At 47.8% G+C, this 68,307-nt stretch overlaps 3 protein-coding genes and 1 long non-coding RNA gene across 4 annotated transcripts; all 4 read left to right on the top strand.

The window, feature by feature from the left end:
• The first annotated feature begins 3,054 nt into the window (after positions 1–3,054).
• On the top strand, positions 3,055–5,364 carry LOC108640899. The gene is made up of 3 exons (XR_001921573.2): positions 3,055–3,076; positions 4,755–4,837; positions 5,346–5,364. It is a non-coding gene; the product is annotated as an uncharacterized LOC108640899 (long non-coding RNA).
• Positions 5,365–11,474: 6,110 nt separating this feature from the next.
• LOC108640896 (complement decay-accelerating factor) lies at positions 11,475–18,757 on the top strand. The gene is made up of 13 exons (XM_018079709.2): positions 11,475–11,659; positions 12,424–12,615; positions 12,798–12,894; positions 13,060–13,145; positions 13,640–13,834; positions 14,393–14,452; positions 14,549–14,575; positions 15,196–15,259; positions 15,429–15,527; positions 15,997–16,182; positions 16,439–16,534; positions 16,774–16,872; positions 18,095–18,757. The coding sequence occupies exons 1-13, from the start codon at positions 11,518–11,520 to the stop codon at positions 18,132–18,134; spliced, it is 1,383 nt and encodes a 460-aa protein (XP_017935198.2). The 5' UTR covers positions 11,475–11,517; the 3' UTR covers positions 18,135–18,757.
• A 2,535-nt stretch (positions 18,758–21,292) lies between these two features.
• On the top strand, positions 21,293–26,835 carry CD46 (CD46 molecule). The gene is made up of 9 exons (XM_025895876.1): positions 21,293–21,344; positions 21,464–21,649; positions 22,294–22,390; positions 23,076–23,158; positions 23,946–24,134; positions 24,644–24,826; positions 26,043–26,174; positions 26,525–26,545; positions 26,792–26,835. The coding sequence occupies exons 1-9, from the start codon at positions 21,293–21,295 to the stop codon at positions 26,833–26,835; spliced, it is 987 nt and encodes a 328-aa protein (XP_025751661.1).
• Positions 26,836–29,553: 2,718 nt separating this feature from the next.
• CR1 (complement C3b/C4b receptor 1 (Knops blood group)) lies at positions 29,554–64,937 on the top strand. The gene is made up of 40 exons (XM_029962491.1): positions 29,554–29,599; positions 29,935–30,036; positions 31,817–31,999; positions 32,539–32,721; positions 32,885–33,064; positions 33,262–33,344; positions 33,625–33,688; positions 33,953–34,135; positions 34,311–34,490; positions 34,688–34,770; positions 35,669–35,690; positions 37,547–37,741; positions 38,385–38,576; positions 38,728–38,827; positions 38,997–39,082; positions 39,624–39,818; positions 40,029–40,211; positions 40,552–40,731; positions 41,386–41,568; positions 41,730–41,912; positions 42,641–42,823; positions 44,679–44,861; positions 47,787–47,981; positions 48,274–48,456; positions 49,558–49,737; positions 50,141–50,170; positions 50,315–50,390; positions 50,638–50,711; positions 52,581–52,778; positions 54,252–54,443; positions 54,653–54,749; positions 55,483–55,568; positions 55,926–56,132; positions 56,900–57,082; positions 58,043–58,222; positions 58,317–58,580; positions 58,908–58,934; positions 59,614–59,680; positions 61,199–61,304; positions 63,128–64,937. The coding sequence occupies exons 1-39, from the start codon at positions 29,554–29,556 to the stop codon at positions 61,287–61,289; spliced, it is 5,502 nt and encodes a 1,833-aa protein (XP_029818351.1). The 3' UTR covers positions 61,290–61,304; positions 63,128–64,937.
• The last annotated feature ends 3,370 nt before the right edge of the window (positions 64,938–68,307 follow it).

Here is a 68,307-nt window from a genome sequence, read left to right as displayed (position 1 = left end):
GGTTACCCCTTCCCTGTGGGATTGCAACAAAGGTGGGGGTGTATCCATGGAGGGGAGAGGTGTCTTGTAATCTGTCGTGTTGGCTGTAAATTGGGCAGTTTTCCAGCGTGGTCCAATGGTCCTGGGTCAGTCCTGGGGTGCTTGGGGAGCTACAGTGGGCTCAGCACAGCCCTGAGTCCTGGCAGCTGGATCAGCCCAGGCTCGGTGGGAGAAGGAGGAGCATTTACCTCCTGCACAGGTGATTTGCAGCAGTGCATCACTGCCAGATGTACACCTTTAGAATTTACTAAAATGAAAGCAAAACACACAAAGGGAGAGATGGTGTCTCCCATCTTTGCACACAGAGATGCTTTGGGGATGCATCACCACACCCAGGTGAGGAGATCTGCAGTGAGAGGAGCTCCCAGACCTGCTCCAGCTCTCCCTGACCAGGAGATGAGCAGGGCTGCACCCTCCCTGTGTGACACCTCCCCACTGAGCTCACGTGGGACTGTGGTGTCTTCCTGTGCAGGGCTTGACACCCATAAATGTGAATAAAAACTGGGTGGCACATCCTGCGTGTGTCTGTTTGGGCAGTCCTGGCTGATGTCAGATGGGATCTGTCAGAGGGTTAATCAGGACACAGATGCAGTTGCTCACACCCGTTCCTCATTGCAAATGAGTCAGGCAACGGAGAAAAAAAATAGCAAACAAAAAGGAAAATGTTTTTATTTGCTTCACTAACTCTGCTCATGGGAGATTTGTACTGCATTACCTGCCAGCAAATGAATGAGTAGGTATTTTCCTACCCTGGACACAGCTTTGGGCTGGGAGGTGTCTCTTCTGCTCTAAGAGCATGTGGTTTGGTAAAACTGTGCTAGTCAGTGCTCACTGCCAGTCTCAGGCCAAATAAAGGGGTTGAGTTATTCCCCCATCCCTCATGGTGGAGCAGGAAGACCAGGAGGCTCAAGCCTGCTGGATGACAGCTGTCCCCCACCCTGGCTGCTCCCCGTGTCCCTGACAGACAGTTTCCCTCTGTGGGTGTTCTGGAAAGGTTTCCACTGCTCCTGAGGCTTGGTGGAGTCTGCTGCAGTGCATCTCCTCCTCCCAGCTTTGGAAACAGCCCCTGGAGCCAACGGTGCTCGACGGAGGAGCTCAGGAATTGCTGCAATGAAGTCTGGAGGAGCAGGGCTGGGCAGGCACCCAGGCACCCTGAGCTGTGGGACACCCACCAGGGCACAGGGGTTGCTCCTGGCCTGGCTGGGGCTCCTCAGCTTGCCTGTGGCTCGTGGTGAGTATGGGGCCATGGGATGCATGGGGAGGACCAGAGAAACCTGCCTGGATCCCATCTTGCTGCTCAGGGGCTGGGGTGGGTGATGCCACCACCCCCAAGCTGAGGACCCAGTGTTTGATGCTCTCACAGCCCTGCCTGGTGCCTTTGCCCACAGGGGGACCCTGGGCCATCCCAACCACTCCCCTGGGATGCTCACTGGGGCCAGGGAAGGGGCCAGGGAATGGGATTCTCACCCCAGGAGGTCTTCTCCCGCCACAGGTGACTGTGGTCCCCCACCTGTCATGACCTACTCCAGACCATCCAGCGACGAGCACTTCAGCAGCTTCCCCGTGGGATCCAGAGTGACCTACACGTGCATCGAAGGTGCCCTCAAAATCCCTGGAATGCCAGACATGGTGGAGTGCCTGCCTGGCAACCTCTGGTCCAAGCTGCCCGAGCCCTGTGGCCGTAAATATCTCCTTCTTCTGAAACACAGCTCCTGTCTCTCGCTTGGCTTGAAATTCCTGCCCCTTCCAGGGGCTGCTCTTGTGCTGTCCCTGGCAAGGGACAAACCTTCTTCCCTTCCCTGCTGCTCCTGGGGGTGCTGGTGGCTGCAGGGGCTGTGCCTCTGGGAGAGGGATCAGTTGGAGGGGGGCTGGGTGCTCGTGTGCTGCCCCACAGCACATTCCTGAGGCTCCTGATGTCCCACTAACACTGTCCCCTGAGCACTTAATGCCTCTCCACCCACGCTTTGGTGCATTCAACAGCTCAGCAGGCCTGGCAAGGAAACAGGATTAACCTGCAGTGAGCTCAAGGAGCTTTCCAGCAGCGCTGCAGCGAGGGCACCCCTGTGATCCCAAGGTTTATTTGGCCAGTGAGGGCACCCCTGTGATCCCAAGGTTTATTTGGCCAGCGAGGGCACCCCTGTGATCCCAAGGTTTATTTGGCCAGTGAGGGCACCCCTGTGATCCCAAGGTTTATTTTGCACACTCCTGGTGGGCAGCTCTTTCAGGCTGGCTCTCCTTGGCTGCCAGGGAGCTGCACTACCCCGACCAGGCTGAGGTTTGCTGCCCTGTCCAAGGAGGATGAGGTGATGAACTTCTTCCCTGTGGGCACCAATGTGACCTACGTTTGCCGTCCTGGCTACGAGAACACCTCGCAAAGCTCCCCCACCAGCACCTGCCTGGAGAACCTGACGTGGTCAGAAGCTGCTGAGCTGTGCAGGAGTGAGTATCCCAAAAAGCAGCCTTGGAGTTCAGAGCAGGTTGAGTGTCCGCTCCCAACCTGCATCCCAAAATGCAGCCAGGTCATCCTCATCCCAACAACTCCATTAATACAATATGAGGTGGATATTCCTTGACATTTCTATTTAAAACTGAACAGCAGAAGCAGCAGAAGTATCAGTAATGTTCCTTTTCTTTTCCTGCTGGCATAAACAGATATGGTTTGATTTTCACGTTAGGAAATGTTTGGTTGGACTTGATGATCTCAGAGGTCTTTTCCAACCTTAATGAATTTATGATCCCAAAGATGTTTGAGTTGGGCACGTGCACAGGACAAAGCCTAACTCACTATTCTGGTAAACTTCAAAATGAAAACAAGGTGTGTTTCTTGGTGAAATCCAGGGAATATTAGGACTGATGAGGTGACAGCAATATTTTTCCTGTCCCTGATCCAGCCTTTTTTGTTTCCCCATCCCCCTGTGCCCTGGTCTGTCCCCTCAGGAAGGTCCTGTGGTGCCCTGGCAGCACTGCCTGGGGGGAGGATGGTGCCCCTCACAGACCTGCAGTTTGGTGCCAGAGTGGACGTGTTCTGTGAGGATGGGTGAGTGATGGGGCACTGCCCACACCGGTGCTGATGCTGGGATACAGCTCTGGAATGAGACACAGCTGGAGGGAAGGGACCAGGGTCTGATTTGTGGCTGCCTTTTCCTTCAAGTGCCCAGCCAGAGGAAGTTTAACTGCCCCAGGGCAGGGTGTCCATCCCAGCAGGGCCATTTGTAATGTCAGTTTATAAATACAGACTCCAAAACAAGCTACTTAAAGCATTTCAGCTTAAGTTATTTGTGATGTATTGAAAAAAAAAAAGGGGTCGTGGTGGAACTTTTAAAATCCAGTTATGCTCAGCTGGGAGGCTGCAGTGAAGCACAATTTCCATCACTCAGGGAGCTGACTCATGGCTGCTGCCTGCTTTCAATCAGGGTCCACAAGCACTGGACTGACCTGAAAAATCCAGCTCTTGCCACTCCAGCCAGTATTCCTCCCTCCCAACAGGAACTAGCTGGCATCATCTGGCTTGTCATGCCCATCTTCAAATATAGCAGAGGGGTTTTTTCCTCTCCCTCGGGACCTGGAGAAAATGACAGCATGTCCCACCCTTCTGGGGTTCAGCTCATCTGTGGAAATCCACACCAGGGTGGAGGGATAATACTGTTCATCTAAGCAAGATCAGATACCACCCAGCATGTCCACATGATGAGGTTTTCTGAACAGGAGGATGTAATTCAGAGATGGGGGAAGGTGTCAGCTGTCAGCACAAGATGTATGAGCTTCCAGCAAGCCAATGCAAAAGCCACCTTAATTAAATGTAGATTAATCCCTGTTGCCCCTCACTGGTCCCTGCTGTGCACAGTGGATGCATTTGAATCACAGAATCACAGGCTGGGTTGGGTTGGAAGGACCTTAAAGATCATCATGCCATGGGCAGGACACCTTCCACTAGCCCAGGTTGCTCCAAGCCCTGTCCAGCCTGGCCTTGGACACTTCCAGGGATGGGCAGTCCACAACTCTGGACAGAGATCAGCTGAGAAGGTGCACCAGCCACCCACTGCTGGTTGATTTTTTGCAAAACTTCAGCAAAACAGCCCCAACACCTGACACCCCAACGAGGTGCCGGGCAGGAGGTGGCCCTGGGGGACACCGGGCACCCTGCCCTGCCCCTCCAGCACCGAGGGCTTCAGCAGGGCCAGTGAAGTGACCCCATGAGCAGCAGCTGGGCTGAGCCCCAGCCTTTGGAGCTGCTGAGAGTGCTCAGCAGGGAGCTGCTCCCTCCTCAGCCCATCCCGCTGGGAGACAGCAGCGTGGGAAAGGCTCTGGCTGCCGGCAGCCTGGATCCCAGCGCTGTTCTCCGGCGGGAAGCAGGCAGGGAGAGAGAGTCCCTGATTCAGCAAACCCGAGCCCGAGGCATCCGTGTGGGAACCCACATTTAACCTCGGGGCTGTCTGGCATTCCCTGCGTGCTCTGCCAGCCGCCAGCCCCGGCTTTTCCCAGCCCTGCTGTGGAAGATGCACTCAGTGAGTCAGAAAACCACCTAAAAATAGATGAACACACATTCTGGCAGAGCAAGGCGAGGAGTTCTCCTGTTAACCAGCGTGGGTCTGCACCTCTGCTTGCTTTAAAACTGCCTTTTCTACGTTCCTGATCATGCACATATGGGGAAGGGGGGGAGTATTCTCAGTTTCTGGATACTTACACCATTTTTTCCTGTGTGTATCTTCACTTAGGTACAAATTAGTTGGAAATAATTTCATCTGGTGCCAGCTTAAAGGAAACGACGTTGAGTGGAGTCAACTTCCAACCTGTGAATGTAAGATTCATCCTTAACTGCAAGATTAGATCTTACTTTTGACTTCTCCACTAGATCCTGCATCCCAATGTCTAGTCCAAAGATTTCTTTGTGCAGTGTTTTTGTTGATATTCTGTGGCCCACCCGTCCCCAAAACTGCAGCTGGCACTATTTCAGCAGTTTTGCTCCCACAAGACCAACATATTTTCTCATGACTTAAAAGCTGCAGTGAAGGTGGTGGGGTGAGATTTCCAGGAATCCTGAGCTAGGGCACGTCCTGCTTATTTTTTTGTGACCCTTGTATTGAGAGGGAGAAAGATGTGACAAGAGAAACACTAAAAAAAGAGAGAAAATTGGGACAGGCAGCAGTGCTAGTTGCCCATCTAGTTACAGCAGTGCTGGTTACCCACCTTCAGTTGTCCAGAATGTTTATTGCCTTCAAGAATCTTAGGTGGACTCAAGAAACATTTTGTATTTTCATTATTACCGAAGCTTTTAGCAAACACTCATGTCATCCTCTTTCCTGCAGTAATTAGCTGTTCTTCACCTCCTCCAATCAGCAATGGGAAGCATGATGGTGAAGGTGTGGAAAACTTTGCTTATAACTCAACGGTGACATACAGCTGTGCCCCTGGATTCCAGCTCCTTGGGAATGTGAGCATCCGCTGCACGAGCACGGACAAAACCACCGGAGTCTGGAGTGGAGCTGTGCCCAAGTGCAAAGGTGGTTTCATCCCAATTTTCTCTTTATTACTATTTAGCATTTATTATGAGTTCGGTATTTAGCTTGAATCGGCTCAAAATCTTGTGATTGTGTGGTACAGGGCGTGTCAAACATCAGTAATAAGGCAATTTTAAAGAGGAAAAAATGCAGTGCTGGAGTAAGAACAGAACTGTGCCAGCAAGACCTAGTGCTCCCTGCAATGCTCACTCTTTGTCCCCTAGAGAAAAGCTCAGCTGTCAAACTTGGAGCAAAAGACGTGGAAAGGAGTGTCCCTCCCCAGAGTGAGTTGAAATGATTCAACACTGAACCCAGTCCCGTTTAATTTGCTCCTTTATCACATTTCTGTCAAAAGGCCATTCAAGGAACTTCACACCGTGGATTTTATTCTTTCAGGTCCCCAGGGAAATGGCATCCAACCCCCTAAGAAGGCTTTATCATGGGAGAGGAAGCTCAGCCTCTATAAGAAGTCACTCCAAAATACCATCTCCTCCCCCCATTCTGTTTCTGTCTCCAAGACACCAGGTCAGTCCTGGAAGCTCATCTGGAGATCGGGGAAATTCCTCAGTGGGACTCCCTGGTTACTCCCAGCCCCAAAACCTGGAGTTTCCATTTTTCCCCATGTCTCCCTTCAGTGTCCAGGAGCTGTGCTACCTCAGCACTCAGGTTTGTTCTACCTTTGTACAAATCCCAAAAACACTCTTCTCCTGGGACCAGTAAAGGATCCGTGTGTCCTCCGAAGTACATGGGGATCTCTGGCATTCTCCCCAAATCCAGCTGCTTTCAGAACTTAAAACTCTCTAAAGTTGCATCATTTTGTGCAAGTGAGTGATTTTTTTTTTTTGGTCATATTCTTTTGCTCTATAAGTTTCCCCTGTATAATTTATATCTTTTTGCTGGCTGGGCATCTGGTTCACAGCTCAAGTTTGGCTGTGCTGACCTCCTATTCTTAAAAAAGCTTTGCTTAGTGTGAAATATATTTTAATTTATCATTGTTTCCTTGCCCTCATCTTATCCCAGATATTTTTTTAATTCTTTTTTTTTTTTTTGGCCATTTTGAAAAGCAAGAGATGACTTTGCACCACCTTAGGAGTGCCAGGGCTCCTGCCCTTGCTCCCAAGGGCTGATGCCAACCTTGTTCCACACAGAGAGGTCGTGGGCGGCCAGGAGAAGCTGGACATGGCAGAAGTGCTGCTACACCACATTCCCCATCCGCTGCAAAGGATTATTTTACCCATGAAAAGGGTGAACTTTGGCTCTGTGGGACAAGGGGGGAGCTGTAAGTGTGTTATTGTAAGTAATGAAGACAAAACCCCCCCCGGAGGGTCTTGCTACCCAGCTAGAGGTTGGGTGAAGAGTGTCTCTCTGGTGTCAGGGTCAAGCTGAGTTTGCCCACCCCAGATTCACGTTTCTTGGGTCAAAATCAGAAAATCTGTTACCCCTCCTGTGGTGGACAAACCAGCACTGGAAGGATAAAGCAGGAAAACCCTTTACCTGATCTGCTCCAAAATTGCCCCATGCAGTGGTTGCACTTGTTAGGGCTCTTACACTTTGCTTTAAGACAAAGAATGAGCTGGATCAGGTCTGTCCCATATGTAAAATGTAATTTTTTACCGGTGATGTGTTTTTAAACGTTCCCAGAAATTGACTGAAAATCACTTCTGCAAGCATTGGTCGATCCCCACATTTTCCTCTCCCACCTGAATTTTTCTTTCAGCGATTTTCTTCTACCCCCTGAATCCCGTTGTGATTCCCTGCTGATCTGACCAGCCTTTTTTTTCAGGCTGCAGTTTCCCAGAAACACCCCCCAGATGTTCTGCAGGACTTCTGCAGAGCTCAGCTACGTCACAACCCCCCTGAGTGAGTGTTTCCACAGGTTTTTTTGCTCACTAGCAACCGCCCTAAACACAGACCCAACCTCTCTGAGGAGCTGAGCTGCTCCCTCAGCTTCCCAGGAATTTCTGGCTGTAGCACAGCCTGGGTGTGGACACGCCCATGGCAGCTGCCCTGAGCAGGGCTGTACTGAAAGCAAAACTTGCAGAATTATGAGCTCATTTCTTTTAGGAAGTCATAGAGTTTTAGACATTACACTGACTATTGATCTTTATATCTTTGGTAGTTTAAGCCCTTCTTTAGCAAAAGCTGCCTTTTTTTTTTTTGTATCAGACCTAAATTCTTTGAAGTTTATATTTCTACTACAGGAAGATAAAGCCACAAGTGGGCTGGGCATCTCCTAATCTCATAACATAAAGGAGCTACTTCTGCTTTCCAAAGGGGGGAAGGCAGCTCAGTAATGCTGTGAGCACCCTGACTACTCACAGACACAGAAATACAACTGCTAAATATCCTGCCCAGTGTTGTCACACTGCAACAGAGAGACTGGAAATGTCACATTCACGTTGTTGGCTGCTCACCCCATCTTTGTCCTGTAACAAACACCAAAGCCTTTCTGGGATTTTATCTACATTTAGTAATAAATGGTAATTGTTTATAAAGGGTGGTCTGTGAGTTCAACTGCCTGCTGTTCCCTTGTCATGTTTTAGTCTCTTTTCAGGAAGGAATCAGCTTTTAGGAATATCCTCACAATGTTCAGATTTGCTGTTCAGTCAGTCCTTTATCAGCACTCTGAACATTTATTTTCTAAGTTAGATGTGGTTTTTAAAAAATTAGTAAAGAAAGCAAGCAAATCCATGCAGTAAAGCTTGGGAATGTGAGTGTTTCTGGTAAGTGCTCTGGAAAAGGAAGCTGGAGTGATGGATACCTGCCTTAATCCTATTTAGCCATCCTGGGACAGAGCCCTGCAGCCCCTCTGCTGTGGCTCAGCCCAGGGATCAGTTCCAGAAGGTTTTGGGAGCTGAGGGCGATATCTCAGGCTGCTGCCAGTGGGAGCAAGCAGGAGGGAGCCGAGGGTGAGTTTCCATGGAAAGCCTGGAGCAACTCCAGCAGCTCAACCTCTGTTTTTGCTGGCAGGTTTTGCCGGACACCTCCTGCTGCCGCAGCCGGTTTTGCCGGACACCTCCCGCTGCCGCAGCCCCGCACCAAACACGGGTCAGGCTGCCCTCTGGACGTGCTCTTCTTCTGCCACCACCATCTGCTTGGCCCGATTTCTGCAGGGAGGGGATGTGGGAGCCAGATAAAGCCTGGTGGCCCTCGGTGGCTGCAGCAGGGCAGGCACAGACCTGCTATCACCAGGCTCAGCTGCCGCGCGGGAGGTGCCGGCGCTCGGCCGGTTACTGGGGCAAAACGGGGCAGCAAACGTGGGTGCAGAGGGGCAGGCTGGTCTGAGCCTGACGGTGGGGCAGGTACAGATGTCTCCTGCAAGGCCTCAGGTAGGAAAACAGCCTGGCTCAAGGGTTCAGCCTGTCAGCAAGGGGGATTTCACTGAGCTGGAGCTGCAGCGCTCGGTTCTCCCGGTGTAAGTGGATCCGAACCACTCCCTGAGGAGACTCAGCACTACCTGGAGTCTTTGCCAAATACTTTTCAACATCTCCATGTTCCATGCTGAAGTCACTGCCCAGAATTCAGAGTGTTGGGGTTTTTTTTTCTGGCTAACAGCTTCCTTTTGCTTTGTGCAGCCACCAGTGACCTGTAAAAATATGTGGCCAAGGTATGTCCATATAATTCTTCATCCCCCTCCCAAGCACGTATTTCAAAGGAGGACCTTACCCAGGCTGCCTGACTCCTCCCTGGGTCTCATTGCAAATGATTTTGTTACATCTGCTTGGAGCTTAAATTGTATTGGAAAGGAAAGTGGAGAGAAAAAACTAAAGTAAAACAGGTAAGTTTGAGCTTCTCAGTGGAAACATCAGTGTTTCCTGCACAGCAAAGGCAAACAGGAAGGTGCAGGTTTGCTGCTGGCTGCCCTTTGCTTGGTGTGGGAGCACTGCTCAGCAGAATGGGATGAGGCAGCAAACACAGCCACAACCTTTCCTCTGGCTTTTCCCTCGAGCCCCATGGGTGGGGATCCCAGAACGGCTCCACTTTCCCCATATGGAGCCAAGGCAAAATGCTCCTGTGCCTGACGAGGCCTGAGGACACAACTGAGCCTCTTTGGGCAGCACAGCATCTCCTTCAAAGAGTTTTTAGTCTAACTGGGAGAGTTACAGTGGGAACACTGGTATCCCCACTACCCGTGCATAGGGGTTAATAGAAGCAGCCCAATTAGCAACTTCAAGGTAGGGCTGATTTAAACCTCTCTGTTCTCTTCTGGGCACCTCTCGAGCTGGAGGAGAGCCCTTGTCTCTCTGTTCTTACAGAAAAGCCTCTTTCCATGGAGGTTTGTTCTTTGGGACAGGCAGGTGATGTTTGAAGGTGGTTTGGGGGTCTGGCAGGGTCTGGTGCCCCTGAGCTGTGCTGGGCTGAGCCAGGTGCTGCTGGAGAGGGCAGGTGGCACCAAGGAAGAGTCAGCTCTTGTCCCCACATGCAGTAGAGCCAGTGCTGGGGGACGAATGCACTCTTCACTCCCCAAACACACTCTGGGGTGTGCCCAGAACCAGCAAGATCCCCCAGGCTGCCCCTTTTGGTTTGGGTCTTTTCCTTTGGGAGTTGACAGCTCTGGAGGGAGGGTTGTCTTTGCTGGAAGGTGCAGAGACGATGGGAGGGAGAGGCTGAGGCAGCGGGTGCCCGCAGAGCCCCCCTGCATTCCTCGGGATGCCAGGCGTGCCCCGCGGAGCCGGCACGGGGGGGGGAACCGCGTCTTCCACACCCACTGCCCACCGCAGGCTCGGGTTTCGTCAGAGGATTTCCCGGAGCTGAGGTGGCCGGGCGGGGTGCGGGGGTGCTGCGGGAGTGGCCCCGCTGCCCATCGCTCCCCGCCCCGCGGGGGCCGCCCGGGCAGTGCCGGGGAGACCCGCGATGGGCTCCGGCCGCTGCCGCTCGCTCCTGCCCGCGCTGCTGCTTGCTGCTGTGGTGCTGCCCTCGGCGTGGGGTGAGCCCTCGGGGAGGGACTGGGGGTGCGGTGAGCCCTGACACCTTGTGTGTGTGCTCCGTGGGTGCGTGTGATGTGTCTGAGCGTGTGTGTTCCACGCGGGTGTGTGCCCTCTGTGTGTGTGCGTGTGCTCCGTGTACATGTGTTTTGTGTGCTCCGTGTGCTCCCCGTGGGTGGGTGTGTCCCCTGTGGGTGTGTTATCCCTGTGAGTGTATGTTATCCGTGTGTACGTGCTCCTGAGGCTGTGTGTGCCCTGGATGTGTGTGTGTGTGCTCTCTCTCCATGTGTTCCAGGTGCTTTCCTTGTGGGAAGGTGTGTGCTCAGTGTGCTCTGTGTGTGTGCTCTGTGTCAGTGATGTGCTCTGTCTGTATGCGCACTCTGTGTGTGTGTGCTCCATGTGTGTGCATGTGTGCACCCCCTCCATGGGCATGTGTGCTCCATATCCATGTCCATATGTGTGCTCCTTGTGCATGTATGTGCTCTATGTGCATGTCTGTGCTCCCTGTGCATGTATGTGCTCCATGTACATGTCCGTGCTCCCTGTGCATGTATGTGCTCCATGTGCACGTATGTGCTCCTTGTGCATGTTTGTGCTCCATGTCCATGTGTGTGCTCCCTGTGCATGTATGTGCTTCACATGCATGTATGTGCTCTATGTGCATGTCTGTGCTCCATGTACATGTTTGTGCTCCATGTCCATGTGTGTGCTCCACATGCATGTCTATGCTCCCTGTGCATGTATGTGCTCCACGTGCATGTTTGTGCTCCCTGTGTATGTATGTGCTTCATGTGCACATATGTTCTATGTGGGTGCCTGTGCTCTCTTTGCATGTGCTCCATGTGTGTGTATCATGTGCTTCACATGTTCCAGGCGTGCTCTGCTCCGTGGGCTGCCCCACTGTGTGTGTGCCACACTCCCCCCCCCACTCCGAGTGTGCCCTGCCCGGGGAACAGACAGAGAGGCAGCAGAAGCCCCACTAAATCCCGGTGTGTTTTGCCACAGGTGACTGTGGGCCCTTGCCCAATATCAGCCACGCAGAGCCCACAGAGGACATGAAAGACAAGCAGAGCTTCAGTGAGGGCTCCACGGTGAGGTACACCTGTGTCACAGGTTACACCAAACGCCCCTTCCTCTCCGACACCGTCCAGTGCCTCACAAACTCCCAGTGGTCCCACCTCCCGGAGTTCTGTGGCCGTAAGTATTTCCCTTTCTCTGCTTGGAGACGCTTGTGAAAACATTCAGTGCTTTGGCAATCGCTGCTTCAGGGGTTTCCTCATCAGGAGTGGCCATCAGGATGAAGTGGCTTAGGCAAGGATCTCTTGCTGCCCCTTTTTTTTCCTCACCTCCACTTTGGGGTTGGAGCCATGTGCTGGCATTTGTGTGCTAATAAAAATAGATCAATAGCTTGGGAATGATTCAAAGAGAGCAAATTTTAACATCTAAAACTTTTTGCATTAAGTAGTCATCTGGGAATGTCTTCTGATAGAATCCTACAATGGTCTGGGTTGGAAGGGACCTTAAAGCTCATCTCAGTCCACCTGGTGGAAGGAACACCTTCCACTAGCCCAGGTTGCTCCAAGCCCTGTCCAACCTGGCCTTGGACACTTCCAGGGCGGGAGCAGCCACAGCTTTTCTGGACAACGTATGCCAGGGCCTGCCCACCCCTATATAAAGAACTTCCTCCATATATCCAATCTAACCCTGCCCTCTCTCAGTGTGAAGCCTTGTTCCCCTTGCCCTATCACTCCATATAAATAATCTCTCTCCATCTGTTTGTAGATTACTTTCTGGTTTAATTACATGAATTACCCATCACCTTCTTAAAACTATTTGTGTTATCCATGTTCTTTAGTGAGGTTTGTTTGTTATCACCCGGCTTTATGTTTATACGCAGTTGAGAATGCAAAATATTGTTATTTTTGCTTTGTAACTGACATTCTGGTTGTCTCTGTTGCCAGGTAGCTGTCCCAGCCCTCCATATGTGCCATTTGCTAAAATATCACAGGAAGATCAAACACAGAATTTTTATTCTGTTAATACCACGGTGAAGTACATCTGTCGCCCAGGCTTTGAGAACACCACGGACCAGCTCCCCACCAGCACCTGTCTGGACAACTTAAAGTGGTCAGAAGTCCCTGAGCTGTGTAGGAGTGAGTGTCTCCATGTAATTTTATTTTCTCCAACGCTGTGTTCCCAGTGCCACGTCTGTATTTCAGAATTGCTCTTTTTTAATGACATTTAACATGAAATGCCACCAGTCTCCTGGTTTGCCGTTGCCACACTGTCACCCCCAACCTCATGGTGTCCTAAGGATAATCTCACTCTTTTCCAGGGAAATCTTGTGGTATTCCAGCAAGTCCAGAACATGGCAAAGTTATTACAGATGATCATCTGCTTGGTGCAAAAGCCACTGTGGCCTGTGACCGTGGGTGAGTGTGAAGCAGCTGCCCACTGCATCCCAGTCGCCTGGCCAGAGACACTGGTGGGTGAACTGGGACATGGGGCTCTGCCCATGTGGAGTCCCTGGCAACTCTGTGGTGACACATTCTTGGTTGGTGACAACAAATTTTGGGATGTGCCTTTTCTCCCTGCAGGTACATCCTAGAGGGAGGGCCAGCTTTCATCTTTTGTACTCTACAGGGAAATGAAGTTGTCTGGAGCCAACTTCCAGCTTGTCAGGGTAAGTGAATTGTCCAGTGCTTGACTGGAAATACCAGATATTCCAACTCAAGAATACTGAATTGTTTGTTGATTTTACTAAGTCAAGTTCTGCCATGGGCAGGGACACCTTCAACTATCCCAGGTTGTTCCAAGCTCTGTCTAACCTGGCCTTGGACACTTCCAGGGATGGGGCAGCCACAGCTTCTCTGGGCAACCTGTGCCAGGGCCTCCCCATCCTCACAGGGAAGAGTTTCTTCTGTGTATCTAATCTAAACCTTCCCTCCTTCACCCTGAGGCCATTTCCCTTTTTCCAGTCACTGCATGCCTTTGTCCAAAGTCCCTCTCCAGCATCTTGAAGCCCCTTTAGGCACTGGAAGGGGCTCTAAGATCTTCCCAGAGCCTTCTCTTCTCCAGGCTGAACAGCCCCACCTCTCTCAGCCTGGAGAGTTCTCCCATCAGGGAGAAGAGCATCCCAGGGGCCACCTCCTGAACTCTTTTCTCTTCCTCCCACAGCTATTTCTTGTCCTCCTCCTCCAGCCATCCCCCACGGGCAGCACGATGGCAACAGCACAGAGAAGTTCCTGTATGACTCAGTCACCACCTACACGTGTGACCCCGGGCTGGAGCTCGTGGGGAACAAATCCCTCCGTTGTACAACAGAGAACGGGGTCCTTGGAGTCTGGGATGGGGCTGCTCCCGAGTGCAGGGGTGAGCACTGCTGGGTGATCACCCCCTTCTCCAGTGCTTTGTTCTTGCTGTGCAGATAATTCCTCCTAATTCCCTTCTCTCACAAAGGGAAGGGCCCCATCCTGGACAGACATTCCATAGGGTTTGTCTCCAGGGGAGCAGGGTCTGTGTGCAGCAGGGATGTGCTCTGCAAGGTGCCAGGCTCTGCCCAGGGGCGCTGTGAGCACAGCTGGACCCGCTTTTACATTTTTCCCTTCAAGAGGAACGGGCAGAATTTTGACTGAAAACGTGTGAAGTGCATCAGTAACTGCAAAGCTGGGGGAGTGAAGGGATTTGTGTCTCATGTCCAGCAACACCTGGGCAATAAAGCCAAGTGGGACAGCAGACTGTCCCCAAGGATTGGAGTGTCACCAAGAGCTCCCTGTGTGACTCTTGCACAGCTCTTGCTGTTGTAGCCTCAGATGCACAAGTCACCTGCCCATGCCATGTTTAGTCTCACTGAACTCTTATATATATTATATATAAATGGAGGAGCATATAAAATAACACTTTGAGTGCTTTTCCTTTGTCTCTCCCCAGTTAGCACTGCATCAGAGACAAACCAAACTGAATCCTCCAAAGGGAATCCTTACTGGCTGGGTAAGAGCTCAGTTACTAAAAACTGTTAATTGCTGTAACTGCACCACATTTGGGGCTTTGTTTTTTTAACATCCATTTCATAATTTTCTTCCCTAGCAAGTATCCTCATCCCTAGTTGCATTGGTAAGTAGCTTAAAATTGAAAATATATTCTCCTAACCCAAAGCTGTCATTTGCTGTTAAATACCTGGAGTCAGTGGTTGACTGGGTTCACTCTCCCCAGTCCTGAGTGTCTCTGGAAAGGATTTAGGGGTTTCTCTGCTGTTGGGTGATGGATCAGCTGTCTTAGTATAAAACATTAAATAAATTGAGGGTGAAATGAAAGATGCCAAAGAAACCAACCAAAACCTGCACATCCTGTCACTCTTTAATTGACAAAGTTGCCTTAAAAGGCCTTGGCAGACTTTGAAACATGAGAGATTTGTGAAGCATGGAAAAGAGGCCAAGTACTGAAAGTGTTATGTTTAAAATACAAAAGAAACAGAAAGCTGGCTATAAAAACCCTAAATAAATGAGGATCACACCCTGGCCAAGCTCAGCAGGACACCAGGCTCAGCAGTGGCTCCTGTGCTCCATGCTCAGAGGCAGGAGAAGGATTTTGCAATTATCTGGCTGACAGGGAGCCCTGAGGTTGACAGACAGCGCCAGCACAGAGAGTTTTGCTGCCCAAACTGCAGTATTTCACTTAAATTACAGATTAAATTTTGGGTTGGCAGTTGTTTTTTTGTTTCCCTTCTTTGTTAGTTCCCCCAGTAGCCCTTGGAATTCTAGCTGGGATCATCATGAGGCGGAAAGACAATGAAAAACAGTAAGTGACACAAAGCTGCCCCTTGAAAATCTTAACTTTCCCCTAGGGGTAAGTGGATGTTTCCTTTCAAGCTCTGTACCTTCAGTATATATTTTCATGGTTAGTGCTATCTTCTCGTGTTGCTAATTTGCTTTTTATTCTACACATTTTCTCCCTTCTGTCTCTTCAGCTCTTATAACATGAATTTACAAAAGCACAGGGTGAAGAAGGGAAGGGATGCACCGATGTGCCCAAAGAAGCAGCCCATGCCATGGAATTCCTATTTTTGGTAGGTTTGCTTGTTCATCTGCCCCAAAAGCTTGTGCCAGCCTTCTGCCTGTACCCATGGGTCTCACTGGTGACCTGTAAAAACACGTTCTCAGGAAGTTTTGGGCTCTCAAATGCCAACACGCCGTTTGCTGAGAGGCACCGGCGGCTTCACGGGAGGGTTTGGTGCTCACTGGCTGCTCTCTGGGCTCAGCCTGAGGGATTATGGTCTTAAGCTGTGCCAGGGGAGGTTTAGGTTGGATATTAGGAAGAATTTTTTTCCAGAGGGGGTGCTCAGCCATTGGAATGGGCTGCCCAGGGAAGGGGTGGATTCTCCATCCCTGGAGGTTTTTAAGAAGAGACTGGATGTGGCATCAGTGCCATGGGCTGGGAACCACAGCGGGGTTGGATCAAGGGTTGGACTTGATGATCTCAGAGGTCCCTTCCAACCCAGCTGATTCTGTGATTCTCCCCCTCTCTCTCCTCCACAGCCACACAACGAGTTGCCACGTGTGTCCCACCTGCAGGAAGCAGCTGCACGATGCCCTGGCCCCTCTGACGGTGCCCACGCCCCAGGGCTGCGCCGCCTGCGAGCACTGGCTGAGCACCAGCAAACCACGCACCTACTCGGTCCCCAGCATTGGTGACAGGGAGAGCCAAAGCCCAGCAGGCACCAGGTACCACCAGGCTCTTGCTCCTGCTCCCCTCGCGTGGGTCCACGGAGGGCAAAACTTTCCCCAAGGAGGAAAAAGCATCTCTACGTGGATGGAGCAGGTTTTGCGGTTGGAATTCATTTGGTTCCTCCAAGTCCAGTTTCGGCAGGAGGAAGTATTTGATATTTAGAAAAAGGTGGCTCTGTAGGGCAGCAGGTGTTCTGGGAAAGCCACACATTCAGGTGATTCAGGTGTCTTCTCTCTCTTTGTCTGTGTTCAGCTCTCCTGCCAAAGCTGTGGATGTGCAGAGGGGCCACGGTGCAGGAGAAGCTGGTCCAGAGAGGAGTGAGGCAGAGCAGCCCATGGACCACAAAAGGTCTGTCTTCCACTTAAAAACACACAGATGTCATGGTGGGATTGGATAAAAATCACTTCAGAGTAGAGCAAATCTGGTTTTATCACAGAATCCCAGAGTGGTTTGGGTTGGAAGGGACCTTGAAGATCATCCAGTTCCCATGGGCAGAGCACACCTTCTACTAGACCAGGTTGTTCCAAGCTGGCCTGGAATGCACATCCATGCAGTCAGTGCACAGCATTAATGGTGCTTCTCCACAGCAGCCACCACATCTGCCCCGTCTGTGAGAACTGGCTCCGTGCCCACGTTGGACAGTTGGACAGCAGTGCTGTGGCACCCAGGGAATGGCAGGATGAGGGGTGAGTGTGGTGAGGCCGGTGCAGGCAGCTCCTCTGAGCAGTGGGCAGCGGGGTGTGTGCCCAGTGTCCTCGAAATGAGAGTTCAACTCTTCAGATAGAAACCCTCTGACAGTGCGTGAATGCTGGCTCCACTTGCCTCCAGCTCTGTGTCAGCACAGTGGTGTGGTGCCTGCTTGCAAGCAAAGGGATGTGAAACTGGGGTGAGGTTTGCTCAGACAGTGCTTGAGTGGTTTCCTTGGGTGTCTCTGAATCAGCCTGTGCTCTTTGTGCTCACCTGGCTGGGCCTTGTGTTCTTTGGAGCTCTGGTTTTGGTTAGGCAGCAAAGAGCCTGGTGCTGTGAGAGATCCTGCAGCTTCTGTTCTCCTGCTGCCCAGTGCTTTTCCCACCTCTAGGCATGGTTAGTTTGCTTGGGGCAGGATAAGGAGTTTGGGCAGAGCAGCAATCAGGTGAGCAAGATAATCCTGTTTGCTCTGTTCACTTATCTTTTGACACTTGCCCATGAGAATCTGATGCTCTCTCAGGCTCCCAAAACTTCCTTAACAGAGTCATCACTGACAAATTCAAATAAATATTTAGTTAAATAAACATGGTCTGACGTGTGCATCTGCTTGCTTTATCTTCAGTAAGTGGGAACTTCTTTTTACTCCACTTGTTTTGGGTTTTTTTCCATTTATATCCCACTGTTGTGTGAGTGCTTTTAGCCCTTAACACTGGAGGAGCCATTTCAGTTCTTCATTCATGAATCGCTGCTTATTTGAGTTTAAAAAGTTAATATCTTTGAAATTACCAGGGAAACCAGCTTTTGTGGGTGCTGGAGGCTGTGCTTTAGTGAGGAGCAGTTTGTCACCACCCCACTGGGACTCACCCACCCTTGTCTCTCTCCCCACAGCCCGCGGGGCCCCGTCTGCTCTCCCTGCACGGACCAGCTGCACCTCTCCCTTGTCCACAGCGCCACGTGGAGCAGTCCTGTGGTGTGTCCCCTGGCTGCAGAGGGGACCCCAGCCCACCTCGTGCCTCAGCACACCCCCAGCTGCCACGTGTGCCCCGTCTGTGCGGTGCCAACCCACACACACTTGTGCCAGCCCCAGCACCAGGCACCCGATGGTAGGGGCCCAAAACACCCCTCAGGTCACCGGGGTGGGGGCCACAGCACCACAAACCTGGTTTTCCTCCCAAAGCCTGAGGGCTCACCCTGATTAAGCTTCTTGTTTCCCTGTTGCAGGATAAATCCAGGGGGCTGCGGCGTCCTCGGGGAATTCTGACACTAATCCCTGACACTGTGTGGAGTGATTGATAAAGAGTCTGGAAATCAAAAGCCACCTGGCTCTGATGGGTGCTGAGAAGGTCAGGGTACACTGAGGATGTTCCCTGTGCATGGATAAACACATGGATACACCAAAGAATGGAATGATGTGGAGACACCACATCCCCTCTTCCAGACATCCTGCAAGAAGGGAACGTGGTAACCTTTTGACCTCTGTCATCCATCCATCAGAAAAGGAATAGATGCTAACTTTATCTCAACCTAACCCTTATGACCAGAGTCATGCAAATTCCAAGAAAAAAGGTATGAAAAGGAGGTTAAGATGGGGAAAAGATCCAAGGAAGATTTCCATTGAAACTGCTGGATCAGCCATCGGGCTGAACCTGTCTTCTCATCCCCCCTTAAGGATGCTTATGGGGTGAGAAATTTAAACTTTTAAGGAACTAGAGTTTGCTTTCTCTTCATAATGTGGTAGTAGGTTGCTTAAATCTGTATTTGTGCTTTTTTTGTGGTATTATTACTTTCTTTTGAGCATGTTTTGTAGACAGACTCTATCACCGACTACTATAAACCTTTATTAGCTGGTCACAATTTGTGTTAATAAACTGTGTTATTTTGTAACTGTTAGAGTAAGTCCTTTTAATAAGGTGCTAGTAGTTCTTCTGGCAACAGAATAAACACAAAGGAGTACCTGCTGAGAGGTCCCCATGCGGTTTTGATCTCCCAGGGACACTAACAAGCAAATATAATTTTTAAGAGTGGGGTAAATTTCCCCTTCCCCTCCCTTTCCCTGACCCACTGTCAGGGATGAAATTCTTAGTGCAATAAGGCAACCTGAAGTCAAAGGTCTGACTTCACCACCAATGACTTCTCGGTAAAGGAGCAGGAAAATCAAACATACTTCAAAACCCAGCTCCGTGTTGGTTTAATACCTACTTTGTTTATTTTTGTATGAAAAAACTATTTTTGCAGCTCTTAAAGCAAGGCTTTAAAAATTCAGTAAATCTTTCGTAATAGGCACCCTCTTTTTGCACAGCCTTACAAGATTTATTCGTATTTTTTAAACTTTTTTTTTACTGAGGTTCCTTTCCTAGCGATCAGGAGCAAGTGTAAAAATTAGAGTATTTACAGTACAACTGTTTTGTAAATAAAAGGAATCTAAAATAAGGAGTACTGGTATGTTGGCTTGGGGGTTTATTTCGTGTTTACTAATCCAGCCTTCTCCTAGAGTGCTTTAAGTGATTTTGCAGCCTCATTCTTTGCCGGATGTAATCGAGCTCACTGATTGCTTCTGCTCAGATAATCGCTGCTGTTGCCCTGGCACCCACAGCCGTGCCCAGCCTTTCCTGGGAACTGTGATGACGGAGCTGAGGTGCCACTGCTGGCATGTTCTCTACCCAAAAACCCAGGCTGCAGCTCCAGCGGGATGTTCCCAGGATTCAGCTCCATGCACAGCTCGTACTCAGTTTGATACAGGGCACAAAATATTGATAAAGCAGAGGCTGTAACATTTGCCTTTCTGCTTTATCAGTGTTTGCCAAGAGATTGCATTGATGGGGGCTCTGGAAAACACCCAGATGGGGGTGGCAAACGGGCAGTGCCACGGGGAGGACAAAAGCACCACACAGTCCCCCAGATCCTTCTGTTGTATCTCTTATCAAACTGGGGCACAGCACATTTCCATGGGCTTGTGCTGGCAGGTGTAAATCTGCTTGGAGGAGAGGGAGAGGCAATGGCCACCTGAGCACATGAGCTGTCCCACGCCCTGCCTGCTGTCCCTCCCTGTCCCTGCTTGCTCATCCCTTGGAATGCAGGGCTGGAGGCAGCAGGGGCTGTTCAGGGGTGCCAGGTGGTCCCCCCAGCGTGCCCTAAACCTCACCTGGCTGGCACAGAAGGTCAATCTCACCTCTTGGTGAAGCAATGACACATGCTGGAAGCAGAAAACAGTGAAGAAAGTGCAAAATTCAATATGCAATGGTGCAAACATGGACACCTGACGGAGGCCTTGCGGTTTGTGTTGCTGTGGCATCGGGGAAGAACAATGGAATGAGGTGGAAGCTTCACAGTCATCTTCCACCTGATATTCCAAAAGGGTTTGTACAAACCAAGTACACCTCCCACCAGGAAATATTCTGTACAACACAACCACAAAAACCAGAAGCTTTGACCACAGCACTCTGCTCAGTAGGGGTTAATAAGGTATAAAACGTACCCTGTGTTTGTGTACAACTCAGGGAGAAGAATTCGACATGAAATTGCAGGGACAAATCAACACATTTGTCCTCCTCCCCCTCTGCAGAAGAGACACCTTTTGGCAAGTCTTGTGCCCTCTGCTGTGCCAAGTGTTGACACGGGAAATTAGGCTTGGGATTGCAATGGTATTGTTAGTGCTCTCTGCAGCTATTCTGCACTTAATCCATTTACCACCAGCAATCCAAAAGAACTGCATATGTTGCATCCAATAAATCGTGCTGTTCATGACACCAACTGGCTCTTTTGAATGCAACCAGCCCCGCAGTTCACAGACTGGTCACACAACTAGTGTGACACTTTTGCAACACCTAGGAATGGTGCAACACGGTGTGGCAGGAGGACAAGTGCTCTTCGGGAAAAAAACACATCTGTGGTGACGTCAGGCTGTCCTTGAGTTGAGGACCAAGTGTGTGGTGACCAGGAATAAGGAGCCTTCACAAGGCAGACACTCCACGTGTTTACAGCTGTTTGGGGTAAGTCATGCATGCTACGTGTTGGGTTATGCATCCCAAAGGTAAACTCCTTCCCTGGAATCGGGTGGGGCAGGAGAGGCCGAGGGGAGGAGGAAGGAACCCTGGCTGTTCCTCGTTTGTTAAGCGGCATCATTTCCTACTCATTAAACTATAAAACGGCAGCGCCCTGGGAGCCGCCGAAACAGGTGTGGGAATTGCCTCGGGAATTAGCCGAGGAGCCGCTGCCCACAGCCCCGGGGGCACAGAGGAGCCGAGGCACTCGTTTCCCTCAGCAGCCCGAGGAAAAGGGTCCCTTCGTGCAACAGCCGCGACAGGGATCCGCGTCGGCCCCGGGGACAGCCGCGCTCCGCATCCCTGCGCATCCCGCGGAGCCGGCACCGGGAGGGACCGGGCACCGGGAGCAGCTCCGGGAGCGGCCCCAGCTCCGGCCATGGCTCTGCGCTGGCTCTTGGCGCTGCTGCTGGCACTGCCCGGCGCTTGGGGTGAGCGGGGACCCGGCGGGACAGGGGCTGCGTGGGGCTGGGCTGGACCCGCGTGGAAATGGGGCTGGGGCGGGGAAGGGCTCGGACGAGCCCCGTCACCATCACCTTTCTGCCCGCAGGGACCTGCCCGCAGGCGCCAATTTTCGTCTTTGCGGAGCTCACCACGACCCCCCAGGAATCCTACCCCGTGGGGACCCAGCTGAGGTACCGCTGCCGCCCGGGGTACGTGAGGAACGGGGACCAGGCCCCCGTGGTCACCTGCCTCCCCAACTCCACCTGGTCGGAGCAGCCCGACTTCTGCATCGGTGGGTTCCCCCGTGGTGGGACTGGGGGGCGGGCACAGCCCCTGCAGCACCACAAACCCCTTCACGGCTCAGCCCGGCTCGGAACGATGCTCCCCCATCCCTGTTTTAGGGCAGTTAAAACAAGTGCCCACCCTGGGTGCCTGCCCGGGGTGGTCCTTTTGCTTAGAAATGTTAATCTCTGGGAGATGATCTCTGCCATTCTGACTTTACCATCTGGTAGTGCAGCGTTAGTGCTGTGATACATTCACACAGACACAAGGGACGGTGTGGAGGAGGCTGTGAGTGTCTGTTGTCCCCATGTGACATCCTGTCCCCATCCCCTTCACTCTATTTCCCTGTGGACCAAGACCTCTGGGTTTTTTATCAGTGTCTTTTTTCAGCAAGCACATAAACCTCAGCTTTTTCTAACTTGTCCTCAGCCTTTTCTGTTCTGTTATTCGCTTCTCATTTGAGTTTTAACTTTCAGTTCTCAGAATTTAATGTGGCTCTTGTATCTCTTCTGCAAGTGCTAGTGCTTGCTCTCAGGGCAGTCAGGTGCCTGATAAACGGTCAGTTAGTCAGTAATGACACTGAACAGCTACTGTCAGCTGGATTTCACTCTGATCCTATAAAATAAAGGTAATGCTGAGCACTTGCCCTTCCAGGAAAGTCGTGTGGGCAACCAGACATCTCAAATGGCAACTTTCACACCAGCACCAATCTGCTGCTTGGAGCGACCATAACCTTCACCTGTAACATTGGGTAAGTGTCAGCCCAAGCTCTGGTGAGTCGAGGTGGGGTGACAGCACCCAGGGGACAGCTTTGAACAGCTGGGGCTGCTCCTCTGCAAGCACAGGCGGGGTGGGAGGTGTTTGGAGTAGGGAGCCACAGGGAATGGGCTGTCCCTCTGCTCCTGCTGTCAAAACATAATAATCCTCTGGGCCTGAGGGTGTGGACTTTGCAGATTGCTTTTTGGCTGCTTTGCGAAGAATCGGGTTCCTTTCCTGTTGCTGCTCGTTGGCAATTCAGCGTTTGTTGTTGCAAGCTGGGTCTGGCTGCCCCTGGCTGAGATAAGGAGTGCTCTGGTGTCCTGGAAAATGCTGGGAAAGGGAAGGAGGGTGGTTCAGTGTGTCAGTAACACCTGGCTCTGCTCAGAAGATAAGCTGCTGTTTGGATCTGCCACTGCACAGACGGGGCTGAACAGATGCAGGGTGAGATGAAGTCTTGCTCGTGGTCCTGTGAGCTTGTGCAAGAATTCAGTTTCCTCCAATTGCATCATGTATTGCATTCCTTTAGGTGTTGAGAAAATGGTATTTCATAGGAGGGCTGGCTGACTGTACCCTAGGGTTCAGCTTCTCCAGAGAATACCACTAGAAACTGTACAACTTTCTCAATTTCTCAAAGTTTTTGCTTTTTTTCAAAGAGATTCAACCTTTCCTTTTCTCAGGTACCGACTAGTTGGGCCACCAACTGCACAGTGTGTATTTAAAAATGGTGAAGCTTACTGGGATAACATTCCAATCTGTGAGAGTAAGCAGATCTTAACTGGTTTATGCACATCTCTTCCTCAATGCTATTGTAATGTATCTGCTGGTTTGGGGACTGGCAGGTGGATTATCTCTTCTTGGTACCTAATGCAAATTCCTTTAGCCTTTAATGAGACTGACTCCTTACCCCTCCCTCTGGAGCTGAGAATGAAAATTTAAATAGAAAGGAGGGTCTGTGGATGTTGGCAGCAGCTCTGTAGTCAGATCCATGAGAAACTTCCTTGCTGAATTGCTTTGTCAGGATCTGTGGTTGACTGGGACTGAGATGCCTTCAGACGTGGCTGCACATCCAAAATCTTTATTTTCAAAGGGGAAATAAGTGATAAAGAGTCTTGATGGTGCTATTTGGGCTTTTTTAGCACACTGTGGGATAGGCCTGACTGTCAGCTGCTGATAGTTTAGATGCTTTGCTACTATAATGGGTGTTCTGGCCTCATCCTTGTCAGCATAACAAAGGTGAGGGGGCCAGACTGCCTGGAGAGACCACATTCACTGCCCCCAAAAGACCTCTTCTGTGGTGGCAGCTCTTGGACAACAGATGCCATTTTGCTGTTTTCCCCTTTATCCATTTTAGAAAAACAAACTCTGGAAAACGTTCAGAATGGAAGGGCACATTCCAGATTTTAGGTTGAGGTGATGGCTTCTGGGGTGCTTCCCTGTCTTGTGTCTTTTTGGTTTGGGTTGTGGGTTTTTTGCTTTAGGAGTTAAATCTATATTTCATATTTGAGGGAAGTATTCCTTTGTTTCCTTACTGTTTCCTTCCCATGCAGTTATTGCCTGCCCACCACCTCCTGAAATCAAGAATGGGCAGCTCCTTGGTGGGGAAGAATTCACCTTTGGCACCTCTGTAAGTTACAGCTGTAACACTGGTTTGTCTCTTATTGGAGATGTCACAATTTACTGTACAATGGGCCCTAACTACCAGGGAACCTGGAATGCTCCAGCCCCTGAATGCAAAAGTAAGTGCTTGCTTTCTCTCCTTATTCTTTCAGCTTTGTTTCTCATCCCTCTCCCAGTTTGTACCTTCCCGATGGGCTGCCAAACATGAGAAGGTTGATTTGATCCTAAAAGGATTTCCAGGAAGTTTAATGCTGTGGGCTCTCAGGTCATGGCCAGAGGCAGGATTCTTCAACCTGCAGAAATCCTCCCTCTCCCTGCCCATGCCCAGGGCTTCCTGCAGATGAAAATGAAGTGCTCACATGCAGCTTCCTTAATGATGTCTCTGTTCCAATTAGTTGCACCTCACTGGGGACCTGCCTCTCTCCAAGTGAGAGGACAGCAGTTCTAATCTAGTAGGTGGCATCCCTGCCCATGGCAGGGACTTGGAACTAGAAGATCTTTAAGGTCCCTTCCAACCCAAATCATTCAATCATCCTATGATTCTCTTAGTGAGCTCAGTAAGCTTCTCGTGTCACTGCAGGGCTTTTTCTTCTAATAAATTTTCTCATCCTCCTATTTTCACTTCCAGTGGTCAGCTGTGAAGATCCAGACGTGAAAAATGGGAAAAGGTTGTCTGGCTTTGGCCTTGAGCACACATATAAAGATACAGTGAGCTTTGAGTGTAATCCTGGTTATAAAATGAATGGTAGTAGTGTAGTTACCTGTGAAGCAAACAGTTCCTGGACTCCACCTCTGCCAACATGTGAGAAAAGTGAGTAGAAACAAGTTTATTTCCTTGAGCAATTGTGGTGAAGTAGGTCTAAGAGCTGTAGAGCAGGTCCACTTCAAACCTGGTGCACTTGCAGCCATGCCTTTGCAGAGGGCAAGACCCCCTTGGGTCCTCAGCGTGGCAGCTCAGGCCCAAAGCTGTTTATTTGGGAATAGCAAATGATCCAAAAGCTCGCTGAAAGGAGACACACAGCTGTCTTCCACACCTGCCAGGTTTGGTTCAGCAGCTTGCAGACCTGTTGGGGATGTTTTGGCTTCGAGCTCACCTGAATGGGGGCCCTGCAGGTTGGGTTGGTGGGCAGGGAAGGAGCATCTCTGAGGCAGATTTACCCAATCTGGTTAAGCAAACTGTGACATCCACTGCTCTTTGCTGAAAGGTTTGGATACAACCTGTGTCCCAGACATTCAAGCAGGCTGTGTGCTCCAAAGCATGCAGTTCACTGCTGTCATTGCAGACCCCTTGGGTGTGTTCTGTAACCAGCCCTGTGTTTGTCTCCCACCGTTAGTCCGCTGTGGTTCCCCTCCACGCTTCCCTTTTGCTGAACTACCAACACCTGTGGGTGACAGCTCTGATTATGGAACCAAGCTGGACTATCAGTGTAACCCAGGATATAAGGCAGTACCTGGAAAGTCCTCTACTGTCATTTGTCAGAGTAATGAGACCTGGTCTGCTGCAGACCCAGACTTCTGTGTCCGTGAGTGTCTCTGTTCCTCTCCTGCCTTGCCCGGCTGTGGGAGGGATCTGGATGTGCTTGGGATGTTACTCTGAAAACTGGGTCATGCCATGGGTTTGAAGTAATTCCTGTGCTGCTTTCTTTTCTTCTAGGACAGCAATGCTCTCCTCCCGAAGTAAAGAACGGGAATGTGGCTGGAAACGAAAAAACTTTCCCCTTTGAAACAGTTGTGAAGTTCACCTGCAATTCTGGGTGAGTGGGTCACTGCTTGGAAGGGACCATCCTGGGGGTCCATGAACAGGGATCACAGGCAGCACCATCCCTCCCTCGGTTTCCCAGTGCAAGTCTCCAGTGCAAGTGTGTATTTTGGCTCCAGTGAGATCAGTGTGTGGTCAGACACCTGTGTTTGATGCAGTGAACTGCTCTGATTCAGCTCTTATTGGTGTTTTTACTTCGTGGCCACATCCCATTTCACAGCAGGATGGCCTCTGGTTAATCACTTGCCTGTGTGTGGTGGTTGGGGAGTGGGAAAAAACCCCTTCTGGAAAGGAGTAAACTTCTTCTCTTTCCTTAGGTATAAGGTAATAAACCCTTCTGCCAAATGTGTGGCATCAGGAAATGGAGTTCACTGGGATCCAGCACCTCCCTACTGCTCAAGTAAGAGGGAAAACCCCTGCACAGAGCCATTAAGATAACAGCTGGAACTGCTCTAGTGTGGCTGCCTTGCTGGTGGGCTTGGGCTGCTCTTCCTTGTGCTTCTTAATCAATCAACCCTAAAAATCAGGATTTCAATACAACTCAAGCTGTGAGGCCTTTGCTGCAATATTCCTGTACAGTTCAGAAATTATGCTGGCAAAGGGGAGGGAGCCTCTCTTTCCCATTCTGTGTGTTGCTTGTTGTTTTCCATGCTCATTTCCTCCAGTTTGAGACACTGCATGTTGTGTAGTTCATGAATAACTGTGCTGGATGGGTGCAGAGTTTCATGTTTTGTCTCCCTTCCTTTCCAGGAGCAAACATGATCGTTGTTGGTAAGTAATACAAATTCCTGAACCCCTGTACCCAGCTCCTGCCTGTCTTTGTTCTTGTCTCCTGTGTGTTCTCCTTGTAATGGGCTTAAAAGCCTTTTGTTACAGTCTCTGGTCACGTTGGTATCGTTGGTGTTTTAGGATCATGAACTGCAACGGGAGATGGGAATGTAAAGAGGAACAAGAAGGGAAAAAGATATTTAACTATGTTTGAAGTGAAGACTGAAGCTTCTTATTTGTACCTTGTAGGAATCTTCCCCCTCCTCCTGGCAATGCTGATCATGAACATCTAAGTTTGGGAACAGGCACAGTGAGAAGGCACCTGTAGACGTGTTGGACTCCATCAGACTGATCCCAGTGCTCTGCTTTTCCCTCCTGTGAGACTGGCCCTGGAGCAGCAACCAACAGGCCTGGCAAAGCCCAGATGTTCCAGCTGCTGCCTGGGAAGAACTCACACTCCTGGCTGCAGCTGCAGCACGTTGTGTTGGACACAGCAGCTCGTGGGGCTGGAATGGAGTGGGAAGCTCTCTGCCACCTGGCTGGAATGCTGTCCAGAAATCAAGTGCAGTTATCCCTGTGTTAAGTCACAAAGATGCCAAAGACCTTCAGGCTGTAACAGAGGAAGCTCAAGAAAATCCTGAGCTTTGGGTACCTCTGCACGTTGGGTTCCTCAGCCCCTCTAAGGTCATGTTGTGCCTGGTCCTGATCAGGACTTATGGGTTTCTGAAGTGTCTTGAGGTGGAAAATGCTGCCCCTGCTGAGAGGGTTAAAGTGAATGTCTTCATGTGAGTGATACCCCCTTAAACAAATTGCTTGAAACAAATGGGATGTATAAATTGGGCATTCTCTGTGAGCACTGGCAGCACTGAAAATCACAGAATTGTTAAGGTTGGAAAAGACCTCCAGGATCATCAAGTCCAACCTTTGACAAAACACCACCATATCAACTGAACCACAGCACTAATTGCCACATTGAGTCACTTCCTCAGATATTCACATTCTTCTTCATATAAAGCACAGTTGCAGCTGTTACTTCAAGGTGAATATGAACTGTTGTGCAACAGCAGGAATTTTACCTGAGAGAAAAAGTTTCAGGGCTTTTATAGCAAAGAACAGCTATTCTGACCCTTCCTCTAGGAACTAAAGTTAGTTTTAAGCTTCAGCTGAAGGTTTCTGCCCTGGCACCCTCTTTGTGTCATGTTGAGGCTTCTCCACAAGTACCTCATGGAAACAGCTCCTGTCCCTGAACTCACTGGAGCTTCTCTGGAAGTGCTGAAGCTCTCAGTGGGCTGAAGGCCCCAGGAAGAAGTGGAGCTGCTCCAAGGTCTGGCCTGGATGTAGAATTGCAGGTGCCACCAAACATCAGAGTCTCTGCATATGAACCTTTTGCTGCTCAAGTGCCCTTTGCATGGGGTAACCAGTGTGCAGAATGTCTGAATTTGCATTTTAAGAAGGATTTTTCAGGGGGTGCTGTACACCCTGACCATCCTGGCTCACACTGTGGGTCAGCTGGTGCCAGCTCAGCCTCTGGATGTCTCAGGGATTCCGTAGTGCTGGGGAGGAAAAGCAGATTTTTGGACTCTTGCTCCACTCGTGGCAGGGCTGAGGGGCTCCTGCACAGGGAGACTCTCGCTGTGATGCCTCATCCAAGGTAGGTGCAGATGGACATCAAGCCAGAGCCTTCCTGTGCTCCTCCATGGGGAACAGGACACCAACCCCACACCTTTTGTGCACTTTTTCATCCTGTCTGACCTGACCTAGTTGTTGTGCTGAGGATGGTGTGTGAGGGCAGACAGAGGGGAGGGAGGAAGTGTGTGGGATCTCACTCTCCTTGTCTAAGCCAAAGGCACAGGTAAAAATGCCCTTGATTTGTTTGGCTGATAGAAGGGCCACGCTGGGGCCTTGGTGTCCTTTCCTGGTTTGAGCTCAGCCTGGCTAAAGGGTCACTTGATAAGCTAAAGAGGTGTCATCTCATAAAATAAATACTGGAAGGTTTCCTGTTTATAAGGGAAACAAGACTGTGATGGAATTTGAACTTGTTAAGCCTGAGACACGCAGACTTTTAGCTGCTGGTAAAGCAAGATTTTGAGGTTTGGGGTTTTGTCTGCTGCTGAGGTAAGTCACCCATCTGTGAGCTTCTTGTGATGCACAGTTGGGAGCAAAACCTGTCTACTACAGACTTTTTGTTTCTCCATTTTCACCAGTGGTTTCCTGTTAACAGGAACACACATTTAGTAAGAAGGAAAAACACAAATAGCCATTTCCATCAACATGTTAGTCTTGTTCCAAATAGACCCACGAAGTTCTCTGTTCCCAGCAGAGCACTGTCCTGTTCAGCTGTCACAGGGGCACTGCGAGATCCTGTTTTCAAGCACTTTCCTGTTGCTAGTTATTTTTATTTATCTCTTACCATAAGCCATATGAGTGATTGGATGGACAAAACACCTCCTAAAGCCTTGTATCTTTGGGTTGTGCTTGGTTTTGTTATTTTAATCCCAGCACAACTGTTCCTACTCCATCATCCAGAGTGATTTTTCTGAATGATTTAACACTTGATTTGGGGACCAGCTTGGAATGATCTCCCCACAACCAAATGAAAGGAATTGTGAATGCTGTGATGTAACTTACAGGTGTAGTTGCCAAAATTCACCACTGAAGAGAGTTTATCTACTGTGTTTGTAATGGAGTTGTACATGTTTTTACTTTATAATCTGAGTGTAAACGACCAAGGGCAATTCTGAAGTGTGAATGTTGGACATGTAAATATTGGAAGCTCTCTGTCAATAAAAGGGATAAAAAGACTTGAGTAAGACATGCCTTGCTCCTTGTTTTAGGCTCAGGAAGTGTCACCTGCTATGTGAGGTGAGGAGCTGGAGGGTGCTGGGGCTGCTCCTTCCCCAAAAAGTCCTGTCTGAGGGGTTTTATTCTTCCAACCAGGGGCAGGGGATGAGCCCTAGAGCAGCCAGGGTTGGGTTAGGAGGATTCAGGTCCACAACTGCTGCTGGTCCCACATGTGTGGGAGGAGGGAATACCCCTCTCTGCCCTTCCCATACCCAGGTGAGCTGTGCTGTGTCTTTTCAGGTGCCATCACCACCTGGGGACCTGAGGCCACTTCCCCTGGGGAGGATGCTCTGCACCACGGCACAGCTCAGCTACAGCACCTCTGCCTGCACCCACACCCCCTCTTCCACAGATGCCTGAGGGTCCTGGGGGCCCATCCTCCCCTTCCAAACCAGCAGCAGCAGCGTGGGGCACCTGCAGCCTCCCCTGAGCCGGGGAGCCCACGGGTTCCTGTCCCGCGGCCCCGGGAAGTCCCGCGGCTGAGGCTCCTTCCACAGGCGGGGGGTGCTGGGGGGAACTGGGGTGTCCATATCTTCCCACCGCCCCCCCAGGAGCCACAGTCTGTGCCAGGGAGCAGAGCATGGTGCTCACCTTCACCCTCTGCCTCCTGGGCAGCTCTGCTTGGCTCCTGATCTCCACGGCTGAGGCTCGAGGTGAGTGAGACCGACAGGTCTGGGACCCTCCTCCCACAGCCCTCCTCTTTCTCGTGGCTGCTCCTCTCCTTGCTGCTGCTCCTCTCCTTGCTGATCCTTTTGCTCTTCCCTCTTGGTCCCAGGTGGACCTTGGCATGCCAGACCCTGAGCCTCTAAGCTCCTCTGCTAATAAAAAAGACCCTCTGGGGTAGTGTTGGAGCCACACTCGAGTGACTGGGGAATGGGGGGTTTAACCTTGCAGTGGGAGCTGTGGAGGGTCTTTCATTACCTACACAGCTTCTCAGAACAAGGGGCTTGACCTACATGTTTAAACTGCTAAAGTAAAGCTTGTTATGGGTGCAGCATCTTCCAGCAGTGAGACAAGGAGCTTGTTCCAAGAATTCATTGGGTTTGACCTCTGACAAATTGGAACTGTGGCAAACGGAAATGCAGTGGGATGGGGCAGGAGGGTAAAACAGCCAACAGGACTGTGCTGATCAGCATGTCTGGTCTGAAAACATGCAGGGCACAAAAAGGTGGCAGGGAGCCCAGATACCCTCTCATTTGGGATGGGACAGACACAGAAACTCAGCTCCATCACTGCAGGTGGGCTTTTTTTCCCCCTTCCCATATTTTTAGTGTGGGTGCTGTCACTTGGCTGCCCTGGTAAGGTTTGAGCAGGGTGGAGCAGACTTCTGCCTGTATCCTCAATTGTGTAAATTAGTCATTGGCACCTTGAGAGACCAAGGCTGACCCTCCTGCCTTAGCTGGCTGGGGTGGCTCAGTGGTAGACAAGTGGCTGCAAAGGCTTGGGTTATGTTTAGATTAAAAAAAAAAGGTAAGGTGTATTTTCTTCGGCTCTATTTTCTTCTGTTATACTTGGTTATCTCTGTGTTCAGCTGATTTATGTGCATTTGGTTCTCCAGCCTTCTGGAAGTTCCTGTCACTGCTCCCATGTGCTCTGTGATTCTGGAGAGCTGTGGGTCTCCAGCAAAGCCAACCTCAGAGCTGGTGAGGGGCACAGCAGAGGTGAGCTGCAGCCAAACAGCTCAGGGAGACCAGCTGTGGCTCTTTAGTCACAAAGGATATTGCCAGAGAGAGGCATTTCTCTTAAGTTCTTTCTGCATTCCCATAGCTAGAGCAAATATTTGCTGAGCGAACAAAAAAACCTCTTCCTTGTGGTTTTGGCTCTGGATGTCTGCTTACCTGTCCACCTCTCTGCATGTCTGCCTCTCCCTCTCTCCAGGGGTTCAATGCAAACAGCTCCCAGGCACCCCTGGAGAGCAGCTTCTCGTGGGCAGGTCCCCTGTAAGGTGTAGCAGAGGTTTCCCCTTGCTGGCACAGGGGTGTTCCCACACCATGGTGTTGGTGCCATGGACAGTGTGTCACAACACCCTCAGCCCATGCCATGTCCCCCACACCCAGCTCTGGCACATCCACATGCTCCTGGTCACTCAGACCCCTGGACTGCAGTTAATCCTGCCTGGGTTGGATCAGACCCAGAGGATGGGCTTCAGAGCCCGTGGGTCAGAAACCTGTAGAAGGGACAGAAACGGCTCTTGGCCTCACCAGGTGATTGATGTGAAAGCCTGGACACGCAGTTTTTGCCAGTTGAGGAAGCTGCAGGGTCCCCCAGACACACAGGGAGGGGTCCTGCAGCCCCAGGGTCACCCCCCCCCAGCTTCAGCCTCTGCCACACCCCTCTGCTCAGGATAAAGGGGCTGCATGGACACCATCCCCACGACCACAGCAACACCTGGGAGCTCTGTAGGTAAACGTTTCATTTCTCTCCCTCTTCCAGTTCCCCTGTGCCCGCTCCCAAACATCCGCTATGGGACGAGAGTACCCCGAGCTCGCCTTTACTACAGGCCCGGGGACATCGTGAGCTTCACCTGCAACCCGGGCTACACCCTGCAGGGCTCCCGCACCAGCACCTGCGGGGCTGACCTCAGATGGAACCCACCTCTGCCAGTGTGCAAGAAGGGTGAGTGTCCCAGCGTGTGCGAGCAGTGACGGCCGCGGGGGAAAGCTCCCTCTTGTGTCCTCCCAAATTCAGTGGGAAAGCAAAGCGGCGGCGGGAGAAGTTAACCCTGGAGGGTTAACCCTGGGCTGGAACCTCCCGGCACGATCTTGAGCCAGCTGTGGGAGGGCTGCCCCGGGGGGATTCCTGTTACTCAGCTCCTGGTCAGATGTGGGGCATTTTCATCTTCCTCCTGGAATGGGAACTAATCAGAGCTTCTCGCTGCTCTTGCTGCTTCCACGTCCGTGTGCATTTCTGCCAAATCCCGTGACGTGCCTGTGAGTTCTCCTGTTGGGACCGTCCTCACTGCCAGTAATTTCTTCCAGATGCAGAGTGATTGTAATATTGGTGCAGCTGCACCTTTAGTTAACTAATGTTTTGGTCCAGCAAATGGAACAAAGGCGACAGAATTTAGGATATTACCCTGATATCACTTAAACAGTCCTAGTAACTCACGAAAGGGCAAACACCTGACCCACAGGGTGATTTATTTCCCTCTGCAGAGGGGACGTGTCCTCGGCCACCCAACATTGCCAACGGGCTGCACAATGGACAGTCCCTGGGCAAGGTTTCCCGAGGAGTGACTGTGCACTACAGCTGCAAGGATGGATACACTCTGGTTGGGAATGAGTCCATCACCTGCACGGAGGTTGGGGGGTGGAGCCGGCCCCTGCCCCGCTGTGAAGGTGGGTGGATGATTCTCTTCTGGGTGTGGGCTGGCAGGAAGGATGCTGGATGTTCTGTAGCAACAGAACAGGCAGGCTTATGGCAGTGATGAAAAGAGGGCTGTGTGTGCAGGATCTGGCCCATGCATTGAAGTTTAAAGGATGCTGTCCACATTCCCTGCAGCAATTGGCTGCGAGATACCCGAGGTGCAGAATGGGAAGGTCTACAATCTGCAGAGCACCTACAAAGCTGGGGAGACTCTTCACTTTGACTGTGATGCTGGTTATGCTGCAGAGAACACCTACGAGACTCAGTGCCAGCCTGGGGGAACTTGGGATCCGCCAGGGCTCATCTGCCAGAGGGGTGAGTGTGGGTGCCCACTGCTTCCCCAGGGCAGCCCTGCCTGGCAGGGGCTCCATGCAGGCAGGAACATGTGCTCCTGTGCAGGCAGAGCTGTTCCTGTGATGGGCTTTAACCCATCAATGCAGCATCACCCCAACTCCTTTCCCCTGGCACCCTGTTCTCTCTCTGAGTTATGACTTTCTGTCTCCCTCTTGCAGTCCGACCCTGCCCCATGCCTCCAGAGATCACCAATGGAAACCACAACGGCCAGGGCAAAGCAGAGTTTACCATGGGAATGTCTGTAAGATACACCTGCAATCCTGGCTATTACCTGGCTGGAAATGCTGATGTATTTTGCAGAGTCTCAGGGAGCTGGAGCCAGCCTGGCCCTCGCTGTGAAGGTGTGTCTGTGCTCTGTCCCCTCAGGGAACAAACTTGTAACGTGGCTCTGAACACATTACCACTGAGACCTCCAGTGAGGGACTAAATTCCCCTTTAATGAAATACATGGCTTTCTAATACATAAAGAATAAGCTTAGATGCATGAATTTAGAGCCAGCACCCTCCTCCCTGTGCTCCAGTGGCAGCCTGGCTCCAGCATGGCTATGGAGAGCCAGATGTTGATGGTGCTGGGGACCAGGCAAGGTCGGGGGTGCAACACAGCTTTTTAGGGATGACCAGCTGGATTTCTATGAATCAATTCAATACTCTTTGTCCAGACAAGTCAGAGGAGAGACAGAGCATCCAAAGGCTGCTGTCAGGACAGAGCTGGCAGTACCTGGGGTTTGAGGCCTCTGCCCTCACCCTTCACCTTCCCCCGTGTCTGACATGCAGGAGGTTGGAGCTGAGCTGTCTCTCAGGAATTGTCTCTCCCAGACACTCTCATGGGCTTTTCTCCTCCCTCTGCAGAGGGGACGTGTCCTCGGCCACCCAACATCGCCAACGGGCTGCACACTGCACAGTCCCTCAACAAGGTTTCCCGGGGAGTGACTGTGCACTACAGCTGCAGGGATGGATACACTCTGGTTGGGAATGAGTCCATCACCTGCACGGAGGTTGGGGTGTGGAGCCGGCCCCTGCCCCGCTGTGAAGGTGGGTGGATGATTCTCTCCTGGGTGTGGGCTGGCAGGAAGGATGCTGGATGTCCTATAGGATCAGAGCAGGCAGGTTTATGGCAGTGACAAGAAGGGGGGAAGCTGTGTGTGCAGGATCTGGCCCATGCATTGAAGTATTGAAGTTTAAAGGATGCTGTCCACATTCCCTGCAGCAATTGGCTGCGAGATACCTGAGGTGCAGAATGGGAAGGTCTACAATCTGCAGAGCACCTACAAAGCTGGGGAGACTCTTCACTTTGACTGTGATGTTGGTTATGCTGCAGAGAACACCTACGAGACTCGGTGCCAGCCTGGGGGAACTTGGGATCCCCCAGGGCTCATCTGCCAGAGGGGTGAGTGTGGGTGCCCACTGCTTCCCCAGGGCAGCCCTGCCTGGCAGGGGCTCCATGCAGGCAGGAACATGTGCTCCTGTGCAGGCAGAGCTGTTCTTGTGATGGGCTTTAACCCATCAATGCAGCATCACTCCAACTCCCTTCTCCTGGCATCCTGTTCTCTCTCTGAGTTATGACTTTCTGTCTCCCTCTTGCAGTCCGACCCTGCCCCATGCCTCCAGAGATCACCAATGGAAACCACAATGGCCAGAGCAAAGCATTTTTTACCGTGGGAATGTCTGTAAGATACACCTGCAATCCTGGCTATTACCTGGTTGGAAATGCTGATGTATTTTGCAGAGCCTCAGGGAGCTGGAGCCAGCCTGGCCCTCGCTGTGAAGGTGTGTCTGTGCTCTGTCCCCTCAGGCAGGAGCTCAAAATGTGGCTCTGAGCACAGGGGGACCCTCACTGTTGCCACTGAGACCTCCAGTGAGGGATTAAATTCCTCTTTAATGAAATACATGGCTTTCTAATATGTAAAGAATAAGCTCAGATGCATGAATTTAGAGCCAGCACCCTCCTCCCTGTGCTCCAGTGGCAGCAGATGTCTCGCTGATTTTGTTGTTGCGTTATGAACAGCCTGTGGTTCTTTGCTTTGTTTTGCTCCAACTCCTTTTGCACACCCTCATTTCCAGTGACTGTCTGCATAAATCCAACTGCAGCCAATGGGAGGCAAGTTGATGTTCAAGGATTCATCTCTGCACCTGGGCAAACACTGACATTTCGGTGCCAGGATGGTTACAGCCTGCAAGGCAGTGCCAAGGTCTCCTGCCAGGAGGATGGAAGCTGGCAGCCTCCTATTCCCGTCTGTGAGAGATCATTCCTTCACCAGAACTCCTTAAACAGGCTCGAATCTTCAGGTAAATAATGACTTAGCTGCCTCGGGGTACACTGCTATTTTATGTCCCCTAACCCTGTTTGAAAAATGTGGTTAAACCCCGTGAGTGGAAGATTTAAGCATATCCTGAGAATAAGAACCTGTTCCTCTGCAATCCTTTGAGAAAATATGCTGTGTTTGTTTAATAATGGCTATATTAATAAACAGTTTTGCAAGGCAAACCAAACCCCTTTCCTCCTGACAGTGTGCACCCGACACACCTGCCCTGCCTGGCTCTCATGTCTGTTTTCTCTCTCAATAGGTGGTTGTGGTCCTCCCACAAGGTTACACTTTGCTGAGCTCAATGAGGAGCATAGAAATACGATTGATTTTTCTGTTGGGAAGACTGTGCAATACACTTGCCGACCTGGATATGCTAAACACCCAGGAATGTCACCTACTATTACATGCCTTGAGAGCGGAGTGTGGTCAGAAGCACTCGAGTTCTGTAAAAGTGAATAGCTCCTTGATTTGGTGTCCATTGATCAAGAAGGAATAGGTCCTAGGTTCTGTCCATGCTGCAAAAAACCTTTCTGTTAATCTGGTCCTCAAATGATATGTGACTAGTGAAGCCATGTAACTCTTTGCTGTTTGAAACCTTTTTTGGGGATAACTGGAAATACGGGCAGATGAGTAATAGTTGCATCTGTTGTGCCACAGTATGGAGAGACAGAAGGCTAAAATGAGGGTATTTTCCTCCCCCAGGGAAGCAGTGCAGTCACCCTGGTGAACCTGTGAATGGGAAAATTATTTCCCTAACAGATCTCCAGTTTGGGTCAACAGTGGTCTACAGCTGTGAGGAAGGGTAAGTCCTGGCTTTGGCTTCTGCTTAGAGGTGTATTAGGTAAGTCTCTGTTTTTCTTCCTCCTATTCACTCATTCCACATGGATTCTGTACAGAAGCCATGCAGGGTTCTGCAGTTATATAGCTTTTAAGGTGCTCACTATCTTTTCTCTACATATAAATAATTGAAGTGGGTTTGGCAGAGCGAGGAAGGAACTCCTCCTTCAGTGCCACACCTTTGCTGATCCCACCATCCAAGGTGGTCAGGGGGAGGCAGCAATCCCAACTGAACTGACTTGGGATGAACATTCAATCCTTTCAACACCAGGCACAGGTTAATTGGACAACCCAGCAGAAGGTGTGAGATTTCTGGTGGACGTGTTGAGTGGAGCGGCGACGTTCCCGTTTGCCAGCGTGAGTAGCTCGCAGCTCCAGGGGTTTGCATGGGTCTGGGAAATATTTTCCAGCAGAGACTGCCACACCTTTCCAATCAAAGCTTTCACAGGCAATTCCTCTGCCCTGCGGGCATGAAAATTATCAGAGGGTTTTGAAGTTGCAAGAAAACATTCTGGGAAAGGTACAAGATCCCAAAGCTTAATGGGTTATAGAAAGCAACGTCTCCTCTGGAGCTTTCCCAGCAGTACTTGAGTGCCCTGCTACTGACTGACATCAAGAGCCTGTTACAAGAAAGGAAGGGAAAATATGTTCAGCTTAGGGGCTGTCACTGTCAGACACAGAGAGACTGAGGGTCCGTCCTAGAGACAGAGTATTGTGCCAGCAGTGGAATCCCAAAATCCCAAACTGTGGGCTTGCTCCTACTCTCCAAGCACAAATAACTGGTTTGTACCCAAAGAGCTGCACTTCAGCAGTTACACCTGGGTGTTTCTCTGATGGTTCAGCAGTGTTGCTGATTAGGTGACAGTTTCATATGAAGACAGAAACATTTGCTTTGTTTTAAAACAGGGGTTTTAAAGCATTTCACATGTTCTCCAGGTACATATGAACCTAAGGTGATGTACAGGCTGTGCCTGTGCTTGCCTTGGCACTGCACGCAGAAAAGCAGCATTTTGCAAAAGTGATGCAAAATAACTGTTTGCTTTCTTATTTCTTAAACAGTAAAAAATACAAAGCGTGTAGGTGTTCCCTCCACAGAGGTTTTACTGGTCTGTTTTCTACCTGCCACAGAAATTGCTGGCCAGGGAGGTGGGATCCTGTTGCCAGCGAGTCCTCACCTGGGAGGTCACTTCACTGCAGTTACTCCATCACTAGAACAAGTGTTTATGTCCCACAGACTGAGGGATTTCCAGGACTTTGGTGCTGCTGTTGAACTCAAAAGCCTTGTTCTGCCCCTCTGCAGGTATCCCTTGCGAGCCACCTCCGGACATTCCCAATGGGAAGCACACGGGCAGGCTGCTGAATGAATTCCACTATGGCACAGCTGTAACATACACCTGCAACCCTGGGTTCCCACTCCACGGAGAGCCCTCCATCCACTGCACCACCCAGGACGGGGAAAACGGCGTGTGGAGCGAGCCCATCCCCACGTGTGGAGGTAGGGCTGGGTGTGGCTGCAGATACTCATGTGCCATCCTCACAGCACTACTGGGAAGTTTGGAAAGACTAGGAAATTCCAGACAGCTGGATTTCTTGCCCCAGGGTTTTCAAGGGCTGGTGTGCAGCTGAGGGCAGGAGGCTGGAGGGCCACCCTGCTGCTTCCAGCACCCCCAGCTTCACCTTTCCCTTTGGGTCTCTCTGGTGCTGTTTGAGATCCCTGGATGCAGACAGGACATCATCCACGGGAAAATTATTTTCAGGCTTGTGTCTTAAAAGGGATTGCAGTCCTGTGTGGCTTCTCAGTTGCACAGCTCTGCCTAAGTGCCTGCTTTGAGGACCTGCACTTCCTTTTTCCAGAGGCAAACTGTCCTGTCCCACGGGTCCAGAATGGGAGGATCGTGTCTCCTAGATCTGCCTACTCACACCAGGACACCGTGACCTTTGAGTGTGAGCCAGGCTTTGTCCTGCGTGGCCACAGAGTGGTCCAGTGCCAACCCAATAACACCTGGGAGCCACCCGTGCCAGTCTGCACTCAGGGCAAGTGTTCAAACAGGGCTCTGAGCCTTAACCTTCCCCTGCTCTCCCAAATCTGCCTTTTCTTGGCTCTTTTAACAACTGGTCTGGCTTCTCTCTCTTGGTAGCTGGCTGCAGTGCACCTGCCAGGCTGGAGTTTGCTGAGCTGAAGGAGCCCCACAACAACCAGACCGTCTTCCCTGTGGGGAGGACAGTGGAATACGTGTGCCGGCCGGGGTATTCCCAGCACCCGGGGATGCCACCATCCATCACTTGCCTCAGGAACCAGACGTGGTCTGTGGTGCTGGAGTTCTGTAAAAGTACGTCCTACAAGTGCTGAAGTGTCAAGCTTGGCTGGCTTTCCACATTTTCCCAGCTTTATGGGTTTCTTTACCTGCTCTCTGTGCTGGCATCCCTGGCTGGGATGTGAGTAGCAGCTGGGGGTTACCAAAGGCTGGCATTCCCTTCCAGGGAAGCAGTGTCCTGACCCGGGGCACCCAGTGAAAGGCAGAGCTGTTGTCCTGACAGACCTCCTCTTCGGGTCCAAAATTAACTACACTTGTGACGAAGGGTGAGTCTTGCACAAGCTGAATTCAGCTGCCAGGTGAGAGCCAAAGTGGATTTTCAGCTTTACACAACTTAGTTCCCAAGTCAGAAGTCTTGGCTTCCACTTACAAAGGTTGCAAAGAAATCTCCAGTCTCTGATTGTTAAATTAATGAATCCTTCTGTGTGGCTCCAGGTACAAGCTGGTTGGAAGCTCTCAGAGAACATGCGAGGTCTCCGGCACACATGTCTCGTGGAGTGGAGATGCTCCTGTCTGCCAACGTAAGTAGGCCAGAGGAAAAGGTCCTTGGTGATGGTTTGCAAGATCAAGTGGAATGTCTTTCCAAGCCAAAGATTTTATGGCAAAAGATTCGAGTCCCTGGATGTGTAAAATTTTTCCTTTTAATTTTCATTGTTCGGCTTGATGCTTCTGAAAAATGTTTCCAGAGGTCTTTTATTTATCCTGTTCCAAACTGGGAAGAAACAGTAGTATTTTAAACTCCCTGTAACAGGGTAAGTGTTTCTCACTGGGCATGTGTAGGAATGGAGTGGCTGGTCTGTCTCTGAGTGTGTCACCAATGGTTATGGAAAGGGAGGTAAGAATTGTCCCACCACCTCCAGACGGGCAGCAAGGAACTGGCTCATAGGAGGGTGCAGGTTTTTCTTCCCATGGGTGATTTTTTTCCATACAAGGTTTGTTCCTGGATGATTTGGGACACTGAACGCTGAGATGGCTCCATCCCTGTTGATTCCTTTCCTGGGTGTGTCCTGCAGTCCCTGGGTGCTGCTGCAGTGCTCAAAGTCCCCTTGTGCCTGCCCGCAGGGATCGTGTGTGCTCCACCTCCGGCCATCCCCCGCGGGACACACAGCGGGCACTCGAGGGACACCTTCTCCTACGGGGACGTGGTCACCTACTCCTGTGACTCCGGGCACTCGCTGGCAGGAGATCCCTCCATCCTCTGCACCTCCTCGGACGGGGAGCACGGAGCGTGGAGCGGGCCAGCGCCGCGGTGCCAAGGTAGGGCTGGGAGGGCTCTGTGGTGTCCGCACCGGCGAGGTTTGGTTGTCACTGGCAGGAGGAAATCCCGTGGCTCTGACAGATATTTATCCACAGGAGTTAACTGAGTTAATTGCCTTCCTCCTTTGCTTTTTAGAAGGCTGTGGTTTTACTTTATTTTCTTTCTTGCCCTGTGCATATCCCTTACCTCCTTTTGCCTCTCCTTGGCAGAGGTGAAGTGTCCTCCCCCTCCGAGCATTCCCAACGGGAAGCACAGCGGCCAGCCCTCGGACAGGCACCTGCCGGGCTCGGCTGTGCAGTACAGCTGCTCGGAGGGCTACACCCTCATCGGAAACGCCTCCATCCACTGCACTGCCGCCGGGACGTGGAGCCGGCCCCGGCCCCGGTGTGAAGGTGTGTTTGTGTTGGCTCCTCTCATCCTCCCCGGGCCCCTTCTTCCTTCTTGGCTCTTGCTCTGAGCGCTGCAGACCAAACCTCCAGCGAGAGGCGGAGATCAAAGCTCCCACAAGCAGGAGGAGCCCTATCTGCCTCTGAGGGTTTCCCTTTCTGTTCCCGCTAAGTGCAAGCTCTCAGAACAGCTGAGTAATGATATTTTGTGTAGGAAAAAGAGCTGATAATGTTGACATGCCCACGACAGTGATGTACAGCAGCAGGCACTGCCTCTGCTCAGTGTCCCTCCACACCCAGGATGGGTTTCACATCCCCAGCAGTGCTTTGTGCTCTTTTCTTCCAGCAATTGGCTGTGACAGCCCAGAGATCAAGAATGGAAGAACGACTGGGCTGGAGACCACGTACAGACTTGGGGATGTTGCTGTCTTCGAATGTGATTTTGGTTACGCCTTGAGGGGCTCTCAACAGTCCCGCTGCCAGTTTGGGGGCAAGTGGGACCCTCCTTTCCCCACCTGTGAGAAGAGTAAGTGCAAATGAGGTGGAGGGTGGCAGCTGATTTCTTCTGAACCACTGTGTGAGTGCAGCTGGCAGGGTGCAACACTGGAGGTAAAGGGGCTGCTCGCAAGGACTGGAAGGGAAAATCAAATCTGTCTCCCACCTCCATAATCCCCATTCAAGCACTGGAACAGGGATTTCAAAGACATGCAGATGACATGGTTCAGTGGTGGGCTTGGCAGTGCTGGGTTATTGGTTGGACTTGATGAATTTAAAGGTCTTTCCCAACCTAAATGATTCTATGATTTTCTAATTCAGACCTTTGTAATGTAGGACTTTCACCTCTTTAAATGACTCCGCAAAGGGACTGGGAGCCAGACTGGTGTCCAATCTCATTCACAGCCACAGAAAGCCCAGAGCAAGCTGTCAGGGCCACAGATGGAAACTAACCACTGTAGTTTCCTAAATAGTGAGAAATTATCATTCTTGGTTCAATAAACTCAAAAAATATGAAGGCTGGAAGGTAAGTGAGGGTAGGATGGAAATATCATTCAGTGACATCCCTTAGTAGCTACTGGGCACAAGTTGATGGGAAAGAAAGAAGTTAAAAGGCTGCCTCACCCTACAGTGGGGGTTTGTGGTACCAGCTCTTTACCAGTTAGGACTTTTTCCCTCCTGCTAGTGCTGCCATGTCCTTCCCCTCCAAATATCAAAAATGGCCGGCACGACAGCAAGGATGTGGATGTGTTTATCCCTGGAATGTCAGTGAAGTACTCCTGTGAGCCGGGGTATGTCCTCACTGGGAAAACAACAGTTTCTTGTTTGACATCTGGATCCTGGAGCATCCCTTACCCCCGCTGTGAAGGTGAGCTGTAAATGCTGTCACCCACAGGGAAAAGGGAGGCCACGGTGGTCTCACGGCCTCCCCTGAATTTTGACCTCTTAAAAACAAACGGGGTGGGCTGTTTTTAACAAGCTCTGGCAGCTGCTCCCCCAGCCCGTTGCTTTGACACTTTTCCCTGGCAGTGATCACCTGCACAAGCCCCAGCATCCGGGATGGAGAGGTGGCTGAAGGCTGGAGGGCTGTGTACCTTCCTGGGGCCAATGTCACCTTCCAGTGCCACCCAGGCTACGTCCTGCGGGGCAGCCGTGCAGCCAAGTGCCAGCCCGATGGCCGCTGGGTGCCTGCTGTGCCCACCTGTGAGCGAGGTGAGCATGGGCATGTGTGGGTTTAGAAGGAGGCCACCCCAAAAAAAGTATGGCCGGCAGGTTGAGGGAGGTGATTCTGCCCGTCTGCTCTGTCCTGGTGAGACCCCACCTGCCTCCAGCACTGGGATCCCCAGCACAGGAAGGACATGGAGCTGTTGGAGCGAGTCCATAGTTGATAAGAGGGATGGAGCATCCCTGGTATTAGGAAAGGCTGAGGGAATTGGGATTGTTCAGCCCGGAAAAGAGAAGGGTTCAGGGTGACCTAATTGCAGCCTTCCAGTACCTGAAGGGAGCTGACAAGAAAGGTGGAGAGAGACTCTTTACAAGGGCCTGGAGTGACAGGGTAAGGGGGAATGGTTTCACACTGACAGAGTAGGTTTAGATTAGATGTTAGGAGAAAATTCTTCCCTGTGATGGTGGTGAGGCACTGGTAGAAGTTGCCCAGAGAAGCTGGGGCTGCCCCATTCCTGGGAGTGTCCCAGGCCAGGTTGGATGGGGCTTGGAGCAACCTGGGCTAGTGGAAGGTGTCTCTATACTATATGATCTTTAAGGTCCCCTCCAACCCAAACCATTCAATGATTCTATGCTTGCTATGCTGGAGTGGCCCTGAGGTCATGCTTTCTGCCTCACCCACGTCCCTTCAGGTGTGACAGTCCTTTGCTGCGTCACATGTGCTCCTCTGCTGGGCAAAATCACTAAAACTCTGCTCTGTGCTCCTGCCCTGGCAGTGCTGCTGTGCCCTGAGCCTCCCGTCATCGCCCACGCCACGCACGGCGCCGAGCTCGGGGCCAACTTCACCAGCGGGATGTCGGTGACCTACAGCTGCCAGCCCGGCTTCTCCCTCCTCGGAGCCCCTTCCATCTGGTGCACGGCCTCGGGGAGCTGGAGCCTTCCATACCCACGCTGTGCAGGTGGGACCAGCTGCCCCCTCGTGCTCATCCTGGGTCAGCCAAACCTGCCAACAGCCACAGCTGGCACGAGTGGCAGGAACCACGTGTCCAGTGACACCTGTGGGTCTAAACGTGCTTCCAGCACGTGCAGGAGCCGTGTGCCCTTTGGTGGCATTGGGAATGAGCTGATGGCATTGCTAAAGCCCGTGGTTTCCCTAAAGGAGGCAGGTTTGGGTGTTCTAAGTACTGGAATTGAAGATTTCTCCACTCTACAGCCCAAAGATGGCACAGTGTGTGATGGCAGAGATGTGTAGGATGTGCAGAGCACCAAAATGGCTAAACTATTTTTGAGGGCATTGTATTTTTTGGGAGCATTATATTTTTTAACAACTATTTTTAGGGGCATTGTATTTTTGGGAAGTATAGTATTTTTTTAAGACTATTTTTGGGGGCATTGTATTTTTTGGGAGCATTATATTTTTTAAACTATTTTTGGGTGCATTAAATTTTTTGGGAGCATAAAATTTTTTAAAACTATTTTTGGGTGCATTATATTCTTGGGGAGCATAATATTTTTTTTAAACTATTTTTGAGGGCATTATATTTTTGGGAGCATTATATTTTATTAACAACTATTTTGGAGGATATTATTTTTTGGGAGCATAACATTTTTTTAAACTATTTTTAAGGGTATTGTATTTTGGGGGAACATAATATTTTTTAAACTATTTTTGAGGGCATTATATTTTTTGGGTGCATTATATCTTTTTAACAACTATTTTTAGGTGCATTAAATTTTTTGGGAGCATAAAATTTTTTAAACTATTTTTAAGGGCATTGTGTTTTGGGGGGCATTGTATTTTTCAGAGGCATTACTTTTTTAAATTATTTTTGAGAGTGTCATATTTTTTAAACTGTTTTTGGAGGCATTATTTTAGTTTGGGGGGGTTTTAAGAGCATGTAAATTAGATGCATGTGTCCTTACATGCTAAATGTTAATTTCTGTGTTCAAATGTATCAGAATACACAGAAGGTATATTGATACCTTGGGGTTTAACAGTGGCTATAAATGCACTTGTTTCTCTGTAACTGCATTTCACAACCAAGGATGTGTTTCTCATGTGCATTTTGTTTCTTGGCAGCTGGTTGTGGCACACCAACAACGTTGTTGTTTGCTGAGCTGAACGAGGAGTATAAAAATCAGACTGAGTTTCCTGTTGGGAAGATTGTGGAATACACTTGTCAGGCTGGATATGTGGAAGAGCCACAAATACCACCAACTATTACATGTCTTGAAAATCAAACCTGGTCTGAAGCCCTGGAGTTTTGTAAATGTATGCTTTGCAGATGCTTCTAGTTTTTTTAAAATGCTGTGGGAGGAAGCCTTTTCTGTAATTTCTCCTTTTCTGGAGGATTTGGCTCCTAGAAATAGTGATCCTTTTCCTATGGCACTGAGTTAAAGAAGCTTAAAATCAGATTCTCGTTCCACCCCCCTGCCATGGGCAGGGACACCTTCCACTAGCCCAGGTTGCTCCAAGCCCTGTCCAACCAGCCCTTGGACACTTCCAGAGATGGGGCAGCCACAGCTTCTCTGGGCAACCTGTGCCAGGGCCTCCCCACCCTCACAGGGAAGGAATTTCTTCCTAATATCCCATCTAGCCCTGTCCTCTTCCAGTTTGAAGCCATTCCCCCAGGCCCTTGTCCAAAGTCTCTCTCCATCTCTCTGGAAGGGGCTCTAAGGTCTCCCCAAAGCCTTCTCTTCTCCAGGCTGACCAACCCCAGTGTTCTCAGCCTGTCTTCAGGGAAGAATCACTTCAGCCCTCTAAGCATCATGTCCTTGCCCTTTTCTCAATTTTGTCTTGTCCTCTCTCTTTAGTGCTGCAATGTCCTTCACCTCCAGCTGTTGCCAACGGAAATCACAACAGCCAGGACTTGGAAGTTTTCCCCCCTGGGATGGTTGTAAACTACAGCTGTGACCCTGGGTACAGCCTCCAGGGAGAGGCATCCATCTACTGCACCGACTCTGGCAACTGGAGCCTCCCTCTCCCTCAGTGTGCAGGTACACTGTGGTTCCAAGCTGGGAGTTATGGACAGTCTGGGAGTTTGTAGGATTTGCCCTTACCCGTGCCAAAATTTGGAATCCTTCAGCCCTTCCCCTTTGCTTTCCGTTCGTCTTGTAAACTCACCCGTGCGTGCTCAACAGACATTTTAAAACCACTTTGTGTGGTTGATATCCCTACTTCTCCCTCTGTTTTCTTTCCTGGTAGGTGGCTGTGGTGCTCCTCCAAACTTCACCTTTGCTCAGCTCACTAAGGAACACAGAAATCAGGTGGAATTTGCTGCCGGGGACACCGTGCGCTACAGCTGCCAGCCAGGATACATGAGACGCCCCGGAGTGCCCCCAACTCTGACTTGCCTCAAAAACCACACGTGGTCTGAAGCGCTAGAGTTTTGTAAAAGTGAATAGCTCCATCAGTTTGGTGTTGTTGGAAATTGTCTGATTTGTGGGTTTCTTATTTAAAAAAAAAAAAAAAAAAGGTTTTCATACATGGCTTCACTAGTCACAGAGTTTGGGCCATTATTGGCCACTTAGAAATCAAAATTATTGGTGTCAGAATGTGGACAGAGCCTTAAGATACCTTCTCATAATGTGTTACATGACTACAAGAGAGGAGTTTAAACTCAGCCTTGTTCTTTCCCAGGGAAGCAATGTATATATCCAGAAACACCCAAGAATGGCAGAGTTGTTGTTCTGACAGATCTCTTTTTGGGGTCCACCGTGAGCCACACGTGTGAGGAAGGGTAAGTCCCATGCTGCCTTTGCTGATTGTGTCTGAGCTTGGTGTTGGGCAACTTGTGGTGAAGCATCAGAGCCCATTCCTCTGAGCAGCTGTTCTCCCACAGCAAGCCAGAATGTGGATTTTTGGTTCCAATTTTGCCTGCTTAGGAAAGGCAGAAGTGTCTCATTTTTCCCTTCCTGTGCTCAGTAGATTAATTTGCACACCTCAGTCTCAGTTTTGCATCCTCAGACGGCCACCAAGCAGGAGCTGAGAGTGCCAGCAAGGAGGCTCCAGCCCTTTGGAAATCAGCTGGGTCCAAGTCCTGATTTAGCACCTGACCAACCTGACCTGGAGTCATTTGGGATCAGTGTTGTTCCCCCTGGATCTAGGAAGAAGGAACTTGGTGTCCTTCACCCCCATGTGTCAAAGCAGCAGAAACACCCTGGTGACCAGCCAGAATCAGGAGGCTGCAGAGGGAAACCTCTGGGGGTAGTGTCAGAGTGGGAGTGCAAAATCCGAGCTGAATGACCTGGAATCAGCTGATATTTGTGTCTCTGTAACTCCAGGCACCAGCTGGTTGGACAGTCTCACAGGAGATGTGTGATTTTTGGACGAGATGTCACATGGACTGGTCTTCCTCCCCTTTGTCAGAGTAAGTAGGTCACCACTAGCAAGCCCAGAACTGGCAAATTAAGTCCTTAAAATCAAAAAGTGGTATTCTTTTAAATAAATAGAATTAGAGGAATTTGACTTTTAAAGCATAATATTCCCCTAGGATAGGGGGTTTTTTTGGTGCTTGCATGTTTGGTTTCTTCTAAAAATCTTCCAGATGCAAGCTTTGAATCTGCCATAGAAATGTAGACTGAAGAGCTGTGAGATGCCTGCAGGGATTTGTCCCTTTTTGTTTCACAAATATAAATAATAAATCAAGGAAGGAATGTGTTTTGCAGTAGAAGAGTGGGACATCGAGTAAAACCAAACTGGAATCTTCCAAATCCTGTGCTGTTATTTGCAGGGGTTGATCACTGCAGTCAGTTTTTCTTTCAGATGGAATTGCTTTAGAAGGTGAGTTTGGGATAGTAAAGCAGTCATGAGGATGGCTAACAGTGCTTACAGATTTCTCCCCCATTTAATACATTTGTTGGAATGTATTTGCACTATTCTGTTCATAGCCACAAACTATGTTCAGATATATAATACAACCTTAGGGTACTTAAATGAACTAAAAAGCCCTGGGTTCTTGAAATTATTCTTCTCTGAGTCTCCTGTGAAAATCCTCTGAGCACACTAAGGATGGACTTTATACGTGCACCAATTAAAGCATAAATATGGCTTCATATTCATAAATACGAATTTATTTTTCAGAGGTGGTGTGTCCACTCCCACAGATCCGGAATGGGAGGGTAACCCCTCTTAAATATCGCTACACATACAAAGACACTGTTACTTTGAAGTGCCGCAGAGGTTTCACCTTGCGAGGCCATCACACCTCCCAGTGCCGAGCTGATAAATCCTGGCATCCGCCTCTCCCCGCCTGTGAGCAGGGTAAGTCTCAGCACTTGGACTCCAGATTCCTCCCCGATTTCTACCCACTCAACAAAGCTGAAGTTGCCTTTATTTTTCCTGTTTGCTCCCATTACTTGAAGGAGAACCCAGAAATTGTTCCTTTTATTATTTATGCCTCTCTTTTTGCACAGGAGGTGAGCCAGGGGTTGGGTAATGCTGTAAGTATTAGCATGATTTGCACTTTCTCATGCTGCTTCTTGTAACCCAGAACCCACATTCTCTTAATTTCCTGAATGTGAGAAATTTGGCAGCTTCAAGGCAGGACACTGACTATCAGAGAGGAGTGAAGTGATGGAAATGTAAATGCAGGATGATGGGAAATGAAGGTAAATTTGTGCATTGTGTTTGCTCACCCACATTTTTAAACTCTCAGTGTTGCATCCAGATGGAGTGGCAGAACATTATCATCATCCCAACACCACAACAAAGCCAGGTAGGTCTATCCTAAGAAGAGGAAAGATTTACTAAACACTAATTCCTCCTCCCAACCTGTCCTGCTTTTTTGAGGGAAGAGGGATAATTGACCCTCTTTGCAGAGGGTTGGCTCTTTGTGTTGGAGTCAGTGCTGTGGGAGTGAGTGTTCAGCTGCTCAAAAGTTTTCTCTCTTGCCTCTGTGAGCCCTGTTTTGATCTGAACACCTCTGATTTTAGTGCAGCACTGCTCCAAGCCTGCAGATATCACTCATGGGTCTCTCAGCAGCCCAGCAAAAGCGTTTTTCACTCCTGGAACATCTGTGAGCTACATCTGTGATCCCGGCTTCTCTCTCCTTGGGATAGCATCCATTTATTGCACACCATCTGGAGCCTGGAGTCATCCTCCTCCCATCTGTCAAGGTGTGTTTTTGTAGCAGAGAGCTAAGAACAAAGGACATTTAACAAGTCTTGCCTTAGGGAAAGGTTTGTAGAAGGACTGCATCTGAGTCCTTCACTACACAAAATGTGATAAGAACAAGATCAGGTTTATAACCATTTCCAAAGCCTACTGGAGTTACAGGGGTACAGGTTATTGAGCCAAGGTGAAGTAATTCAGAGGAAACAATGAAGCCTGCAAAGGTACACTGCCTTGGCCACTCTCTGCAGTTCTTCAGGATCCTCTTGTTTGTTTCTCCCCTCCCCAACTTCCCAGCTGTGAAGTGCCTCCATCCTCCAAACATCACCGATGGGAAGCTCAAAGGCAACATCTCTCACACTTTTCCCTATGGAGCATCTGTGTCCTACAGCTGCAATCCTGGTTATTCACTTGTTGGGAATGCTTTTATCAACTGCACGGTGTCAGGAACCTGGAGCCAGCCTCTTCCTCAGTGCAAAGGTGGGTTTTGTGGTTCCTTTGCTCCTGTTGTTTGGAATTTGTGGTGGCAGAACCAGACTGGGCTGAGGGACGTGCAGCCACGCTGACCTACACGTCTTACTTTGGGGAGAAAATTAAATCTTCAGAGATTCAAGGGCCAAAATCTAAGCAGTAAGATCTCCTGCAGCTAACACTGAATTCCATCCCCTTATTTGGCCTGGGAACTGCTTTTATGTCACAGCTAGGATTGCTAGTGTGGGTGTTCCTGCATGAAAAACTGGACAATCATCATCATTACCCACACAAGGAGCTGCACCCGCCTCAGTGACTCAAGAATTGAAAATCTCAGATAACAATGGGAGGAAATAACCTACCAAACGCTTACGTAAATAAATCAGAGGCTCCTTAAAGGAAGCAGTCTCAGAAAAGTTCTGCCAGCCATTCCATATTTTTGTGGCTTTGAAGTATCTTTATTAGTAGTACAAGTGATAGTAAATATATATGTATATATACATATGACATAAAATAAATGGTAAATATTACATGCTGATATTACCCCTTTGCTCACTGAGAACCTTTTCCAACAGAATCCTTGGACTCGGACTGTTAAAGATGATGAGATGCTTGAATTGAAGCAACTGACTCACTTTAGTTTTATAAATAGCTTAGATGGGTGGACTAATTAATGAATTAATTATTGATGATGACATCTTTGGAGGGCAAGAAACTTTTACAGACTAGAAGTGGTTTGTATGCAGCTGGTTCTAAAACTGCCACAGAATTCTTCCCTGCTACATCTTTCCTCTCCAAATGTTTTGGTAGCCCAGCATCAGAAATATCTCCTCTGTCAAGCTTCTCCCAAGGTAACTCTTCTACACATGATTTTGCATCTGCCATATCAGTGTGGAGGAGCTGATCTGTACAAATATTCATTTGTGGCAGTGAGACCCTTACCCACCTCTGCAGCCACAAAGAAAGGAACTACCCTGTGGAATAAGACTTAATTCCTAGCTACATTCAGAAGGAATTCAAGAACCGTGTTCTAAATAACCCACAGTTGTATTTCTCATGTTTTATGGTCCCTCTCATTAAATGCTCTTTTTTGATTACTTCCAATTCCAGAGATCAGATGTGAATTCCCGGATGTTCAAGGTGTTAAGAAAGCCATTAAAGGAAACACTTATCGTTCTGGGACCAACCTCACTCTTGAATGTGATGATGGTTACACATTGCAAGGCATCAGTCAGACTCAGTGCCAAGAGGATTTCAGCTGGGACCCTCCTGTGCCACCCTGTAAACTGAGTGAGTGAAATGGGAATGAAGCAAAGATCAGACAGAAACACATAAATGCATTTTAAACATGCAAAATAACTTCTTGTATTTAAGAAAAGAGTATATAATGGTGGGTTTAAGAAATCAGTTTTACCAGTGAGATGCTGGCCCAGAGAAGCTGTGGCTGCCCCATCCCTGCAAGTGTCCAAGGCCAGGTTGGACAGGGCTTGGAGCAACCTGGGCCAGTGGAAGGTGTCCCTGCCCATGGCAGGGGTTGGAACAGGATGATCTTTAAGATCCCTTCCAACCCAAACCATTCTATGATTCTAAAAGGTTTATTGGTAAAGTGATTAAGGACAGCAGACAAACACTGGATTTTGTTAGAAGAGTTTGCTGATTTCTCTTTTTTTCTCTTTTTTTCTCCTCCCTCCAGCATCACACAAGTCTGGGTCACTAGGCCTCGGTAAGCAGCTTGCAAACATTCCTGCAGCCAGGTCTTTAGCTCAGTGGCACTGTTTCCTTCTGCTTACTTGGCAGATACACCTTGTTACGTCTTTTGTGTGCTTTCAAACACACAGTGAGAATAATACGGGCTCTTCTCTCTCAGGAGTCGCAGCCGCGGGAGTTCTGCTGCTCCTGGGGGCAGGCATTGTCTGGAAAATAGTTTCCAAGCAGAAGGAAGGGTAAGGCAGCCCTCTGGATGTTTATTCATGTCCTTTGTTGCCAAGTGCCAAGCTTTATACACTTTAAAAAATATTTGCCTGAATGTGCCTGGGTCTTGTGATTCTGCACCTTCAGCTCACGCTTGCAAACTGAACAAGCTGGAATAGATGGTGTGGTTTTGTCATTTTATCTCTTCCTGAAAGGAGACCAACCTGAATGTTCTCTTACAAAGCAACACAGTTCATTGTTTTCTTCTTTTTCACTTAGCTATTATCGTACATATGAAAATTACAATTACCAAACAACCCCTCTGAATCTGGTAACTCAACAGAAAAGCTCATGTCTGCCATAGAAGGTATGGATTTATATTTCTCAACATAAAATATCAGTTATAGCTGCAACAATTATATGCTTATTTGTTTATATTGTTGTCTACATTGTCTACTTGAATGACTGTTTTTCTAATATAATCATTCAAGCAGAAACCTCTTTCCCCTTAATCTTCTGGTAAGATGTTTTCTTTGGCAGAATAAAAGAGGCTGTTTTAAACATACTGGGGTTTTTTTAGACATCCTATTTTTCTTTCTGACACCAACCTCAACATGTGTCTTTCCTTTTCTATAATCTGAATGGATAGTGCTCACAGGTCAGACTTCCAGACTAGTCCTTGCTTCTGACATAAAGCTGCTTTCAATTTTTTTATGGTTTATGGGAGAGCTTGCTCTCTAAAAGACTACTTAACCAGCAGTAGTGTCAGAAAAAGACACTGAACTGGGCTTTTGGGTTTTTTTTTTCTTGCTTTCACACTTACTACGATGATATTTTTACTGACAGGTAAATCTACTTTCTATGCTGAATCTGTTGGAGCAAAGAGTGAATTTTCAGTGTAAGCAGCACTCTGAGCATAATCAGCTTTGACTATAAAGAGGCTTGGTTTTGGGTCACTTCTTTGAAACAAAGCACTTCCCAGAAATTCTCTCCTCCCTCCCTGAGTGACAATGTAATTCCTAGACATCAGCACGGAAACAGGAAAAGTCTAATTATAACACGAGCATGTCATCTTTTTCCTAGGCTGGGCACCCGTGTGGCCGCTAACCAGGGACTTGGCTCGTTCTCCACAGCGAGGGGCTGAATGGAAGTGCTGCTCGAGACTGAAATTCTGTGGCAAAAAATAAGACACTTTACTGTAAATCTTTAATGCTTATTCTGCTCCCATTAATTACTGTAAGGATCTAACGAGGCTCAGACTGCACGCGGCGCAGATGCTGCCCCCGAGGGAATTCTGTGTGCTGCTTCTGATCAAGAATACTTCATCTGCAAAGCCAAAAAAATCTGGATAAGCAAGTCCCATTAAAGCGTTCCTGCGCGGGGGTGGGAGTCACAGCACGTTAATTAATGTCTTAATAACAGCTGCATTCACATCTCTGTATTTCCTTTCAGCAACGCTTACGCGCAGTGTTCCTCTAGAAATGCTTAACATAATAAAAGCTGAACCCTGGACAAGAATTTTGTGTCTTTTTCTAGGTCTGTCTAGAATTTGAAGGTTTTTTTTGTGTGTGTGTTTTTGTGTGTACGTGGTTTGGGTTTTTTTATTTTATTATTATTTTAATGCTGCTCTGCAACAGGGAACGTGCTGAGGGTGTTGCAGAATTTGGAGCATGTCGAGATTATCTTAAGTCGGGATGTTCTTTGATGTAAGATCTTCGTATCCTTTCAAGCCTCACCAGTAGGAAAGGAGAACTAATAAGTGGAACAGGCAGAAGCTGCATCCCTTAGTCAAGGACATCCTGGAACTAACAAGCTTTAAGGATGTAGTAAATCGAGATGTTGATGTGTGCTATGTAAACATGGCAAAACACTCGAGGTCCACGAATATAGTCCATAATTCCAAGGAACTATGCTTTATACTAAAAACCACGCCTTTTAATACCAAAAATCAGGCCACAGGTCAAACAGCCCCTTCACCTGAGCATGCGGAGAGGCCGGACGGCATTACGTAATTTGTGTGGAAATCACTAAGTAAATCATAACGGCGGGGCTGCGCTCGGGAAGCGACTCTGAATTTCCGCGCACAAATAACGGCGCGGAAGGCCCGGCGGGGCGCGCCGGACTCGTCGAACACCGCCCATGAGCGGGGCTGGGGCGAAATAAATAAAGCAGCGAGCGGTTCCCGTCGAGCCGCACGGCGGGGACGGGCCCTCCTCTGAGAGCGATAATGGCGCGCGGCATGGCGCATGAGGCGGGGCGGGCCGCGCATGCGCCCCGGCCCGCGCTTGCCGTCTCGGCGCTGCTGAGAGGCGGAGCGGGGCGCTGCCGCGGCCCCCCGCCGATCATGGGGCCGCCGCCGCCTGCTTGCTGCCGGTGCTTGCCCTTCTCGTGCTGTGGTGCTCGCGGAGCGCGGGCTGAGGGTGAGAGCGGGTTGTCTTGCCCCGCTGCTCGGGGGTGCCTGCTGCCAGTGGGAAGGGCGCGCTGAGGGCTGTAGTGCGTCCGCGGAGCCCCCGCCCCGGGGGAGGGGGGGAAGGAGGGAGAGGTGTCGCCGGGTGTCCTTCCCGCTCCGGTCCCGGCGTGCCTGCGGCGGTGAGGGAGCCTCAGAGGCTTTCTCGGGAGGGAAGAGGAAATGCGTGGTAGGTGCGCCGTGGAACCACGAAGGTTGATTGTGGCCGGTGTTGCTGTGTGTGTGGGAGGGGGGTGGGGGGGTTGAATCGTCGAACGGTTTGCATGGGAAGGGACCTTATAAAGTCATCCCTCTTCCACCCCCTGCCATGGCAGGGACACCTACCTCCACTAGCCAGGTCTGGGTTGGCCTCAAGCCCTGTCCAACCTGGCCTTGGACACTTCCAGGGATGGGGCAGCCACAGCTTCTCTGGGCAACCCGTGCCAGGGCCTCCCCATCCTCACAGGGAAGGATTTGTCCCTAATATCCAATCTAAACCTGCTCTCTGTCAGTTTGAGGCCATTCCTTCTCGTCCTGTCACTCCACGCCACTGTAAACAGTCCCTCTCCAGCTCTCTTGGAGCCCCTTTCAGGTACTGAAAAGGTGAGGGGGGAAGGTGGTGCTGCAGAAAGGTTTGGTGCTAATGGGACGCTGAGCTTTGGCCAATTTCTAAACAATAATAGAAATAGCTCGGGAAAGATTGATAGGTGTCAAAGAGGTGCTGGTCTCTGTGTTTAAGTCTTGCAGATCCATGTAGTCTGGTGATTCATATAGAGGATCTTGAATGCGTTTCTTTGAATCCTTTTGTGTGGAGGAGTTTAATTTCTTCAGCTTTAGGAGCTGGACTTCAATGATCCTCATGAGTCCCTTCCAACTGAGGATGTTTTGTGATTCTAACCAACCCCAGAATGTCCCTGGGTCTGTAGGTCTCTGTTGGATTGTGCAGCTGATTTTTAAACTCTGCTTTATGCTCCTTAGACTTGCTCTCCTTTTTCCTGTGAAAACTACATGACATATTTTCATAACATATTTTCACTATCAGCTATTTGAGTGGGGCTGGCTGGTTTGTTTTTCCTGCAGCAAGCTAAATAAGCATTTCACTGCCGATGGGTTTACAGTGAGTTAAGTTGTGTATTTAACTTCAAAGAAAAAAAGGCAGACAAAAAATAAGATCTGGAAGGAAATGCATTGTCTGGGTAGAATTTTGAAGGACTTGGGAAAACAATAAGTACTAGTACAGAGTTGAACGTTGATGCAACTGAAATCTAAATTAAAATTTGGAAACTAGTTAAATATTAAAACATCTCTGGCTCTTAAGAATGTCACCTCTTGGATTTACCAGTAAATCCTTAAAACCCCTGGAATTCCCCTGGCTTCTGTGCTGTTACACCTCGGTGTGTTTCTCTTGTTGCTAAGGTTGTGTATTCCCTTTTCCTCCCTCTCCCAGACGTGTGTGATATTCCAGCCAGGCTGCAATACGCGGAGCTGGAGGAGAAGTTCAGAGGAATAGAGAGTTTTCCTGTTGGAAGTCAAGTCTCCTTCATCTGCCGGCCGGGATATATGAAAATCCCTGGAAAATCCTTAACTCTTACGTGTGGTCCTGACTTACAGTGGTCACCCAAAGAGCAGTTCTGTACAGGTAATTGTGTGCTTTTTTGGTACCGTTTTCCTTTTTCCCTTTGATATTCAACAACTTTATTTGGTTTGCAAGTTAGAATTAGTATTTTGCAATGTTATAACCAATGCTTTGGAAACCACTGATGTTGGTAAGGGCAATATATGCCAAAGACTTTGTATATATAATTAGAGGTATACATTTTTCCTTTCTTTTTTCCCCCACTCTCCCAGAGAGAAGATGTAAGCACCCAGGAGAATTAGCAAATGGTGTTGTTGATGTGACAGATCTTACATTTGGTTCAACTGCTACTTTTTCTTGTCGAGAAGGGTAAGTATTTTGGTGAAGTTTATGAATCCTTTTTTTTTTTTTGGTATGTGTACACAGATCTGAACCAAACCCAAATTTTCTGTACAGGTTCCATTCCAGTTCTGATTTGAAATCTGAATTCTACCTGGAGCAAATGAACTTAGAGCTAAATTTAGCTTGATTCATGGCTTAAGTGCTGTTTGCATCAACCTTCAGCTTTTTAGGGAGATTCTGCAGAGTGAAAAGTAGAGTGTTACCTCTAATGACTTTCTTCTAGTGCTCCTGTGGCAGAGGGAATAAATATATACTCATCACCCTTCATTGTTCTTTTGAACAATGGCCCATTTGTTTGTGTATAGCAAATTATGCCAGGAGTACTAAGCTCTCCAATGTTTTTCCTCTCTTTCCTTTAGTATTAGTAACTTCAGGGAATTAGTGTCACATCTTAAAATGTGACTTTCATCAATTTCTTTAGTGATGTTTCTTTTGCTTCTGTTTTGTTTTCAGAGTTTTTTGTTTTTGTTTCTGATTGCTTCTGTTTTGTTTTCAAAGTGAGACCCTTAGCAAAATAAACAAATGAAGATACTTTTCTCTTAGCAAAATAAACAAATGAAGATACTTTTGTTACAACAATACCTTGGTGTGTTATGTCCCCATAACCACAGAACAGAGCTGTATAAACCAGTTTTTTAGGTGCTTGTTGGAGAAATGAGAGATTTAAGTTTAACCTCTTTAAAAATGTTTACCTCTCTAGATACAGATTATATGGAAACGAGCAGGTTACCTGTGTAATTAGGAATGAAGGTGTTGATTGGGATCGTGAGATGCCTTTCTGTGAAGGTGAGTAAATCACTGCTTAGTTTTCTATTCAGGTGGTGGTAGTTCATTTAAAAACAGCTATGCTATAAACCTTCCAGTCTAAGAAATGATGGTAAAATAGGAGTGTTTGGGGGGGTTTTTGGTAGGTATTTGGGATGTGCCTGAAGGATGACCACTGAAAAATACCAGTTATGGTAATTATATCAAATTCAACCTCATGTTGTAATTGAGATTCTCAGCTACAACTGTAGCTTGCCTTAGAGCAGCTATGTCAGATTTTAAGTGAAATTCCTTGGAAATCAAGGCTTGCTGTTCCTGAGGTGAACGAGCTGACACACCCAACCTTCTCTCTGAGTGAGTTGTGTGTTTGGTTTCCAGTGATTCCCTGTGATCCCCCTCCCAGCATCACCAATGGGCACCACACAGAAGCTGCCAACTACGTGTATCAGACTGCAGTGAGCTACTCCTGTGATACTGTCCCAGCAGGCTCAGATCCCTTCTCCCTCATCGGCTCAGACACCATTTTCTGCACATCTGATAAACACTCAAATGGAGTTTGGAGTGGGCCACCTCCACAGTGTAAAGGTTGCTGGGATTTTTAATTTTTTAATATGTATTTGTTACGATCTCTGTCCCTTTTTTCGAAGCAGGGTGTGGTGGGGAATGGACCCTCCTTATAGAAAAGAAGAAGCAAATCCTCTGGTGCTAAGTTTTACACAGTTGCATTGGAGATCAGGTTAGCAGGGTGGATACTGATTGCTTATGGCACAGAATATGGCTAAAATTTAAGTTAAAACTTCAAAAATACATGTATGAGTGTCTTGTTGGTAGAAGTGACAAGGCCAAAGTGGAGGAACTGAGAGACCACAAAGCCTGGGTAGCTGAAGAAAAGCTATGTAAAGAGCAAGGATGTGGAAGCTAGATTAGGAATAGTAAAAAGCTAAGGGAGCATCCTTTTCCTGAAAACACAGCTACTGGGGAAGTAGAAGAATAAATGCAAAGCCCAGCAAGCACAGACTCAGATGTAGGAAGAAATTCCAGGTGCATGTTGTCATTTGAACCCTAACCAATATAATTTGTTTGCTGAAATCCTGCCACTGTGCAGGTGTGTGTCTTTTGGAAGTGGAACATTATTATGTCAATTATTACAATTTCTTATTTGACTGTAGTGTTACAACCCAATAGCTCAAACCAAGGACCTTCTCCACCTTTAAGAAAATAACATTGTTATAAAACCCCTCCAAAACAACGTGAGGATTGGGACATTTGCAAGTAGGGACAGGGTGCTGTGTTTGTTGCTATGTTTGTGTTAACAAATGTTTCAGAGCTGTTTTTCTTTTATCTCTTTTCAGTGGTCAAATGTGAAAACCCGAGAGTTAAAAATGGGTACAAAATATCTGGACTTGGGTCTTCCTATACTTACAAGGACTCAGTCCAGTTTGTGTGTGATCCAGGCTATTACATGGTTGGAGAAGATATAATTTCCTGTGCAGAAGATAACACTTGGTCTCCTCCAATACCAACCTGTGAGAAAAGTAAGTCTTTCTGTAAAATTCCAACTTGTCTTGGGTGTTGAGAGTGTTGTGAGCCTTGTCTTAGCTAAAATTTCAAATCACAACACTGTAGGTGTAAATCAGAAGCTGAGGAAGTTGATGGGGAGCCATCTGTGGGTGACATTTTAGGTGTTTGAGGGGCTCTTAACTCCAAAGAGTTTTTGGCTGAGGGTGAATTGAGTGACAGACGTGGTAGAACTTGTGACATGGACATGCTGTGATTGATTGTGGTGTTTGTTCTGGTGATTTTGAGGGTAAATAGAGGAGAAAATATGTGTTTCTAAATTCTGATAGAAAGAACTAGGAGTGTGCACAATAAAGAAACCTGTAGGATCCTGGAGTAATCCAAATCTCTGTGTTTGATGTAGCTCTTCATCTCTTACTTTCCAGGCATCTCGTGGGTGTTTAACACATTGTTAGATTTTTGACCAGGCAAATTCCTAAGTCAGGACTATTTTGCAGGGCTGGGAACATGGCAGAGGTGTTTCTGAACCTTTCTCCTCCCTCTTTGTGCTAGAGGGGAAGGGGACATGGTTGTACAGTACAGCAAGAGAATTTTTTACATGCATAGTTTAATAATGAGCTCACAAGAGCGAGAAGTGCTTTGGAGAGCGTGTTTGAGTGTTCTGTAATGAATGAGTCTGATAAGGCACCTGGAAATGATTCTAGAGCTTACAAAACTAATCAACCAATATGGGTTTCAGAGCTACCACATCATAAGATTGCATTACCTTAATGAATACCTACAGTGATGTTTCTTTAAGTCCTCTAAAGGAAATATTTATACTTAAAATTTCGGTCAAGTTAAACTCCTCAGATATGCAGAGCTGTTTTTCTCACACAAAGGCAAGGTGTATTTGTGGAGTGAGTTAATGAGTTATGAAATATTTCAGGTTTATTATCACTAAGCTTGTTTTTAAATTCATGTGTTAATTCCTGCAGATGTGTGTGGTGCTCCAGAGGTCACAAACGGAGCTGTGGTTCCGCTGAAATCTGTCTATAATGCAGGAGAGTCTGTTAAGATAAAGTGCAATGCTCGCTGCTCTTTTCCTGATGGCACTAAAGAGGTGACAGTGACTTGTCAGGGACAGAAGACATGGAGTTATTTTCCAAAATGTAGATGTGAGTAAAACTCGTATTTGGTAAAATCAGTGACAACTTTGAAATATCTGCTGCAGTAATATGGCTTTTCTTTGTTTCCCTGTTTTCTTTCCAGGTGGGCCTGAAAGCCCTGGTTCCACTCCAGGTACAAGCCCTGGTTCCACTCCAGGCATAAGTCCTGGTTCTATTCCAGGCATAAGTTCTGGTTCCACTCCAGTCATAAATTTTGGTAGAGTAGTTGTGGGCCAAAAGCCTTCCTATGTTGTGGGGGATTGTATTACCATTGAGTGCTACGCAGGGTACACGTTACAAGGTGAAGCTGAAATTCGGTATATGGGAGGAAACCAGTGGTCTCCTGGAGTGCCAACCTGCCAGCTGAGTAAGTATGAACTGCAAGGACTTCCACTGAAAGCACCTGTGAGAGGAGCTTTGCTGCTTAAGAATGTCCTCTTATATTCGGGAGAAATAATTGAATGCGACCTCCTCCTTTATTTTGGCATGAAAAAAAATAGAGCTTGCTAAAATCAGTTGAAAACAGAAATATTTTAAGTTAAGTAGATGTTGTGATGTAAACTGACCTGCTTCAAAGATTGTGTTGACAAGCATGCTTGATCTGCTTGGAGTAGCTTTGTGAATGTTTTTATAACAATGTTTGAGTAAGAAGCACACGTGTTCCTCTTGTGATACTGATTCCCTCTGTTTTTAGGTGGATATGTCATAGCCTGCATCTGTGGTAAGTATTTTCTGAAACCTGAACAAGAGACAATGTTGATTGTATTTTTTTTATGTGGAAATTTTATTTTTGATCTCAGTCACCTGTGACTGCAGTAGAATGATTTTGGAGTTTTGGTTAAGGCTGGATAATTCAAGAAAAGTTAAGATTGTTAAGCAATTACAGTTTAATTTAGTGTAAATGTGTATTTTTTCATGTTTGTGAGGTCAGATTTGCTTGATCTCTTTGATAAACTTCAGAGCTTGTGTTTACTGGAAGTGTTGAGTAAATTACTCTGCCACTGAACAGAAGTGTTTAGTCCATCTTCTGTCATTGAGTTTGTTACCCAGTTTTGTATAAACTTGTAAGAAGTTTTGTTAGGGGGTTGTCATCATTCCTGATTTGTCTTTTCCTGTTTTAATGTTACTGAACTGGTGGGGTTTTGCCATCTTGGTGGTCATTGTTCTTGAGCTGATTTAAGAATCTTGAGTAAAGCATCAAATACTTCATTTACATATCTTATTTAATAAATGAGTTGGGCTGGGGATTTATTTGAGGGGGTGGGGATGCTGTAAACCTTTGAATGAAAACAATGCTATTTCTGCAAAACTTTTTGATGCTTTTGTTGTGAGCTAGAGATGATCTTTATCACTCTAAAGCTTTTTTTTTGTTATTATTTTTTTTTTAATTCTTCCTGAAGTGCTTGTGGTGATCGTGGTGCTCCTGGCAGCCTTCTGGGCCTATAAGAAATTCTTTTCACAGAATGGGTGAGTAAGCTTCCTTTTTTATTACTGTTATTATTGCACATTTCCAGATGACTGAGCAAAAGCTGTGCTGACATGTGTGAGTTTCTTGAGCTTTATCTGCCCTTTCCTGTTCAAATGCCTGATTTGTGTGTGAGCTTCTCACAGCAGCTGATGGAAGCTAAAGCCTAACAATATATTTGACTTTTGTTTTTGTATCTGTTGTTCAGCTAAGCTGCTAATTAACACTTGCACTGATTTCAGGGATGGAAAAACCTTGTTCTTAAGCTTGTGTTTGGCATATTTACACCTGCCAAGGGAAGTACTTTTGTTATCTGCTAAAAACATGTCAAGTTTACCTTTTAAAACCAGGGCTAGTGTTGGTTGTGTGGGCTTGTGCTACTGGAAGGTTTTCAGGGGGTTTTTTTCTCCTGCAGCAGTAATGTTGGTGTCCCTGTGTTAAAGACTTGCAAAATGAACTGTAAATGTTAGATTCATACATAAGTAAGTGTTCTTTTGATGAGACATAAAGGGTATTTTGAACTTTTATCTTCAAAACAGCTGGGTTTTATGTGTGCTTTTTCATGGAGGGGTGGCAGGAGATTTAAATGCCTCTTTGTGCATTACTTCTTGCTGTAATGCCTGATTTTTGTCTTCTTGAAAGAAGCCTGTTTTGTTGGAGAAATAATTTGTAACATGGGAAACACTGAAAATTCAAGCAAGTTAGGTGGTGCACATGGATTGTTAGGATAAGCATCTCATAAAAACTGGGTGATCTTTTAACAAAATCTCTTGGAATTTACCTGGAGCACATGAAACCAAGACAGGGATGCTTTAAATAAAGTAAATCAGAGGAAATATTCCCGTGGTTCATATTTGTAGTGAAGTACACCCAGAGGACTTGGGAGAACCCTGAAGGCAGTTGATGTGCAGTGAAGTTTTAGCCTTAGTACCTCCTACATGGGCAGCACAGCATCGTTCCAGGGGCCAGGGTGACAGAGTGCCCGTGTGCTGCTGAGGAATTTAAGGCTTTTGAGCCATTCCTTCTCATCCATGACTTGGATATCCTGCAGTCTGGGCCAAAGAAGGGTCCATGGGAGCTCAGAGCATTAGGGCAGCACTTTCTGTCTTCATCCGTGGAGAGACTTCTCAGGGTGTAGAGAGCAGGAGGGATCTAAAGCAACGTCATAAAAAATTAAAGAATGTTATATTTCTGAATATTTTGCAGCAGTTTTAAAGCCTTACTGTGCTTAGTGCTTTCCTTTATCCTTCTCTCTGTGAACATCTGACTGTTAAACCTCTTCCTTGTCTGGAAACCCTGATCTAATCTCCTTTTATTAAGGCCTCTGTCTCCCTGTTTAGTTTTCTGAGTTCCTGACGTAGCTGAGCCTTTGTGAACTGTTGTGCTTCCCCCCCCTACTTGCTGGTTCGTGGTCTTCAAATGGCAGCAAATCTTTCCTTGCCCTCTCTCATATGTGTTTAATCTGCCAGTTTTATGGGACATTCAATTAGAATTGAAATTTTTCCCCTTCTACTGTTCAGCTCGTACACAGTTGATGAGAGTTGCAAGGAAACATGTATTTTAAAAACTAAGGCCCCAGCTGAGATGGAAGACACTGAATACATGAATTAATTGAATCTTGAAAAGGTATACACTTTCCACTTCATTTGGACTTTTGCAGTGAAGCTTAAGTATCTTTTTATTGGGGTTTACTTGGAATTTAAGAAGTGTGGAACCTTGGCTTCCTATAGGAAAGAATATTATAACCTTTCATTCATTTTGGGAGAATAGGGTATAATACATAAAGAATTATCATTCAGTAGTGTAAACAGTAGCTTCCAGTGATTGCATATCACATTTCTTAGTGTTGAGTTGTCTTTGAAGAATGAATAACACAGTAGAATGTTTGCACCCATTTCAATAATGTGAAGTGGATTCCAGTGCTGTTACTTTTCTTAGCTAATAGTATAATTCCCTATGTTTAAAAGACAGTTGAAGCTGGAAGCCACCCTTGGACACTAAAATTCTAAAGGATTTAAAATTTACATCCCTTCAGAGCAAACCAGATCCCAGGTCTCTCAGAATTATTGATTCACCTGCATTTTCTCTTTCTTGGGAGTAAAATATAAATAAATGAAGGTTCTAACAAGATCTTCTTTTTAATTTCTTTGATTTCGTTCTCAGAGTTCTGTAGCCCTAAAAAGGATCAAAATATAGTTCCTTATTTGCAACTAATTTCTTCTGGTTTTTAACCTAGTGCTTAGTCAGGTAGTGAGTGATGATGGTTGGGATTGCACTTGGGGTGGGGTCAAATGTGCCCTTTCAAAATCTGGCTCTTCAAACCTTGTTCCAACAGAACAGATTTAAGACAGAACAGCTTAGTTTGACTAATATTTGTCAATATTTTGTCATGACAACTTAAGAGAGTTGGCACTTCAAATACTTTTTTAAACCATTATCTTCTTTTGTGTCCCTTTTCTCCATTGCACAAGTTCTTAGAAGGTGATGGGTGGTTGTGTCTCTTGCTCAAACTTAATGCCAAGGTCTGTTTTTTATTGACTTGTAAAGAACAGGTGATTTTTCAGTATTTTTGATAAGTTTTGAGATGGCATATATAAAGACTAAGCTTGGAGTTACTCCCAAAATAATGTATGGATTAAAGAATATCATCTTTACCTCTGAAGAAAGATGTTTCTAATTAAGATAGGATTAGTTTTCTCAGTTAGTTGGGCTTATTTTTGGAGAGGATAAAAAGGAATCAAGAGATAGAGTTCTTCATTTGAATCTTACCTGTACTTGTGTTAATAATAAGAGAAATTATTTCACATACTGGTCTGGTATGTGAAAACACTGTTAATTCTGAATTTTTCTTATGTAGAACTCCTTAGAGACTTGGAATAATAGTACAGAGGTTTGGTGTGGGGTGGTTGTTTTTTTTGGTAAAGCAAAACAGGAGTTATTCAAGATCTTGAAACATATGTAAGAATGTTATTGTGAATTGTAATTCTTGTGTGTTTAAGTATTATAAATATGCTGTTGGCAGACCACAAAATCAAAATTCTCACGAACTAATAGTTTCTGCTTAGAAAATATGTACTAAATAACAAACTGAGTTGAAAATGAATGACAAGGGGTGCACCTGATGTGGTCTCCAGATCAGTGAGGAATCCTCTGACTGTTCTGTTGTTAGTTTTTGACAATGCTCAGGCATGGTCTGTTCATCACTTGAAATGATCTGTTTGGATCAAACACTTTTCTACTCCTTGGGTCGTTCTTAACACTTTAGCAGAGAATGAAGCAAAAATCTCTTCAGTCCAGCAGCTGCTTAGTAAGGAGAGGACAAATAATGACTTAGTTTCGTGACTTTACCTGTTGATTTAATGACAAACCTAAGGCTGTGCTTTCAGTGTAAAATGTAAAACCTATTTAAATGTAAAAATCTCTGATTTGACTTGTTTTTTTGTTTGTAGGAAACGTGACAGCACTCCATGTACTGCCGAATATAAGATGTGTAAAGCATGAATGGCCTTTTTGGGGGGGTGGGAGGGGATTTGCAGTGGAATATCCCTGCCAGAAATGGAAAACAGTTGCACTTGCATTGAGTAGAGGAGTATCTTGTGCTGTGTCTTGTCCTGCTGGTTAAATGTAGGAGGAGATGGTTAATGGGGTAAAAAGTGTGTCTGCAGTTGTATGGACAGATATTCTGTTTTTCCTCATGGCTGTAGCATCCAAGAGTGTCTGTCTGCAGGAGTCAGTGCTACCTCTTTGCCTTCAGAAGACTGTCCAGTATTCTCTGTTCTTTTATGGTTCTGCTCACCAAAACTGTGTCCTCCTGCTCCTCCCTTTTCTGTGGCTGAGCTGGCATAAATGTTGTCCCTTGTATTGTTATTGTTATTATTATTATTATTATTATTTTCCATGAGAGATCGGTGTCATTGAAGGCTGTGTCTTTTTGAAGCTATCATAGGTCAGATCTCATATGCTCTACCTCTTTGTTTGTCAGAGTTGATTTCTGTGTATCTAACTAATTAAAGTGTGCCTTTAAATCAGAGCTTTATAGCTTTTCCTTTGCTTTTAAGAAGGAAAAAAGCCATATATATTTCTAACTCTTTGATATAATCCTACAAAGGCCACAGTGGATTTATTATAGTAGAAAACTGGAGGTTTCTGTAGCAAAGACATTCCCTGCCTTTGAATTTGTTGTCATGTTCTAGAAGTTACCTAAATAAAGGTACCGCTGAGAAATCAGTGGTACTTGTCCTGAGCACAGTGTAAGTCCTTAGTGGGCTTGATTTTTATTGAGCCTTGATGTCAGTTCTGGAGATACTTTGCTACTTTTCAGGATAGAAAGGATGCTGTGTGGATCCACCTTCCTTGCTTTTTCCCTTGAAATCATGCATTCCACATTTCAAATCTCTGTATACAGTGATGTTAATCAAGCTCTGTAATGAAGGATTTATCATCATATACCTGTTCAGAAACAGAAGCCTTTCCCTGTCAGACTCCCTTTTCATATTAAAGGAAAACCAAAGCAGTTCAGTGCTGGGAGTGCAGGACTGGATGTGCTGGCAGTGCTGGTAGATGAGGTCTCTCTTTAGCTCCTTAGCACAATTTTTTAGTCCAGACTGTGACTCCAGGAGTTGGCAAACACTCCAGTGTTCGCCATGGGTCGAGACTCATTGCTACTTCTAATTCCTTATCAAAACCAAAAGCCTAATTAGGAACAGGTTTGAGCTTCATGAATCTCACTGTCAACCTACAGGCAGCTTCTAAGAACCAATTCTCCCAGAAAAAAACCCAAATTGCCTCACTTCCCATGCCTGGGGCAGCATTGAAACCGTTCTGGCTTGTCTCTGGTGGCTTGGCACTGCTCCACTGTCATCAACTGATTGTTGGAGCAACAGAGAACTGTTTGGGGCTTTTTAGGGCTTTTTGGGACAATCCCAGCGGTTGCATTGTTAGAGCTCATAATAGGCTGTGGTTTTTACAAAGGGCTTTTGGCTCCACAGGATGACTTGCTGTTCACGGGCTGGTTGACATCTTAGTTTGAGAATTGTTTGTAAACACTGGGTGGTGTGACTGGGGGGTTGAGTGTGGGGGGTCACAAGCTCAGCTCGCTTCGTGTGGCATCTGCAAACGTGCTAAAAACGGGCTGAAAATGCACTTAAAGCTGAGCTGGAATCACTGTAAAAATTAGCCTTATTTTGACACTTCTTTCCGGATGTAAAGACTTAGTAATGCCTTGTAATATTGCAAATAAAAATGTTAAATTATTTAGCAGTAAGTGTTTGTCTTTCATTCCTCATGTGCTGAGCAGCTCTTTTCCCGTTATTATTAAGATGATTTTTCCTGTAACCAACTTTTATTAGATGGGAACTGTTGAGATTGAAATTTGCAGTTTGTGCACAGAACTACTCAATGGTAGTGTAGAGAATGTGATTTAATTTACTGAGCAGCCTTTTGGGATTTTCTTTTAGAATCGCAGAGAATTCCCCAGAACCTCCAAAACTTTACTGTGTTCACTCCTGAAAAACTTGGTAAAAGCTTGATGGAGAAGAGGCAGCTTATCCTGTGGTTGTTCTGATGGAACACTTGTGTCAGGAGCAAAGCCCAGTGAGTGTTTTGGCACTTTTGTCCAGTGTGTGACAGATGCAATCCTTAGGGAATATAGATTAGGTGGTTTTAAGTGACATTTTAAGTAGAATGTGATTATTAATTGCATGAGTTTCACACTTCAAATATACTTAATTTTCTTGGCAAAGCAATGTGTGGAGTCAGCTGCCTTGCAGAATGAAGCCTTTCAGAGGGTGAAATAGAAAAAATAACTAATATGCCATATTTTTTTTCCAATTTGTGGTTCTGATACTCAAAATGAGTTGGTGTGGACTGCAAATGGTGCCAGACTGCAGAATTTTACATTATGAATTTTTGGGATTTCAGTGAGCATTGGTGGGATAAGCAGCTGCTTGGCAAGTTTTCCAGTGGAAGGTGTCCCTGCCCATGGCAGAGGGTGGAATGAGATGAGCTTTAAGTCCCTTCAAACCTAAACCATTCTGTGATTCCATTCTGTGATCCTATGAGTTTGACTTAAACACTACAAATTATTTTACCCCAATTGTCATGAATTTTGTGCCATTCTTCCTCAAACTCAGTCCCACATGAATTATTTCATTTTTGACTCTGGAACTGATAATCAGAGTCCTGAACACACAAACTCTGTGCCGAGGGAAGAGGCTGCATGGAATAAAAATGTGGTGTTGCCATCTACTGGTAACAGTGGGAGTCACAAAACAGGTACAGGGTTACCTGGTTTAGTGTTAAATCATGTGAAGTGTCAGTGCTTGGTGGCTTAAAACCAGTGTAAATTAAACCCTGCCCGTGGCAGGAGGTTGGAACAAGGTGATTTTTAAGGTCCTTTTCAAGTCAAACCATTCTATGAATCTAAATACTCACTTCTCAGGGCGGTGAAAATGGAGCTGGGGACTGAAATGAAGAGACTTGCAGCACTTGGATATTGTCCAGCAGGGAAACAGGTGATCTGTCTACCTCAGACAGAGCCCAGTAACATAAAGCACAAGATTTTATTTAAGAGGAAAAAAAAAAATCTGCGTAAAGAACAGGTTAAGGCAAACAAATCGCACGTGGAATAGAAGTGGTTGGAAGGTTGGGTGGCTGTGCTGTCACACCTGGGCCCTGGCTTGCTGGAGGTGGAGAATCTTTAGTTAAATGTTTGAAGAGATGCTTTGCTCTCTTCTGGAAGCATCCCTCCTGACTTGAACGGGGTGCTGAGTGTCCTCCCGTTGTGCAGGATGCTCTTGGCCTGTGGGTGTAACTTCAGAGAACAGCAAACCACACGTGTTTGTGAGGCCAGGTCGGGCTTTGGATGGTGTTTATTTATGGCTTGGGGGGTGGGGGAATGAAGTTTTCCTTTAGTGTTGCTTTTCCCCCTACATCATAACCGATTTCAAATGGTGCTAGACAAAAACTGAGACTCTGAACACCAAGAGAAATCGGTCAGCCTGTGTAAGAGACGTTTTCCTGGCTCAGAGAAGGATCCTCTTGGAGATGACAGCTATGGATTCTTTACAGATGGCTATTCAGAGCTCTGATCAAAGGCTTCATCCACACAGCGATGGTCTTTTCTGGGTGTAATGACATGTTGGACAACAGGGAGGTCAAGCAAAGATAGTTCAGCTTTGTTCTGGTGGTTGGGATGAAGGGGTGGAGAAGTGAAACATCACTAGAAGTTACCAGCAACGTATTTAAAAATAATTCTGGCAGAAGGAGTGGGTTCTGTGTGTGACATGACCAGGATGCCGTGGCAGGGGTTGGAACAAGGTGATCTTTAAGGTCCCTTCCAACCCAAACCAGTCTGTGATTCTGTGGTTGCTGAAGGCACTTTTGTGTTTATATTATTGAGGGGAATTTCTGTGTGTGCAGAGCAAGTCTCTGGGAGCTGTGGAATGAGAATTCTATGGAGGTAGAGTCCCCAAGCACAGAGTGGAAATGCATTTGCTCTAAGGTAGTGAATTAAATGTTATTGCTAGAGATTGTATAATAAATGTACTCTGCCTGTCGAGATGCAAGAAGTACCACGTTGGTTTTCATGCAATTTCCAGATCACTCTACTCTGGACAACTTGAACTCATATCCATTGTTTATTAAGTAGAAGTACATTAGAAGGAGGCTGTTCTGTTGTGGCCCTGGCTTGGGAGGGTGTACAGGGGTTGTAGAAGTGTCTAGAAATCAGATGATGTTACAGAGTGGATGGCTGGCAAAAAAATAACCTTTGGAGAGAGGGCTGGTTTAAGGAGCAGAGGCTGTTGGTGAAGTGAGCAGCTGCTTGATCTCTTCCCACGCTGTAATTCTTGCTCCTAGAACACTGATTTCAAATGGTGCTAGATACAAAGTGGGAAAATCTAAGCCACCATGTGAAACCAGCTTCCAGAGGAAGACACATCTTGTGCATGGCTGCAGGCTGAGGGAGAAAATCCTTCATCTCCACCGTACCTAGAGAAAAATTCATTTATTTAATTTGATTAGACAGCAGGATGGTTAACTTGGGGTTAATTTCTTTATGGACACACATTTATTTGGTATCTTGTGAATGGCTGAGGCTGGAGGAGAAGTTAAAGGTGATGAAGAGACCCCCCAGCCTGGCAAGTGACTGTTGTTTCCTTTCCTAGCCAGGTGGAATGCAGTGAAATTCTTGCCAGCAATAGTAGTACAGGTTTCATTTCTTTGTAGTGATGGGGTGTGTGGGGGAAGTTTGTGTTGTTACAGAAACACTTTTTTCATGCCATTGCAGATGAAACCAGGCTATAAACCTCATTCTGTCCACTTTCTATCACTTACTGATCTCAGCATCATCAGAGAGGGCAAGGGCACATCAGATACTTTTTGTGACAAGGAAAGGAAATGGGACTGTCCTGATGGAACTTCCTCTGTCAGCTGTCTCATGTGGCCTCTGAGTTCTTTAAATAAGCCAGAGCTTGGCAGATTTTTCTGAGACAACTTTTAAATTCTGCAGGGACAGTGAAAATAAGTGGGATTGAAACTGCTTTGAGTGTGGGTCAGAACAAAAAAGGAGTGCTCGTAAATCTGACTGCAAATGGTTCAGTGAAAGTTGCTGAGGAAGGAGGAGGGTCTG

Source organism: Manacus vitellinus, unplaced genomic scaffold, assembly GCF_001715985.3.
Source record: "Manacus vitellinus isolate BGI_N305 unplaced genomic scaffold, ASM171598v3 scaffold_47_pilon, whole genome shotgun sequence".
Lineage (NCBI taxonomy): Eukaryota > Metazoa > Chordata > Aves > Passeriformes > Pipridae > Manacus > Manacus vitellinus.
The sequence above is the reverse complement of the archived record's forward strand: the minus strand, read 5'-3'. Positions and strand labels throughout refer to the sequence as shown.

Excerpts from the sequence above, each read along its gene's own strand:
- CD46 (XM_025895876.1), top strand. The coding sequence starts at position 21,293 with ATGGCTCTGCGCTGGCTCTTGGCGCTGCTGCTGGCACTGCCCGGCGCT. Across the intron at positions 21,650-22,293 it reads GCAGCCCGACTTCTGCATCG|GAAAGTCGTGTGGGCAACCA; the intron begins GTGGGTTCCCCC and ends TTGCCCTTCCAG. Across the intron at positions 26,175-26,524 it reads AGCACCTCCCTACTGCTCAA|GAGCAAACATGATCGTTGTT; the intron begins GTAAGAGGGAAA and ends CTTCCTTTCCAG.
- CR1 (XM_029962491.1), top strand. The coding sequence starts at position 29,554 with ATGTGTGGGAGGAGGGAATACCCCTCTCTGCCCTTCCCATACCCAG. Across the intron at positions 33,345-33,624 it reads AGTTTACCATGGGAATGTCT|TGGCAGCCTGGCTCCAGCAT; the intron begins GTAAGATACACC and ends CCTGTGCTCCAG. Across the intron at positions 58,581-58,907 it reads AGTGCCAACCTGCCAGCTGA|GTGGATATGTCATAGCCTGC; the intron begins GTAAGTATGAAC and ends CTCTGTTTTTAG.
- LOC108640896 (XM_018079709.2), top strand. The coding sequence starts at position 11,518 with ATGAAAGACAAGCAGAGCTTCAGTGAGGGCTCCACGGTGAGGTACACC. Across the intron at positions 13,146-13,639 it reads CCAACTTCCAGCTTGTCAGG|CTATTTCTTGTCCTCCTCCT; the intron begins GTAAGTGAATTG and ends TTCCTCCCACAG. Across the intron at positions 13,835-14,392 it reads GGCTGCTCCCGAGTGCAGGG|TTAGCACTGCATCAGAGACA; the intron begins GTGAGCACTGCT and ends GTCTCTCCCCAG.